The sequence below is a fragment of the Muscardinus avellanarius genome (assembly GCF_963383645.1).
Source record: "Muscardinus avellanarius genome assembly, chromosome: 9".
NCBI lineage: Eukaryota > Metazoa > Chordata > Mammalia > Rodentia > Gliridae > Muscardinus > Muscardinus avellanarius.
Window position 1 is genome coordinate 89,732,145 of NC_137795.1, and position 62,572 is coordinate 89,794,716.

General features: G+C 45.1%; 1 protein-coding gene across 3 annotated transcripts; it reads right to left on the reverse strand.

The window, feature by feature from the left end:
* Nucleotides 1–15,896: 15,896 nt before the first annotated feature.
* Nucleotides 15,897–60,514, reverse strand: ZC3HC1 (zinc finger C3HC-type containing 1; the record flags this gene model as incomplete). 3 transcript variants are annotated; one of them, XM_080701067.1, is made up of 10 exons in its annotated part: nucleotides 15,897–15,965; nucleotides 21,832–22,038; nucleotides 25,950–26,162; nucleotides 27,090–27,204; nucleotides 33,042–33,196; nucleotides 36,551–36,678; nucleotides 41,568–41,651; nucleotides 42,169–42,319; nucleotides 54,889–55,000; nucleotides 60,369–60,514. In XM_080701067.1, 10 exons carry the CDS (start codon nucleotides 60,512–60,514, stop codon nucleotides 15,897–15,899), a joined length of 1,380 nt encoding a protein of 459 aa, XP_080557193.1. The 3 variants fall into 3 exon arrangements, with proteins under 3 accessions (XP_080557193.1, XP_080557192.1, XP_080557194.1); XM_080701066.1 differs by having other exon boundaries at nucleotides 27,090–27,333; XM_080701068.1 differs by lacking the exon at nucleotides 25,950–26,162 and having other exon boundaries at nucleotides 27,090–27,333.
* Nucleotides 60,515–62,572: the final 2,058 nt, after the last annotated feature.

The following is a 62,572-nucleotide window of genomic DNA, read 5'->3' on the forward strand; positions in this document are numbered from 1 at the left end:
GGCGCACCCCTCTGTGCCCCAGGCCTCCAGGCCACTCCTCAGTTTTATGGGGGCTCCTTGGCTGTCATTCCTGGAGGAAGAGAGCCTCATTCCTTGGCCTGTGGGATCACTGCCTTAAAACATGGCTTCTTGAGTTTCCTGTCCCACACCTCTGCCAGCTGTGCCACAGCTGGGCCTTCCTGTAGAAATCCCTTCAGGGCACAGTCTCTTCCTCTCAAGCCCAAAGAAGGCACCTCTCTTTCTTTCTTTCTTTCTTTCTTTCTTTCTTTCTTTCTTTCTTTTTTCTTTCTTTCCTTTTCTTCTCTTTGTACTGGGGATTGAACCAAGGGACATTCTACCTCTGAGCTATATCCCTGGCCCTTTTTTAAATTTTTATTTTTCATTACTGGGGATGGAACCCAGGGGCATTCTACCTCCAAACTACACCCCCAGCCCTATTTTTTATTCTTTATTTTGAAACAAGGTCTCACTGAGTGCAAAGGGCCTCACTAAGTAGTTGAGGCTGCCCATGAACCGGGATCCTCCTGTCTCAGCCTCCCAAGTATTGAGATTACAAAAGTGCGCCACCACACCTGACTATTTTTAATTTTGAAACAGGGTTTTGCTAAGTTGCTAAGGTTGGCCTCATACCTGTGATGCTTCCTGTCTCAGCCTCCCAAGTACTGGGATTATAGGTGTGTCCCATCACATCAGGCTAAAAAAGTATTTTCTTTTTATTTTATTTATTTATTTATTTTGCAGTATTAGGGATGGAACCCAGGGCATTCTACCTCTGAGTTACACCCCCAGCCCTATTTTTTTATTCTTTATTTTGAAATAAGCTCTCACAAAGTTGCAGTGGGCTCCACTAAGTAGCTGAGGCTGTCCTCTCACCTGTGATCCTCCTGTCTCAGCCTCCCAAGTACTGGGATTACAAGCATGTGCCACCATGCCTGTCTTGAAAAAGTATTTTCTAACTATTATAATTTTAGATTTTTTTTTCTTGTGAAGCACAAGATCTATTTTGTTTCTTATTTTACTCTGGGAATTCCCCATGTTGTGCTGTGGGAGATGAGTCCAGATCGTGGCTGACCAGCAGAGTGGGCCTGGGTGGGGCTGGGGCTTGGAGAGCCCAGGGGGTGGGGTGCTGGCCTCCCCCGTGGGGGAGGGAGCCGCGCCCTGCCTGCTCTCTACCCCGCACATCCACCTCTGATGTTTTGGGGTTTTTTTTGGTACTGGGGATGGATCCCAGAAGCATTCTACCTCCGAGCTACACCCCCAGCCCTATTTTTTATTCTTTATTTTGAAATGGTCTCAGTGAATTGCTGAGGGCCTCACTTAGTAGCTGAGGCTGTCCTCGAACGGAGATCCTCCTGTCTCAGCCTCCCAAATGCTGGGATTACAAATGTGTACCACCACGCCCAGCTCTCACCTCTGATATTTGAGGTGATTTGCCAGCCCTGAGGCTTCTCTGCTCTGTTGCCCACCCAGAGGCCCTGGGGTCTCTGGCCAGCTGTCAGCCCCTGCCAGCTCTTGGATCAGTTTGGCTTGGTCTGTGGAGCCGAACCGCCTCATCTTGCTTTCTGAGGAAGAGCAGGAGGAAGTGCTGGAAGGAGCAGGCTCAACAAGCAGAAGGCGTCCCAGGCTCCCGGCGGCCTGCTGGTCTAGCTCCAGGCCCAGGTGGCTGCAGGACAGATGACTCAGGTAAGCTGTGCTGGACAAACAAACCAGAATCCTCACCCCAGCAGGATGACCCTGTAATTAGCCTGATGTTGTCACTGTACCACTCCTGAGGGCGGCCTTAGAGAGACTGGCAGGAATGTGGTCGTCTTGCTTGGTGTTGGTGCCCAAGGTGCTTCCTGATGCTGCTAAAGCCAGGCTGGGAGCTGAGCCCCCGGCACCTGCGGGGTCTGATGCCAGCGCAGGGCCGCCCAGCTCTGAGAGCCTCCTAGAGCGGGAGCAGGGCGCAAGCACAGCCGGGAGCCCGCTCTGCCTCAGCCCAGGCTAGTGCTCCTCTCTGCCTCAGCCCAGGCTAGTGCTCCTCTCTGCCTCAGCCCAGGCTAGTGCTCCTCTCAGACTGCAAAGTCCAGGCGGCCAGACACAGAGACAGTCGGGCTAAGCCAAATGGCGTGTCTCAGTGTCCAGGTATGCGCTAAGGACTGCCGTACCTGCCTCATTTAAATAATACTAAACAGTTAAAAACATTTTTTTTTTTTTTGGTACTGAGAATAGAACCTATGGGCATTCTACCCTGAGCAACACCTCCATCCCTTATTTTTATTTTATTTATTTATTTATATTTTTGTGATACTAGGGATGGAATCCAGGGGCCTTTTGCCTCTGGGCTATACTCCCAGACCTATGTTATATTTTATTTGGAAACAGGGTCTCACTAAATTGCTGAGAGCCTCACTGCGTAGCTGAAGCTGGCTTTGAACCTGCGGGATTCTCCTGTCTCCACTTCCCAAGTACTGGGGTTACAAGCGTGCGCCACCATGCCTGGCTTTCTTTTAAAAAAAAAATTTTTTTTCAGGTCTGGGAATGAAACCCAGGGGCATTTGACCTCCAAGCTACACCCCCTGCCCTATTTTTTATTCTTTATTTTGAAACAGGGTCTCACTATGTTGCAGAGAGCCTCACCAAGTAGCTGAGACTGTCCGCTAACTGCCATCCTCCTGTCTCAGCCTCCCAAATGCTGGGATTACAAGTGTGTGCCACCATGCCTGGCTTTTTTAAAAAATTAAATTATTTATTTTTTGTGGGTCTGGGGCTGGAACCCAGAGGCATTTGACCTCCAAGCTACAACCCCTGCCCAATTTTTTATTCTTTATTTTGAAACTGGGTCTCACTGAGTTGCGAAGGGCCTCACTAAGTAGCTGAGGTTGTCTGCGAACCGCGATCCTCCCATCTCAGCCTCCCGAATGCTGGGATTACAAGCATGGGCCACCACGCCCGGCTTTTTTTTTTTTTTTTTTTTTTTTAATTTTGAAACAGGGTCTCACTAAATTGCTGAGGCTGGCCTCGAAACTTTGATCCTCTTATCTCAGCCTCCTAGTACTGGGATTACAGGTGTGCCACACACTAAACAGCTCATTCTGAACACCATCACGTGCCAGGTACTGCTCTCAGCACTTCAGTAACCTTGTTTAATTCTCAAATATCCCTATGACATAGCTACTAGTACTGTCTTTATTGTACAGATGAAGAAACCGAGGTGCTGAAGAGTTGGCTCAAAAGCACACACTCCTGACCAGAGAATCCAGGATTTGAGCCCTGGCTCCCGGATCCAGCTCTACCTGCAGGCAGCCTGACCTGGACCGCGCGTCGCCTCCAGCGGGTGCTGCCTCTGTCTGCCCTTTCATCGTGACTGTCCAGCAGGAAAGGAACTGAGCACGGGGCCTCAGGGCTCAGTCACATCCACCGTGTGCTCTGGCTGCTGCTCCCCTCTGGCCTCGAGTTCCTCTCTGTGGGACTCGAGAGCAAGGCCATGTCGCCTCTGTAACTAGTTCCTGTTCTCTGGTTCTACTGGCCTGGAAACAGGACAAGGCCCCTCCCTCCTCCTGCCCTGCACAGCCCCATGGGAAGTGTTTGCTCTGATCGCCAAGGAATCTCCCTGGCCTAGGAGCAGGGTGCTGAGAACTCGTGACCTGGTGCCCTGACTAATGGGAGCAAAGCTGCTTCCCCACTCCATACCTGTGTCCCCACTCCTCTTGCTGGAGGTAATGACCTCCCTGTCCTCAGAGCTCCCATGAGTCAGGGCCCGTCAGCATTAGTCAGAGCCTTTGGAATCCTCCCTGTGCAGGCCACCTGCCGCCCGAGTGCACTGTGCCTGCCGCTGACTGGCCTGGCCCTGGGCGCATGTCCTCAAAGCTTGGTTACTGGCTTGCCTAACTTTGTGGCTAGGTCTGGGTGCTGGGCCGAGGCGGCAGGAGGGTGACACCTTGCAGGGCTGCCTGAGCACTTCCATGTGGCAGATGCGGCGGCTGAGGCGCACCCCACCTTTTCCAGCTGATGTGGGGTACCAACCCTGATCTTAGGGAGGTCCTTTGCTCCTTTCTCTGGCTCTCGAGTAAACATCCACTCCCTCCATCTCTCTCCCTATAGACTCTCAATGCTTCCAGTCTTTCTGTCCCCAGACTAGCTTATGGTAGACACAGGCAGCTTCAGTCTTAAGCAGCTTAAGCTCAGCTAGGAAGGAAGACCTGTAACAAATTAAATTTGAACACCGTAAGGATGGTGCAGCAGTGAGGAAAGAGCCTTTGAGGAAGTCGGCAGGTTTCTTTTGCCCTGCAATTCAAGCTCGGGAAGGCAGGCAGATGTGGAACACTGGCGGCATCTAGTGGCTGGCACGGGTACTTCTACCATTACAGCTTGGCACTAACGCCACAGACCTGACCTTGAGTCTCAAGTAGGCTGGGGAGAAATCGATTCCCGGAGACGTGGGAGATGGCCTGATGCTTAAGGAGGGGAATTTTCTAGCCACGTAATTTCTGCTAAATCACATTTCCCTTCACATCCAGTTGCTCTGGATCTCTAGGGGCTTCCTCTGGGTTGCACATTCATTTTCTTCCCATATTAGAGAAGGAGCAACTTAAAGTCATGGAAAACCAAGGCCATAACACAGCTGAAGGGGCTCAACACAGAGACAGACATGTCGACAGAAGGAAGGGGATGATGAACGATGCCACCCAGTTTTAGACTGGAAAGATTGGCAGGCAGAATATAAGTGGTGAGCCGGGGGTGGTGGCACACGCTTGTTATCCCCATACTTGGGAGGCTGAGACAGCAGGATCACAGGTCTGAAGCCAGCCTCAGCAATTTAGCGAGGCTCTCAGCAACCTAGTGAGACCCTGTTTCAAAATAAGGAATAAAACAGGGCTGGAGATGTCGCTTGGAGGTAGAAGGCCTCCTGGTTCAATTTCTAGTACAAAAAAAAAAAAAAAAAACACCCACAAGTGGTAACCTTGTTCCATGTATTCGCAGGGTTGGTGGGAGTAAAAATGTCCACTTCTTTCCTTTTTTTTTAATTGTAGTTTTATTTTTGGTACTGGGATTAAACCCAAGGGCATTCTACCTCTGAATTACACCCCCAGCCTGATTTTAATTTTTATTTTGAAACAGGTTGATGAGTATCTCACCACTCTCATTAGGCTGATGAGCATGTCACCTCTTGCTGAGTGAGGCTGTGCTCGAACCTTGATTCTCTTGTTTCAGCCTCCCAAGTTCTGGGAGTTAGGCTTGTGCCACCAAGCCCGGTTTCTACTGCAGTTTAAGAAAACATAACTTATTTTTGTTGTTGTTGTTGTCGTCGTTGTTACTGGGGATTGAACCCAGGGAATTCTATCTCTGAGCTAAACCTCAGCTCTTTTTATTATTTATTTTTATTTTTGCGGTACTGGGGATTGAACCCAGAGGCATTCTACCTCTGAGCTACACTCCCAGCCCTATTCTTTATTCTTTATTGAGACAGGGTCCCACTGAGTTGTGGAGGGCCTAAGTAGCTGAGGCTGTGAACTTGAAATCCTCCTGTCTCAGCTTCCCAAATGATGGGATTACAAGCATGCACCACCACACCTGGTTTAGCCCTTTTTATTTTGAAACAGATCTTGCTAAATTACCTGAGGCCTTTGTATGTTTCTCTCTCCCTCCCTCTCTCTCTCTCTCTCTTCCTTTGGGTCTAGAGATGGAACCCAGAGGCATTTGACCTCCGAGCTACATCCCTGCCCAATTTTTTATTGTTTATTTTTGAAATAGGGTCTCACTGAGTTGCAGAGGGCCTTGCTAAGTAGCTGAGGCTGTCCGCGAACTGTGATCCTCCGGTCTCAGCCTCCAGAATGTTGGGATTACAAGCGTGCGCCACCACGCCCGGCTTCCCCTTTTTCTCTATTGGGTTCAGCTGTATGACATTCAATTCCACCAGGAAGTCCATAGAGATAGAAAAACGATAACCATAACCACAAGTGCAGCCAAAGAACAGCGGGAGAAGAGAGGACGGGGGCTAAAGAAGGAATGAAGGTTTCTTATTAAAAGGCTCCAGTGTCGGGAGGCTGAGACAGGAAGATTGGGGTTCACAGCCTGCCTCAGCTACTTAGTGAGGCCCTTTGCAACTCAGTGAGACCGTTTCAAAATAAAGAATAAAAAATAGGCTGGGGGCGTAGCTCAGAGGTATAATGCCACTGGGTTCTATCCCCAGTACTGAAAAAAAAAAAAAAAAAAAGTCTCAAGTGCAGCATTCTCTTCTGGGAGCACAGGTCAGCTGACCCAGATGACAGCTATATAAAGCCAAAGAAAACCCAGGGCAGGAATAGAACTAAAAATAGAAGGGAAAAGCGAGGAGGAGGAAGCATCTGCACTTTTGTTGTCAGTCAGGCTGTGGTGTGGCTGTGGTGGTGCCTAAGATGGGACGGGTAGAGGGGGTTAGAAAGCTGGTTTGGAGGGAGCCATAGTGGATCTAAGAGAATAATGAGTACAGGAGAAAAGTCCCCACAGAGGAGGTTCCGCTCGCTAAGTCTATTAAAGTTAGTTAACATCTAAAAAGAGCTGGGAGAAAGACCCTTTTCTGAATACTAATATCCCATGAGTGACGGCAAGATATTCCTTTCTATTGTGAGAGGCAGGGTTCAGCTTTGGGCTTGGGAAAAGAAAACCACAGAATCAGAAAGCAGAAACAGAATCAGAAAGCTATCCCCCGCTGTATAACAGGAAGAACAGAAGGCTGGAGAGACGGGCTGAAGTGCGGCTCTGCCACTTCTAGCTCTGACAGAGCTAGTTGGCCCTAGTGGAGAAAAGTAGTGAAGAGAAAATCTAAAGGCTCGGAGAATTGGTCTGAAAACCTTGAATATTAAAGGGGTCTTTTAGAGAGCACCACCTGCTCGATCACACAGTAAGAGGTGCTGAAGTTCCATTTACCAGGAGACAAATAACACAGAGCACACAGCACCCCATTAGCTACCTAATACGGTTAACACAAATGAGGACATTTCTTAGAATGCTGACTTACAGTGCTACCTTTGTGGACAGTAAATGTCTTAGTCTGTTTTGTGTTGCTAAAACAAAGTACCAGAGGCTGGATACCTCATAAAGTACAGAGGTTTATTACTTGGAAGGCTGAAGGAGCCCGATAGTAAGCTCAAGGCAGCCTGGGAAACTTAGTGAGAACCTGTTTCAAAGTAAAAGAAGCTGGGCGTGGTGGCCCACACTTTTAAGCTTGTAATTTCAGTACTTGGGAGGTTGAGATAGAAGGTTCAAGGCCAGCCCCAGCAATTTAGGCCCTCCTCAATTTAGTGAGACCCTGTTTCGAAATTAAAAAATATAATAAAGCGCACACTTGTAATCCCAGATCTTGGGAGCCTGAGACAGGAGGATGGCACAGGTTCAAAGCCAGCCTCACCCAGGTGTGGTGGCGCACGCTTGTAATCCCCACGCTTGGGAGGCGGGGACAGGAGGATCAAGCTGGTTCGGAGCCAGCCTTGCTGGCTTAAGAGACCCTGTTTCCAAATAAAAAAATATAAAATAGGTCTGGGAGCGTAGCCCAGAGGTAGAAGGGCTTCCAGGAACCCCAGTATCACCAAAAAAGAAGAAGAAAAAAGGCCAGCCTCAGCTACTTAGGCTCTCAGCAACTTTTAGTGAGACCCTGTTTCCAAATAAAATATAAAAATAGGTCTGGGAGGGTACCCCAGGGGTAGAAAGCCCCTGGTTTCCATCCCTAGTATCACACAGAGACACAGACACACACACACAGAAGCCAGGCATGGTGGCACACACTTGTAATCCCAGTACTTGGGAGGCGAAGGAGGATTGCAGGTTCACGGCCATCCTTAGCTACTTAGTGAAGACCTCTGAAACTTAGTGAGACCCTGTTTCAAAATAAAGAATAAAAAATAGGGCAGGGGGTGTAGCTCAGAGATCGAATGCCCCTGGGTTCCATCCCCAGACACATTAAAAAAAAAAAGAAAAAAAAAAAAGAAAGAAATAGGGCTGGGGGTGTAGCTTGGAGGCAGAATGCCTCTGGGTTCCATTCCCAGTACTGAAAAATAAAATAAAATAAAGAGGGATTAGGATGTAGCTTGGAGGTAGAATGACCCTGGGTTCAATCCCCAGTATCAGAAAATAACAGTAAATAAGTAAAATGAAAACAGGGACTGGGGATGTAGCTCAGAGGTGGAACGTTTGCATAGCATATGTAAGACCCTGGATTCCTTCCCTAGTACCAAGAGAAAAGAGAAAGAGGTTTATTAGCTCACTGTTCTGGAGCATAGGACAGCACCAGCTTCCACTGCGGGTCTTTAGTGGACAGCATCACATGCAGGCAGTTTGTGCAGGGCAAGAGGAGAGCTAAGGAGGACAAACTCTATTCCCCCCCCCCTTTTTTTTTTGTGGTACTGAGGCTCCTGGAAGCCCTTCTACCTCCGGGCTATACTCCCAGACCCATTTTTATATTTTTATTTGGAAACAGGGTCTCTTAAACCAGCAAGGCTGGCTTCGAACCTGCGTGATCCTCCTGTCCCCGCCTCCCAAGCGTGGGGATTACAAATGTGCACCACCACGCCCGGCTCTATTTTTTGTATGTATAGTTTTTGGTACTAGGGATTGAACCCAGGGGTGTTCCATTTCTGAGTTTCACCCCCAGCCCTATTTTTAAATTTTTTATTTTGAAACAGGGCCTCACTAAGTAGCTGAGGTTGTCTGCAGACCCAGCTCTTCCTGTCTCAGCCTCCCAAATGCTGAAATTACAAGCATGCTTCAGCCGGGCATGGTGGTGCACGCTTGTAATCCCCACACTTGGGAGGCAGAGACAGGAGGATTGCGCAGGTTCGAAGCCAGCCACGTGCACGCTGGCTTAGGAGACCCTGTTTCCAAATAAAAATGTAAAAATAGGTCTGGGAGTGTAGCCTGGAGGTAGAAGGGCTTCCAGGAACCCCAGTACCACCAAAAACAAACAAACAAACAACAACAACAACAAAAAAAAAAAAACCAAGCATGCTTCAGCATACTTGGTTCCTATTTTATTTTTTATTTGGAAACAGGGTCTCACTAGGTTGATGAGAATCTCATTACTTGCGGAGGTTGTCCTCGAACCTGTGATCCTCCTGTGTCAGTTTCCCAAGTACTGGGATTACAAACGTGCTCGGTTTAAGATTCTGAACATTTGGACCATGGTCTTTGGCTTCTTGAACACACTGAAGCCTTCCTGGACGGCAGAATACCAGCTGTAGCCAGAAATCTTCATATAGGACTGAACTTAATATATTAAAACAATTGTCTTCCCTTCCCACTGAGTTCATCTTGATTAACTAGGCTAAGTTCAGGGTCTTGATTGGTATTGGGGATTGAACCTAGGGGCGTCCTATCTCCAAGCCACACACCACCCTATTTTATTTATTTATTTTTTGTGGTACTGGGGATGGAACCCAGGGGCTTTCTACCTCCAGGCTACACTCCCAGACCTATTTTATATTTTATTTGGAAACAGGGTCTCACTAAGTTGCTGGGAGCCTCACTAAGTAGCTGAGGCTGGCTTTGAACCTGCGATCCTCCTGTCTCAGCCTCCCAAATGCTGGAATTACAAACATGTACCACCACACCTGCCTCTTTTATACTTTATTTTTAAAACAAAGTCTTACTAAATTGCAGAAGGCCTAAGTAGCTGAGGCTGGCTGCGAACTGGGATCCTTTTTTCTCAGCCTCCCAAGTACTGGGATTACAAGTGTGCACCACCATGCTGGGCTTATTCTCTTATATTTGAAACAGGGTCCCACTAAGTTGTGGAGGGCCTCACTACAATGCTGAAGCTGGCTGCGAACCTGCAATCCTCCTGTCTCAGCCTCCCAAGTTCTGGGATTACAAGTATATGCCACCTTGCCTGGCTCTTTTATTTATTTATTTATTTTTATTTTTTTGGTGGTACTGGGGTTCCTGGAAGCCCTTCTACCTCCGGGCTACACTCCCAGACCTATTTTTACATTTTCATTTTGGAAACAGGGTCTCCTAAACCAGCGCGCGCGGCTGGCTTCGAACATGCGCGATCCTCCTGTCTCCGCCTCCCAAGTGCGGGGATTACAAGCGTGCGCCACCACGCCCGGCATGGCTCTTTTATTTTGAAATGGGATCTTGTTAAGTTACTGAGGGTAGTCTAAACCTGTGATCCTCCTATCTGAGCCTCCCAAAGACTGGGATTAAAGGGGTGCATCACTGTGCCCAGCTTTCAAGGTCATGTTTAATTCTTCCTCTTTTCCTCATGCTCAGTTGTGTAGAAGGCAACACTGACATCGCTATCAAGGCATAGGTCACTGTCACTGCCATGGCCTCTCCTCTCACGCCTCCCTTTTTTTATTTTGCAGGTATGGGGATGAAACCCAGGGGCATTTGACTTCCGAGCTATAGTACCTGCCCTATTTTTATTCTTTTTTCCTTTTTTTTTGATGGTACTGGGGATGGAGCCCAGGGGCCTTCTACCTCTGGGCTACACTCCCAGACCTATTTTATTTGGAAACAGGGTCTCACTAAGTAGCAGAGGCTGGCTTCAAACCTGCGCGATCCTCCTGTCTCAGCCTCCCAAGCGCGGGGATTACAAGCGTGCACCACCATGCCCGGCTATTCTTTATTTTTTGAAACAGGGTCTCACTAAGTTACGGAGTGCCTAAGTAGCTGAGACTGTCTGCAAATCGCGATCCTCTGGTCTCAGCCTCCCAAATGCTGGGATTACAAGTGTGAGCCACCATGCTTGGCTCTCACACCTATCTCCCCAAAGCAGGCTACTCAGAGGCACCAGAATTAGCTTCCTACACATGAATGCCACTCCTCTGTTCAAACATTCTTCAAGATTGGCAGGCATGGTGGTGTATGCCTGTAATTCTGCTAGGGAGGCTGAAGGCAGGAGGATTGCAAGTTCAAGACCAGCCTCGACCATCTTATTGATACCCTGTCTCAAAATAAAAAGTAAAAAGGGCTGGGATGGCCGGGTGTGATGGCACATGCTTGTAATTGCAGCATTTGGGAGGCTGAGACAGGAGGATCGCAATTCGCAACTAGCCTCCAGCTACTTAGAAAGGCCCTCTGCAACTCAGTGAGACCCTGTTTCTTTTTTTTTTTTTTGGTGGTCCTGGGGGTGGAACCCAGAGGCTTTCTACCTCTGGGCTATACTCCCAGACCTATTTTATACTTTATTTGGAAACAGAGTCTCACTAAGTTGCTGAAAGCCTCACTAAGTAGCTGAGGCTGGCTTCGAAACTGTGTGATCCTCCTGTCTCAGCCTCCCAAGTGCAGGGATTACAAGCGTGCACCAACACGCCCGGCTAGAGACCCTGTTTCAAAATAAAGAATAAAAAATAGCGCTGGGAGTGTAGCTCTGAGGTAGAATGCCCCTGGGTTCCATTCCCAGTACTAAAAAAATAAGGGCTGGGATGTAGCTCACGGCTCTCTGGACAGGCCCTGCTCTGCCCTTTGGCTCTCCTGGTCCCGACCTCAGATGTCTTTCTATTGACAGCCCACTGTGTGCCAGGTACTTTTTTTTTTTGGTGGTACTGGGGTTCCTGGAAGCCCTTCTACCTCTGGGCTACACTCCCAGACCTATTTTATATGTTTGAAACAGGGTCTCTCACGCCAGCGCGGCTGGCTTCGAACCTGCGCGTTCCTTCTATCTCCGCCTCCCAAGCACAGGGATTACAAGCATGCATCACCATGCCCAGCTAAACTTTTTTTTTTTTAAACTGGGAATTAAGCCGGTAGTGGTGATGCACACTTGTAATCCCATCATTCGGGAGGCTGAGACAGGAGGGTTGCAGTTTTAGGACAACCTCAGCTACTTAGTGAGGCCCCTTGCAACTCAATGAGACCCTGTTTTGAAATAAAGAATAATGGATAGGGCTTGGGGTATAGCTCAGAAGTAGAATGCTCCTGGGTTCCACCCAGTACCCCCCCCCCCTACACACACACACACAATCCAAAAACCCTGAAAACTGAATCTAGGGGCATTCACCATCTAAGCTATACCCCCAGCTTTTTACCCTCTAAGGTTTTTTTTTTTTTTTTTTTTTTTTTTTTTTGGTACTGGGGAATTGAACCAGGGGGCATTCTAACTCTGAGCTATATCCCTAGTCCTATTTTTTTTTTTTTTCATTTTATTTTTTGTGGGTCTGGGGATGGAACCCAGGGAGATTCTACCTCCAAGCTATACCCCCAGCCCTATTATTTATTCTTTATTTTGAAACAAATTTTCACTGAGTTGCAAAGGGCTCCACTAAGTAGCTGAGGCTGGCCGCGAACCCGGATCCTCCTGTCTCAGCCTCCTGAATGCTGCGATTACAAGTGTGCACCACCACGCCTGGCCCCACTCCTACTTTTTATTATTCAGTTTTGAAACTGGGTCTTACTAAGTTGTGGAGGGCCTCACTAAGTAGCTAAGGCTGGCTGGGAACCTGCCATCCTCCTGTTTCAGCCTCCCAAGTACTGGGATCACAAGCATGTGCCACCACACTTGGCCAAATAATTTTTAAATTTTGAAACAGGATATCACTAAGTTGCTGAGTCTGTCCTTGAAACTGTGATCCTCTTGCCAGCCTCCCAAGTACTGGGGTTATAGGTATAAAACTCAAGTATGAGAGCTTGCACAAGTAGCCCACACATAGAAGAGACAATGTTTCTTAAATCATGCCAAGTCTATCTCAATCTGCTCCCACTTATGATAATATACACACACGTGGAGTTTTGCCTATCTTTTTTTGTGGTACCGGGCTATACTCTTAGACCTATTTTTAATATTTTATTTGGAAACAGGGTCTCACTAAGTTGCTGAGAGCCTCACTAAGTAGCTGAGGCTAGCTTTAAACTTGTGCGATCCTCCTGTCTCAGCCTCCCAAGCGCAGAAATTACAAGCATGTGCCACCATGCCCGGCTTATCTTTTTTTTTTCTTCCCCCTGGTATTGGGGATGGAACCCAGAGGCATTCTATTATTTATTTATTTACTTATTTTTTCTTTTTTGGGGTACTGGGGATGGAACCCAGGGGCATTCTACCTCTAAGCAACACCCCAGACCTATTTTTTATTCTTTATTTTGAAACAGGGTCTCACTGAGTTGCAAAGGGCCTCACTAAGTAGCTGAGGCTGGTGGCAAACCGCGATCCTCCTGTCTCAGCCTCCCAAATGCTGGGATTACAAGCATGTGCCACCACACCTGGCTTCTATTATTTATTTACTTATTTATTTTTATTCATTTATTTTTGGTGGTACTGGGGTTCCTGGAAACCCTTCTACCTCCGGGCTACACTCCCAGACCCATTTTTATATTTTTATTTGGAAACAGGGTCTCTTAAGCCAGCGAGGCTGGCCACGAACCTGTGCGATCCTCCTGTCTCCGCCTCCTAAATGTGGGGATTGAAAGCGTGTGCCACCACGCCTGGCCTATTTTTTATTTTGAAACAGAGTCTCACTAAGTTGTAGAGGCCCTCGCTAAGTTGCTGAGGCTGGCTGCAAACCTGTGAGCCTTCAGTCTCAGCTTCCCAAGTACTAGATTACAAGTGTGTGCCACCACATCTGGCTGAGTTTTGCCATTTATTTATTTATTTATTGGTGGTACTGGGGGTAGAACCCAGGGACTTTTCTCTGGGCTATATTCTCAGACCTATTTTATACTTTATTTGGAAACAGGGTCTCACCAAGTTGCTGAGAGCCTCACTAAGTAGCTGAGGCTGGCTTCCAACCTGTGCAATCCCCCTGTCTCAGCCTCCCAAGTGCTGGGATTACAAGCGTGCGCCAACATGCCAGGTTGTTTTGTCTATTTTAAAGAAATGTTAAGACTTTTTGGAGGGAGTATAATTAAATATGGGTAGTGGAAATATTTATAAAATCCTCATAAGAACCTGAATAAAAGGTTTATAGTCCACAGGAATAACTGGTATTAATGATTCCATACTACTCTTTAAGCAAACTGTGACCTCGGGCTGAGATGTAGTTCAATGGAGGACTATTTTTTTTTGTGTGTGTGGGGGTCTGGGGATTGGAACCCAGGGGCATTCGACCTCTGAGCTACACTCCCTCCCCTATTTTTTATTCTTTATTTTGAAACCGGGTCTCACTGAATTGCAGGGGGCCTCACTAAGTAGCTGAGGCTGTCCGTGAACCACGATCCTCCAGTCCCAGCCTCCCGAATGCTGGGATTACAAGCGTGCGCCACCATGCCCGGCTTTGGAGGACTATTTCTAATACCACAAAATAACAAAACCCAACCACCAAAAACTCTAAAACAGCTATGACCTGGAAGCTGTGTAATCCCAGCTACCTGAGAGACTGAAGCAGGACAATCTCAAGTTTGAGATCAACCTGGGCAACTTAGCAAGATCCTATCTAAAAAATAAAATAGAGGGGGAAGGAGAGAGAAATCACTTCCATCCACATTCTACACATATGCTAGAACACCAACGTCAATCTCCACATCCTGTATGGGGAGGGAGAAAGCCCACCAAGTGCTGTGTACATGTATGTCACTGTCACTGTGCACTACGTATGATGTGGTCCTTCATAGGACCAATAATGGAGAAAAAAATAAAAAGAAATGACCGGACATGTAGCTCGGCGGCAGAGCACTTGCCTAGCATGCCTGAGGCCCTGGATTCAATCCCTAGTACTGAAAAAAATAAAGAACTACAAAAGAAACAAACCAGTTATTAAAAAAGGAGAGCGAGCTGGGCGTGGTGGCGCAGGCTTGTAATCCCCGCACTTGGGAGGCGGAGACAGGAGGATCGCTCAGGTTCAAAGTCAGGCGCGCTGGCTTAAGAGACCCTGTTTCCAAAAAAGAAAAAAGAAAAAAAAGTATAAAATAGGTCTGGGAGTGTAGCCTGGAGGTAGAAGGGTTTCCAGGAACCCCAGTACCACCAAAAAACCCAAACAAACAAACAGGAGAGCGGCCAGGCATGGTGCAGCACATCTGTAATCTAGTACTTGGAAGCAGAGACAGGAGGATTGCAGGTTCAAGGAGAGCTTCAGCAACTTAGCAAGACCCTCAGGATTGAGTGAGACCCTGCTTTAAAATAAAGAAAAAGTAGGGCTGGGAGTGTAGCTTGGAGACAGAATGTCCCTGGGTTTAATCCCCAGCGCCAAAAAAAAAAAAAAAAAAAAAAGACAGGATATGGTCACTTTGCCGCCTCTAGCCAGTGGACCATGGCCACCGCACCAATGGGCAGATACATTTAGAGGTTCAGGTTCAGGTCAGTGTTCTCTGCCAGAGACTCACAATCCCACCAGCGGGCAAAGAGCCTCGGGGACCCGTCAGTGGCGCACACAGGGGCCTCTCCTGAGTGCTTCTCTCCCCCTCCTGTTGACTCTCACTCTGCTAACATCAAAGCGAGGAGAAACCGATCAGCTGGCCTTACACCACCTCACACCAGGAGACCTGCGACACCACGAAAACCATCTTGCTTCAGTTTAAGAACGGCTATGCCTGTTTGACTGGAATTACAGATACATCTCAGGTACCGCAGCCACTCTGAAAACCCAAAGTCTGACTATGCCGACTGTCCCGTTGAAGACTTCTCCAGGCACCAGGCCGGGGGATACATTTCTCCAGCAGGAAGAATCTTAGAAAATACTTTAACACCTGTCGTGTTCCTGGGATCTACAGTCCTCAGAACACGTCTGCACTGAGACCACGGTTGGGAGCTCCGGTCCTCAGGCTCACAGCTTGGTTCAGGCCTGCAGTCCTTTCACAGAACCAGGCTTGCTGCATCTTACCAGGCCCACAGCCCCTCACAGAAGCGGGTCTCTTCTCAGTTGTCGACTGCACCCTCCGCCATGGCAGGGGGCTCCTTACGATAAACCAGAATGGAGAAAAATAGCATCAGCTGATCATAAGGGAATTCAGACTTTATTTTTCAAAAAGTCATTTTTCGCTCCTATTGTTTCCAGGAAAAGGCTAGAATATCTTCAGGATGAGCATAAAGATTCCCACTGTCGGAATATTCGGAATACTTTTCTTGACTTCTCAGAAAGACTCTACAGAAAGAAAAGATTATTATTAGAATTAAATTCTTTTATAGAGAAAGGAAAAATAATAGCTTTAGGGCTTGTCTGTAAATGATTACTACAATGGTTCAGATATACCTAGAATGGAGTAAAACCTTATTTTCTCTTATGCTATACATAACATGTAGCTAATGTCAAAACCAAGATGCCAAGCTGGGTGTGGTGGCACATGCTTGTAATCCCAGCATTTGGGAGGCTGAGACAGGAGGATCGGGGTTCATGGACAGCCTCAGCTACTTAGTGAGTCCTTCTGCAACTCGGTGAGACTATTTCAAAATAAAGAATAAAAAATAGGGCTGGGGGGTGCAGCTAGGAGTTAGAATGCCCCTGGGTTCAATCCCCAGTACTGCAGGAAAAAAAAAATCAAGAAGCTTTTGTTTACTATCAGACGCTGTTAACACAATGTGAGATTCTAAGACCTGGCTCACATCACATTCTCCCTCCAAGTATTTTTATCTGTTGTAATTTTCATATGACAACATTTCTGATGTGCAGCACACTTTTTTTTTTTTTTTTTGTGGTACTGGGGTTCCTGGAAACCCTTCTACCTCCGGGCTACACTCCCAGACCTATTTTATATTTTTATTTGGAAACAGGGTCTCTTAAGCCAGCGCGGCTGCCTTCGAACCTGTGCGATCCTCCTGTCTCTGCCTCCCAAGTGCGTGCACCACCACGCCCGCTGTAGCACACATTTTGCACTGTTTTTGTTTTTAATCCATGATGCTCAGTTGACTCTAGTTCATTATTTCTTGTGAAAAAAATTAAAAAAAAAATTTTTTTCTTGGTGGTGGTTCTGGGGATTGAACACAGGGGCGTTCTACCTCTGAGCTACACCAGGCCCTTTTTAAAATTTTGTGGTGCTGGGGATTGAGCCCAGGGGCACTCTCTCTCTGAGCTACACCCAAGCCCAATTTTTTACTCTATTTTGAAACAGGGTCTCACTAAGTTGCAGAGGGCCTCACTAAGTAGCTGAAATTGTCCGCGAATCTGGATCCTCCTGTCTCAGCCTCCCAAATACTGGGATTACAAAGGTACGCCACCACACCCAGCTACCCCAGTCTTAAAATATTTGTTTTGAAACAGGGTTTAACTAGGTTGCTGAGGCTGCTCTTGAGCTTGTGATCCTCCTGTCTCCCAAGTACTGGGATTACAAGCTGTTGCTGCCCTTGAGATCCTCCTGTCCCAGCCTCTCAAGTATTGAGATTACAAGCATGTGCTACCACACTTGGCTAAAATATCACATTTATGTAGTATCGACCTAGGGTTGACAGTAATAAAAGGCTAAGAAATAAAAACTGAATGATCCCTGAGGAATAAAAGATGAGGCTGGGTGTGGTGGCGCACGCTTGTAATCCTAGCATTTGGGAGGCTCAGACAGGAGGATCATGGTTCATGGCCAGCTTAAGCTACTTAGTGAGGCCCTCCGCAACTCAGTAAGACCCTGTATCAAAATAAAGAACAACAACAACAAAAAATACAGCTGGGGGTGTAGCTAAAAGGTAGAAGGCCTCTAGGTTCTATCTCTAGTACTGAAAAAAAAAAAGAACGAAACAAAAGCTGAATGACCCCTAGGAGGGTATGACCTTGGCTTTCTCAGCTTCATGTTTTAGATGGCAGAGCTAAAAATAGGAAGACTCTCACTGCCACTTGATCATCCCTAGGAAGTCTCTGAGATTCTGAGAAATGGTGTAACAGGGAGACAAGGCCACTCATTAGGACAGAAAAGTTCTCAGGAAGTCAGAACGGGGTCCTCTCGACCTTCCTGAGTGACACTGAAGAGCAGATATTTCATGCAGTGAGGGTCTCAGTGGGGGTCCAAAGAATATTCAGTGCGCCGGGGCTGGTGGCGCACGCTTGCAATCCCAGCATTTGGGAGGTTGAGAGCGGAGGGCTGCGGCTCACCCACGGCCTCAGCTACTGAGTGAGGCCTCTGCAACTCAGCGAGCCTCTTTCAAAAATGAAGAATAGGGTAGGGGGTGTAGCTTGGAGGTAGAATGCCCCTGGGTTCTACCCCAGTACCCCCCCCAAAAAAAGAATATTTAGCAAGGTGATCCATCTTAAAGTAACCTCCGGTTTCTCATGTAAGGTGGCATTTCCACTGTGTTCTTATCCTTTGTGGATGAATATTTCAAGAAAAAATATCTCAGGAAGGAAAGTTTGAGTTCTGACTCAGAGACTCAGGGGAATCGAGTTAGTGACAAACAAAGCTAAAGGAAACTAAGCTGAAAAAACAGCGCCAACTTTCTTCCAGCATCAAGATCCCCAGCACAGCCGCTCTGTCAAGCTCTGGATCATCAGGCACAGCAGCCGGTGGGAGGGTTCAAAGGCTGCTACAAAAGGACCTGCAAGTCCTGGGACCCAGGGCCAATGACGAGGCCAAGTTTTTCCACTACAAAAAAAAAAAAAAAAAAAGGCAGGGGATGCAGCTCCGAGGTCGAATGCCCCTGGGTTCCATCCCCAGACCTACAAAAAGAAAAAACAACAACCCACCAAACCCTGTAGATTTTTTTTTAAATGACTGTGACAGAGGGGAGTCTTAGTAAAAACTGCCAATACACTATTTCCTGAAGATCAGGGCAGAGATAGTTCATGTGCAAAGATAGGTTTAATATCTCTAATTTGAGCGGTGGGAGAAACATTTATTTCCAAATAGCTTTATTCCTTTCTAAGTATTTATTTTTAATTAATTAATTAACTAATTAATTTTTTAGCGGTACTGGGGATGTAACTCAGGGGCATTCTACCTTTGATCTATACCCCCAGCCCTATTTTCTATTCTTTCTTTTGAAACAGGGTCAGTCTCACTGAGTTGCAAAGGGCTTCACTAAGTAGGAGCTGAGGCTGTCCACGAATGGCGATACTCCTGTCTCGGAATGCTGGGATTACAAGTGTGCGCCACCATGCCCGGCTTAATTTTTTATTTTTTATTTCTGGGCATGGTAGTGCGGGCCTGTAATCCCAGTATGTGGGAGGCTAGAGGAGTATCACAGGCTCACGGCCAGCCTCAGCAACGTAGTAAGACCCTGCTGTTTCAAATAAAAAATAAAACAGGGTTGGGATGTAGCACAGAGGTAATGTCTCTAGGTTCAATCCCCAGTAAAACACACACACAATTTTTTGCAGTTAGACATTGAACCCAGGGGTGCTAGGCCACTGAGCTACACTCCTTGCCTTTTTATTTTATTTAAATAATTTATTTAAGCCGGGCGTGGTGGCACACGCTTGTAATTCCTGTGCTTGGGAGGCTGAGACAGGAGGATCGCGCAGGTTCGAAGCCAGCCTCAGCTGGCTTAGGAGACCTGTTTCCAAATAAAATATAAAATAGGTCTGAGAGTGTAGCCAGGAGGTAGAAGGCCCCTGGGTTCCATCCCCAGTACCACCCCCGCAAAAAAAATTTTTTTTTTGTAGTACTGGGGATGGAACCCAGAGGCTTTCTACCTCCTGGCTACACTCTGACCTATTTTATATTTTATTTGGAAACAGGGTCTTACTAAGCTGCTGAGGGCCTCATTAAGTAGCTGAGGCCGATATTGAACCTGCACAATATTGAACCTGCGCGATTCTCCTGTCTCAGCCTCCCAAGTACTGGGATTACAAGTGTGCACCACCATACCTGGCTTTTGGTGTGGTACTGGGGGTGGAACTCAGGGGCTTTTCTACTTCCGGGCTATACTCCCAGACCTATTTTATATTTTATTTGGAAACAGGGTCTCACTAAGTTTCTGAGAGCCTCACTAAGTAGCTGAGGTTGGCTTTGAACCTGTGTGATCCTCCTGTCTCAGCCTCCCAAGCGCAGAAATTACAAGCATGCACCGCCACGCCCAAGTATATTATTATTATTATTATTATTATTATTATTATTATTATTATGTCTGTGTGTTGCTATGAGAATTGAGTCCAGTGGCATTTTACCTCTGAGCTATACCCTCTAGGCCTTTTAAATTTTTTTTGAAACAGGATCCTGCTAGGTTGCTGAGGCTATCCTTGAACCTGAGATCCTCTTGTCTCAGCCTCCCAAGTACTCAGATTACAAGCATGCTCCACCACGCTTGGTTGTGGCACACATTTATAATCCGAGTACTTGGGAGGCCAAGACAGGAGGATTACACAGGTTCAAAGCCAGCCTCAGCTACTTAGTGAGGCTCTCAGCAATACAGTGAGACCCTGTTTCCAAATAAAATATAAAGTAGGTCTGGGAGTGTAGCCCAGAGGTAGAAAGCTCCTGGGTTCTACCCCTCACACACACACCCCCTCCCCGCCCCAGTACCATACACACACAAAAAAAGGTTCAAGGACAGCCTCAGCAAATTAAGCAAGATGCCAGCAACCTAGTGAGACCCTGTTTCAAAACAAAACAAAAACTGGGTATGGTGGCACACGCTTATAATCCCTGTACTTGGGAGGCTGAGACAGGAGGATTGCACAGGTTCGAAGCCAGCCTCAGCTACTTAGTGAGGCTCTCAGCAACTTAGTGACCCTGTTTCCAAATAATGTATAAAATAGGTCTGGGCATATAGCCTGGAGGTAGAAAAGCCCCTAAGTTCCACCCCCAGTACAAACAAACAACAAAAAATTATTAAGGCTATGGATATAGTTCAGAACTACAGAGGTAGAATGCCCCTGAGTTCACTTTAGAAACCTTTGTCTTAGCTGGGCGTGGTGGCGCAAGCTTCTAATACCAGCATTTGGGAGGCTGAGACCCGGAGGATAGCTACTTAGTGAGGCCCTTCGCAACTCAGTGAGACTCTGTTTCAAAATAAAGAATAAAATAATGGACAGGGGGTGTAGCTCGGAGGTCAAATGCCTCTGGGTTCCACCCCCAGACCCGCAAAAACAAAAACAAAAACAAAAAAACAACAACAAAAAAACCACCTTTGTCTATAAGCTGGGCGTGGTCGCGCATGCTTGTAATTCTAGCATTTGGGAGGCTGAGACAGGAGGATCGTGGTTCGCAGACAGCCTCAGCTACTTAGTGAGGCCCTGTTTCAAAATAAAGAATAAAAAATTGGGCTGGGGGTGTAGCTTGGAAGTAGAATGCTCCTGGGTTCTATCTCTGGTACTGCATAAAAACAAAACAAAACAAAAAACAATAACAAAAAACCCTTCATCTATATATTTACTAATAAACATCGCTGGGCTTTTAGATCAGTATAGCTCCCTCCAGTGGAATGACTCTGGGAATGCTGGCTGGCAAGAACTATTTTACTTTGTCCTTGGAGGATGTAGAGGTCAAAAACTGTTATATTTATACCAGGCTGCAAGGCAAATCTGGAAATGAGTCTGCAAAGGAAAGAGAACCTGTTTTTTTGTGATTCCTTAATATCTCGACACAGAACAAACACTTGTTTTCTCTGCTGTTCCGAAGGCTTTGCATTTACCCAGTTAACCTCGGCAGTCATGGCCGCGAGGGCCAGCAGTGGTGCAGAGCACACGCCTGACTTGGAGAGAAAGCACTGGCGTGTCAGGGCACAGTGCTCCGAACAGCTGAGATACCTGGCCGGGCTCCAAGGGCAAGAGACAGTGACGGATGGAGAGAGCAGCGCTGTGCAGCAGAGGTCAGGGCGCTGTTTGTCCCCCCGCTCTGTTTCTGTATTCCTTTTCTGCTTTGAGTCACTTATTTGGGAGAACAGAGAATTTATGAGGATTTGATGGAATGTCATATGCTAAGCTGGGGGAAGACTGAATCACTTCTACGCCTTTCTCTAGGATGAAAGCAGATGAGTGTGGCTGGACTGAGGGAAGCTGAGGCAGGCAGGGCACTAATTATAGGACCGGCCTCCGCGCTTAGCCCACAAACAGAAAGTGCGGCACACGAGCCGGGTGAGGCCGGCCTCACCATGGAGTCGGTCTCAGCTGGCTGGTTGGACTGCTTGTGGGCCAACAGGACGGTCAGCACTGCCTTCCAGCCCGGCTCTGCTGGGGTGCTGGCGCCGAGCTCCGCTCCGCCATTCTCCCTGGCTTCTTTGCCAAGTGTGATATTCACCCAAGGGCACCAGTCTCTGTGCTGAGAGGTGGGATCAAAGAAGCTCCGAGAAGACGTGTCCTGAGGGAAGAGGAGACAGAGCATGAGTGAAGGGCAGATGCTTCGTCTCCTGGGGGAGGCACTGCTCTTGGGCATCTAGCCCAATCTCACAGCGATCCACATTTCTAGCTTTTACATCCTCCGGTGTGCATGTGCACACATGCGTGCATACGTGTGTGCGTGCACGGTGTGTTACCGGGGACTAAATCAGGGGTATTCAGGTTCTGAGCTACACCCCAACCCCCTTTTTTGTGGTACTGGGAGTGGAACTCAGGGGCTTGCTACCTCCGGGCTATACACCCAGACCTATTTTGTGTTTTATTTGGAAACAGGGTCTCACTAAGTTACTGAGAAGCTAAGTAGTTGAGGCTGGCTTCGAACCTGCAAGTTCCTCCTGTCTCAGCCTCCCAAGTACTGGGATTACAAGCCTGTGCCACCATACTCAGCTCCCAGCCCTTATTTATTTATTTATTTGTTTATTTATTTATTTAATTTTTGTGGTAATGAGGGAGGAACCCAGGGTCTTTTCTACCTCCGGGCTATACTCCCATACCTATTTTATACTTTATTTGGAACCAGGGTTCACTGAATTGCTGACAGCCTCACTAAGTAGCTGAGATTGGCTTCGAACCTGTGCAATCCTCCTGTCTCAGCCTCCCAAGCATAGGGATTATAAGCGTGAGCCACCACACCTGGCTCACAGCCCCTTTTTTAAAAAAATATTTTTTTGGAGTACTGGGGATTGAATCTAGGGGCATTCTACCTCTGAGCTACACCCCCAGCCCTATTTTTTCTTCTTTTTTTTTTTGTGTGTGGTATTGGGATGGAACCTAGGAGCTTTCTACCTCTGGGCTATACTCTCATACCTATTTTTATATTTTATTTGGAAATAGGATCTCACTAAGTTGCTGAGAGCCTTACTAACCTAAGCGATCCTCCTGTCTCAGCCTCCTACATACTGAGATTACAATTGTGTGCCACCACGCCTGGCTTAATTTTTTGTTTTAAAAGAGTCTGGTTAGGGCCGGGCGTGGTGGCGCACGCTTGTAATCCCCGCACTTGGGAGGCAGAGACAGGAGGATCATGCAGGTTCGAAGCCAGCCCGCGCGCTGGCTTAGGAGACCCTGTTTCCAAATAAAAATAGGTCTGGGAGTGTAGCCCGGAGGTAGAAGAGCTTCCAGGAACCCCAGTACCAACAAACAAACAAACAAAAAACAGTCTGACTAGGTTGCTGAGAGTCTCACTGACATTCTTCTCTTTTGGGGGGGATGAAACCGAGGGGCACCATTACTCTGAGCTACAACCCCAGTCCTATTTTTTAGTCTTTTTGTTTCTTTATTTTAATTTTTTTGTGGGTCTGGGGATGGAACCCAGGGGCATTCGACCCTCAAGCTATACCCCCGCCCTATTTTTTATTCTTTATGTTGAAATAGGGTCTCACTAAATTGCGGAGGGCTTCACTAAGTAACTGAGGCTGTCTGTAAACTGTGATCATCTGGGCTCAGCCTTCTGAATGCTGGGATTAAAAGCTGGGATTACCACCATGTCTGGTTTAGTGTTTTTATTTATTTATTTGTTTGTTTATTTATTTATTTTGCAGGTCTGGGGATGGAACCCAGAGGCATTCGACATCTGAGCTACACCCCTTGCCCAATTTTTTATTCTTTATTTTGAAACAGGGTCTCACTTAGTAGCTGAGGCTGTCCAAGAACCGCGATCCTCCAGTCTCAGCCTCCCAAATGCTGGGATTACAAGTGTGCGCCACTATGCCCGGCTTATTTTTATTTTTATATTTTTTGCTGGTTTGGGGATGGAACCCAGGGGCATCTGACCTCCCAGCTACACCCCCTGCCTGATTTTTATTCTTTATTTTGAAACAGGGTCTCACTAAGTTGCAAAGGGCCTCACTAAGTAGCTGAGGCTGTCTGCAAACTGCGATCCTCTGTTTTCAGCCTCCTGAAACCTGGGATTACAAGTGTATGCCACCACACCCAGCAGTGTTTTATTTTATTTATTTATTTATTTATTTATTTATTTATTTATTTATTTAGGTGGTACTGGGGTTTCTGGAAGCCCTTCTACCTCTGGGCTACACTCCCAGACCTATTTTTACATTTTTATTTGGAAACAGGGTCTCCTAAGCCAGCACGTGCGGCTGGCTTCGAACCTGCGCAATCCTCCTGTCTCTGCCTCCCAAGCGCGGGGATTACAAGCATGCGCCACCATGCCCGGCTCCGGCAGTGCTTTTATTTTTGAAAGAGGGTCTCATGCCGGGCGTGGTGGCGCACACTTGTAATCCCCGCGCTTGGGAGGCGGAGACAGGAGGATCGCGCAGGTTCGAAGCCAGCGGAAGCCAGCCGCGCGCGCTGGCTTAGGAGACCCTGTTTCCAAATGAAAAAGGTTAAAAAAATAGGTCTGGGAGTGTAGCCCGTGGGAGTGTATCCCGGAGGTAGAAAGGCTTCCAGGAACCCCAGTACCACCAAAAAAAAAAAAAAAAAAAAAAAAAAAAGAGGGTCTCACTGAGTTGCGAAGGACCTTGCTAAGTAGCTGAGGCTGTCTGCGAACTGCATTCTTCTGGTCTCAGCCTCTCGAATGCTAGGATTAAAAGCGTACGCCACCACGCTGGCTTCTTTTTTTGTAGTACTGGGGATGGGACCTAGGGGCATTTTACCTTCACTACATCCCCAGCCCTATTTTTTTTTTCTTTTTTTGTGGGTCTGGGGATGGAACCCAGGGGCATTCAACCTCTGAGCTGTACCCCCTGCCCTATTTTTTATTCCTTATTTTGAAACTGGGTCTCACTGAGTTGCAGAGGGCCTCACTAAGTAGCTGAGGCTGTCTGCGAACCACGATCCTCCGGTCTCACCTCCCAAATGCTGGATTACAAGCATTCCTGGCTTCAACATTCTTCTTTAAACTCTGCCTTTTTATTTTCCTTACGTGTTCAGTTCTTTTATGTTAAACCTATCTTGTCAGGTTTCTCCCCCTATCTCACTGCTGTCCCATTAGCCTAAATATTTATTACCTCTCCAGACCCATCCCTAAGGAACAAATGATTCTGGCTCTTATTCTTTATTTTGAAACAGGGTCTCACTGAGTTGCAGAGAGCCTCACTAAGTACCTTAGTTTTATTCCCTTTGGTCACCCAACTGTTCCTTTCATTTCTTATACTGGGAATTGAACCCAGAGGCATTCTATCTCCAAGTTACACCCCCTAGCCTGATTTTATTTCTTATTTGGAAACAGGGTCTCACTAAGTTGCAGAGGGCCTCAATAAGTAGCTAAGGCCGGCTGAGAACCTACAATCCTTCTGTCTCAGCCTTCTAAGTACTGGGATTAACAAGCGTGTGCCACCATGCCTGGCTGCCTGGCTCTGTTTCTTTTTTTTTTTTTTTTTTTAAGTACTGGGGAAGAAACCAAGGGGCATTCTACCTCCAAGCTATACCCCCAGCCCTATATTTTATTCTTTATTTTAAAAAAATTTTTTGGTGATACTGGGGGTGGAACCCAGGGGCTTTTCTACCTCTGAGCTATACTCCCAGATCTATTTTATACATTATTTGAAAACAAGGTCTTACTAAGTTGCTGAAAGCCTAAGAAGTTGAGGCTAGCTTCGAACCTGTGCGATCCTCCTGTCTCAGCCTCCCAAGCACTGGGATTACAAACATGTGCGTCCACATCTGGCTCCTATTCTTTATTTTGAAACAGGGTCTCACTGAGTTGCAGAGGGCCTCACTAAGTAGCTGAGCCTAGCTGCGAACCGCGATCCTCCTGTCTTAGCCTCCCAAATGCTGGGATCACACTCATGCGCCACCACCCCTGGCTTGTTTCATCTTTAAACTTACTCACACAGTCTACTTCTAGTGGGAGGACCTGGAAGCGCTTATGCCTGCGTCTGTGCTCATGGTGGCTATGACTGAAGGTGGACTCACCGAGCTGCTGGAGGAGCAGAGGCGGGCTCGCTTGGCTCTCCGGAGAGGACTGGAGGGTACTTCTTGGCCAGGTGCGTCTCCTGTTCCCATGCTTCGGGTCACCGGGCGGGTTCTGGTGGTGGGGCTGGCTGCCTCAGGCTCAGGCCGGTCGACAGGACTGGAAGAGTCCCAGCTTCGGGTTCGGGAGACAATGGGACTGGGGCTCTTTTCAGGCTGAAGAAAAGGGGAGATAGTAGAAATACACGAGTCACGTCAATGTTTATGGCTGGAAATAGTTCTTTTTTGTGTGTGTGTGGTACTAGGGAATGAATCCAGAGGAATTCTACCTTTAAACTACACCCCTAGCCCCATTTTATTTATTTGAAAAATGGGTCTTGCAAGTGGGTGTGGTGGTGCACGCTTGTAATCCTAGCATTTGGGAGGCTGAGACAGGAGGATCGCAGTTCGTGGACAGCCTCAGGTACTTAGTGAGGCCCTTTGAAACTCAGTGAGACCATTTCAAAATAAAGAATAAAAAACAGGGCTGGGGGTGTAGCTCGGAGGTAGAATGCCCCTGGATACCATCCACAGTCCTGCAAAAAAAAAAAAAGAAGAACGAAAAAAAAAAGCAAAGAGAAAAATAGGTCTTGCTCTGTTGATGAGAGTCTTACTACTTGCTGAAGCTGTTCTCGAACCTACAATCCTCCTGTCTCAGCCTCCCAAGTAAGAAACTAAATATATATATATATATATATATATATATATATATATATATATATTTTTTTTTTTTTTTTTTTTTTGGTGGGTCTGGGGATGGAACCCAAGGGCATTCGACCTCTGAGCTACACCCCCAGCCCTATTTTTAATCTTTATTTTGAAACAGGGTCTCACTGAGTTGCGGAGGGCCTCACTAAGTAGCTGAGCTCCAGTCTCAGCCTCCTGAATGCTGGGATTACAAGTGTGCGCCACCACTGAATTTTAATACTCAATTCCTATAATGAATTTAGCTTCTCCCTTGGTGAACAAAACATGACATGATAGTCTCATCTCTACGGTTAGAAGGAAAAGCCCACCCATCAACCTTCAACTTCCCACCACCACACCACTACTTTTGGCAAGAATGTGGTTAAAACATCCAACCCAAATAAACTAAGTCAATACCTGCTCCAAGCCAGGAGAAAATGAGACATCCTGGCTCCGGGTCATCATCCTCCGAGGGGACTCAGGCACCAGAGGGAAGCGCTCTGGCCGGCCCTCAGGGCCTGGGACTGGGGAGCTGGAGAGGCCAAAGGACGCATCCAGGTCGGCCATGGACGACTCGATTTGCTGGAAGCCCCAGAGCCCCACCTTCCTCATACACTGTGAACACGCTATGAGGGAGAGCTGCATGGGCTCCAGAGAAGAACTAGGAAGGAATCCAAAAGAAAGTGGGTGTTTCCAAAGGGCAATGTTTTCATGTGACTGTAATATTTGTGAATATATTTCATCTCATCAAACAAACCTCTGCAGGTATCTATTAAACTTGGAACCATGTCCCCCTAAAGACCCAGCCCTTGATCTCAGAACCATCATTTCTCTTTCACCATCATCTCTCACATTCTTTTCTCTTTCTTAATTTCTTTCTTTCTTTCTTATTTTATTTTATTTTCTGAAACTGGGGATTGAATCCAGAGGCATTCTACCTCTGAGCTACACCCCCAGCCCTATCTTATAATCTTTATTTTTGAAACAGGGTCTCACTAAGTTGCAGAGGGCCTCATTAAGAAGCTGAGGCTTGTGTAGCATTGGTGGTGCACACTTATAACCCCAGTACTTGGGAGGCTGAGATGGGAGGACCGCAGGTTCGATGACAGCCTCAGCAAGTAGTGAGACTTTCATCAACCTAGAGAGATCCTGTTTCAAAAATAAAATAGGGCTGGGGTTGTAGCTCAAAAGTAGGATGCCCCTGGGTTCATTCTCCAGCATAAAAAAATAAAAATAAAAAAATAAAAAATACAAACTGGGCATGTTGACATATGCTTGTAATCCTAGCATTTGAGAGGCTTAGACCGGGGGATCGAGGTTCGAAGATAGTCTCAGCTACTTAGTGAGGCCCTTTGCAACTCAGTGAGACCCTGTTTCAAAATAAAGAATAAAAAATTGGGCAGGGGGTGTAGCTTAGAGGCTGAATGCCTCTGGGTTCCATTCCCAGACCCACAAAAAAATTAAAAAAAATGTTGAGGATGGCCGTGAACGTACAATCCTCCTGTCTCAGCCTCCCAAGTAATAGGATTACAGGCATGCCACCATGCTCACCTCCTCTGGTATTTAAAAAAAAAATGATTTGCAGTGTTAGGGATTGAACTCAGGGTCTTGAGCATGTAGGTGAACATTCTACACTAGGGTTTATCTCCAGTCCCTAACTCTGGCAGGTAGTTTTTATCAATTAAATGGATTTTTCTTCTTTTCTATAACAGAAAAAACGCAGATGCTGTGGCACATACATGTGATCCAAGTACCTGGGAGGCCAAAACACAAGGACCAAGTCAGGCACAGTGGAGGACATCTGTAATTCCAGTATTTGGGAGGTTGAGACAGGACTGCAGGTTGAAGGCCAGCCTCAGCAATTTATCAAGACCCGCAGCAAGGTCTTGTTTCAAATAAAACAAAACCCTGCTGGGCATGGTGGTGCATGCTTGAAATCCCAGTACTGAGTAGGCCAGCCTTGGCTACTTAGTGAGGCCCTCTGCAACTTAGTGAGACCCTGTTTCAAAATAAAGAGTAAAAAAGAGGGCTGGGGGTGTAGCTCGGAGGTATAAAATGCCCCTGGGTTTAATCCCCAGTACCGAAAAAATAAGTAAATAAATAAATACAAATAAAACAAGATCCTGTTTAAAATAAAAAAAAAAAAAATTAAAAGGGCTGGAATGTAGCTTGGAGGAAGAGCACCCCTGGGGGGGGGGGAGGAGAATCATAGGTGAGGCCTACATGTGGTAACCTAGGAGATCCTGTTTTCTAATAAAGAATAGCTGGGCATGGTGGCACACACCTGTAATCCCGTACTTGGAAGGCTGAGACAGGAAGATCACAGGTTTGTGGCTAGTCTCAGCAATGTAGGCCCTCTGCAACTCAGTGAAACGCTGTTTCAAAAAATAAAAGAATAGCTGGGCATGATGGCGCACACTTGTAATCCCCGTGCTTGGGAGGCTGAGACAGGAGAATTGCACAGGCTTGAAGCCAGCCTCAGCTACTTAGTGAAGCTTTCAGCAACTTAGACCCTGCTTCCAAATAAATTATAAAAAAGGGCTGGGAGTGTAGCCCGAAGGTATAAAGCCCCTGAGTTCCATCCTCCTATACCACAAAAAAATGTATAAAAAATAAAAATAAAAAAATAGGGCTGGGGTATAGCTCCGAGGTAGAATTCCCCTGGGTTCTATCCCCAGTACCACAAAAAATAAAAAATAAAATAGGAGCCAGGCGTGGTGGCGCATGCTTGTAATCCCAGTACTTGGGAGGCTGAAACAGGAGGATCATGCAGGTTCAAAGTCAGCCTCAGCTATTTAATGAGGCTCTCAGTAACTTAGTGAGACCTTGTTTCCAAAAAAATCTAAAATAGGTTTGGGATGTAGCCCAGATGTAGAAGGCCCCTGGGTTCCATCCCTAGTACCACAAAAACAAAACAAAAATAAAATAAAATAAAAAATAAAATAGGTAGGCATGGTGGTGCACGCCTGTAATCCCAGTACTTGAGAGTCTGAGACAGGAGGATCACAGGTTCAAAGCCAGCCTTTACCCAGCGTGGTTATGCACGCTTGTAATCCCAGCATTTGGTAGGCTGTGACAGGAGGATTGTAGTTTGCAGACAGCCTCAGCTACTTGGTGAGGTCTTCCACAACTCAGGGAGACCCTGTTTCAAAATAAATAATAAAAAATAGGGCTGGGGGTGTAGCCTGGAGGTAGAATGCCCCTGGGTTTCATCCTCAAAACTGGGGGAAAAAGAAAAGAAAAGAAAAAGGCCAGCCTTAGCAATTCAGTAATTCAATGAGACTCATATCAATTTAGGGAGACCTTGTTACCAAATTAAAAACAAACAAACAAACAAACAAACAAACAAACGGGCTGTAGCTTGGAGGTAGAATGACCCTGGGACCAATCTGTAGTACCACAAAAACAAACAAACAAACAAACAAATAAATATAGGGTTGGGGTAGCTCAAAGTTGGAAAGTCCCTGGGTTCAATCTCCAGTACCATAAAAATAAACAAACACACAAAATAAAGAATAAACCGGAGCTAGGTGTGGTTGCACATGCTTGTAATCTTAGTACTTGAAAGGCTGAGACAGGAGGATCACAGGTTCACCACCAGCCTCAGCTACTTAGTAAGACCCTGTTTCAAAAATAAAAAAATAAAATAGGGCTGGGGTATAGCTCAGAGGTAGAATGCCCCTGGGTTCAACCCCCCCCCCCCCCACACACACACGAATAAACTGGGCTTGATGGTTAATGCCTTGGTGGTTAATCCCAGTCCTTGGGATCTGAGACTGGAGGATCACAGGTGAAAAGACAGTCTCAGCAACATAGCGAGACTCTCGGCAACCTAGAGAGACCCTGTTTCATAACAAAAATGAAATGGCTGGGGGTGCAGCTTAGAGATAGAATGCCCCTGGTTTCAACACATAGTACCAATAAATAAATAAATAGGTGAATTATGAGGGGGTGATTTCTTTATAATTATCTGTGTGCAGAATTATTATTATTATTATTATTTTTTGCAGTACTGTGGATGGAACCCAGGGAGGGGCATTCTAGTTCCGAGATACACCCCCAGCCCTATTTTTTATTCTTTATTTTGAAACAGGGTCTCACTAAATTGCAGAGGGCCTCACTAAGTAGCTGAGGCTGGCCTAGAACCCGGATCCTCCTGTCTTAGCCTCCTGAATGCTGGGATTACAAGCGTGCGCCACCATGCCTGGCAAACATGTACTAATTTTGTAATAAAAACAAATAAATAAATATATCCCTAAAAAATAAATAAATGAACAAAAAGAGAAAGGAGCTTATTCTCTATTTTTAGAAAGCAACTTAATGATTTATAGAAACAAAAATTCCCATTTGGGAAATTACAGTATAAGAAACAAAGTTCAGCCGAGCGTGGTGGCGCATTTTGTAATCCCAGTGCTTGGGAGGCTGAGATAGGAGGATCACACGGGTTTGAAGCCAGCCTCAGCTACTTAGTGAGGCTCTCAGCAACTTAGTGAGACCGTTTCCAAATAAAGTATAAAATAGGTCTGGGAGTATAGCCTGGAGATAGAAAAGCCCCTGGGTTCCACCTCTAGTAACACTAACACACACACACACACACACACACACACACACACACACACAAGTTCAGGTGTGAACACCAAGAATTCCTGAGTTCTAATTTTGTTAGGTTTTTTTGCTACTGAGGAATAAGCCCAGGGGCATTCCAACTCTGAGTTACTATGCCATATTTTATTTTTTATTTTATTTATGGTACTGGGGATTGACCTCAGGGGCATTGTACCTCTGAACTACACCCCCAGCCCTACTTTTTATTCTTTTTTTTATTTTTATTTTTTTGGTGGTACTAGGGATGGAACCCAGGGGTTTTCTACCTCCAGGCTATACTCCCAGACCTATTTTATATTTTATTTGGAAACAGGGTTTCTTTTCTTTCTTTTTTTTTTTTTTTGCGGGTCTGGAGATGGAACCCAGGGGTATTTTACCTCCGAGCTACACCCCCTGCCCTATTTTTTATTCTTTATTTTGAAACCGGGTCTCACTGAGTTGTAGAGGGCCTCACTAAGTAGCTGAGGCTGTCCGCAAACTGCGATCCTCCGGTCTCAGCCTCCTGAATGCCGGGATTATAAGCGTGCACCACCACGCCCGGCTGAAACAGGGTTTCTTAAGCCAGCTAAGGCTGGCTTCGAACCTGCGCTATCCTACTGTCTCAGCCTCCCATGCACGGGGATTACAAGTGTGCGCCACCACGCCTGGCAAATTCTTATTATTTTTAATTTTTTAATTTTTTATTTTTGTGGGTCTGGGGATGTAACCCAGGGGCATTCAACCTCCGAGCTACAGCCCCTGCCCTTTCTCTCTTTCTTTCTTCCTTCCTTCCTTCCTTCCTTTTTTGGTGGTACTGGGGGTGGAACCCAGGGGCTTTTCTACCTCTGGGCTATACTCCCAGACCTATTTTATACTTTATTTGGAAACAGGGTCTCACAAAGTTGCTGAGAGCCTCACTAAGTAGCTGTGGCTGGATTCGAACCCGTGTGATCCTCCTGTCTCAGCCTCCCAAGCGCTGGGATTACAATCATGTGCCACCACCCCCGGCTTTTATTCTTTATTTTGAAATCGGGTCTCACTGAGTTGTGAAAGGCCTCACTAAGTAGCTGAGGCTATCCGTGAATGGTGATCCTCCGGTCTCAGCCTCCTGAATGCTGGGATTACAAGCGTGAGCCACCACGCCCGGCTTTATTCTTTATTTTTTTGCGGGTCTGGGGATGGAACCCAGGGCACTCAACCTCTGAGCTATACCCCCTGCCCTATTTTTTTTTATTCTTTTATTTTGAAACAGGGTGTCACTGATTGCAGATGGCCTAAGTAGCTGAGGCTGTCCACGAACCGCGATCCTCCGGTCTCAGCCTCCCGAATGCTGGGAGTACAAGCGTGTGCCACCATGCCTGGGTTATTCTTTATTTTCAAACAGTCTCAGTTGTGGAGGGTCTCACTAAGTAGCTGAAGCTAGTTGCAAACCTGTAATCCTCCTATTTCAGCCTCCCAACTACTGGGATTACAAGTGTGTTACACCATGCCTGGGTCTTTCTTTTTTATTCCAAAACAGGGTCTTGCTAAGTTACTAAGGGTCTCACTAAGTTGCATATGCTGGCCTCGAACCTGTGATCCTTCTGTCTCAGCCATTCAAATACTGGGACACAAGTGTGGGCCACTGTGCCTGGCTCTAATCCTGGTTGTGTTATTAATTCCTGTTTTTATCCCCTTACCCCCACCAATTTTCTCTTTGTTTCTTCATGTGAATTATTGTATGATTTCTAAATACATGTATGTGTATGTGTGCTGTTACATCCTCAGGCAGCTTTTGTAACTGACCTACAGGCCCAGCCACACACAGAGAGAATACAGGCGGTGACGTGGACTTGGATGTCTGAGCCAAATTTGCTGGTACTTTTTCTCTCTTCGGTTGGGTGATCGAGTTCATCTTCGAGCAGGTGTAGTAAAAGACTGACCTTGTCTTCTGTCAAGCACTACAAAGAAACCAAGGTAAAAAAGTTCAAGGTTTTTTTTTTTTTTGGTGGTACTGGGGTTCCTGGAAGTCCTTCTACCTCCGGGCTACACTCCCAGACCTATTTTTACATTTTTATTTGGAAACAGAGTCTCCTAAGCCAGCGCGCGCGGCTGGCTTCGAACCAGCGCGATCCTCCTGTCTCTGCCTCCCAAGCGCGGGGATTACAAGCGTGCGCCACCACGCCCGGCTGAAAAGTTCAAGTTTTGCCGGACTTGGTGGTGCACGCTTTTAATCCCAGTGCTTGGGAGGCTGAGATAGGAGGATTGCACAGGTTCAAAGCCAGCCTCAGCTACTTAATGAGGCTCTCAGCAACTTAGTGAAACCCTGTTTCCAAATAAAGCATAAAATAGGTCTGGGAGTATAGCCTGGAGGTAGAAAAGCCTCTGGGTCCCACCCTCAGTAACACACACACACACACAGTTCAAGTTTCAACTACAAAGAAAACTTATTCATAATGGTCTACACAGATGGAACAAGGCAAAAATTAGGAAATAAAACAACCACCATGAAGACAGTGGCCTTGCAAAGAAAACTTCCACAGCAAGTAGCAAGACCCTGTTTCAAAATAAAAATTTAAAGCAGGGCTTAGAAGCTGGGCATGGTGGTACAAACTTGTAATCCCAGTACTTGGGAGGCTGAGACAGGAGGATTGCAGGTCCACAGCCAGCCTCAGCTACCTAGTGAGACCCTATTTCAAAAATAAAGAATAAGAAATATGGCCGGGCGTGGTGGCGCACGCTTGTAATCCCCGCGCTTGGGAGGCAGAAACAGGAGGATCGCGCAGGTTCTAAGCCAGCCGTGCTGGCTTAGGAGACCCTGTTTCCAAATAAAAATGTAAAAATAGGTCTGGGAGTGTAGCCCGGAGGTAGAAGGGTTTCCAGGAACCCCAGTACCACCAAAAAAAAAAAAAAAAAAAAAAAAAAAAAAAAAAAAAGAATAAGAAATAGAGCTGAAGATATAGCTCGGAGGTAAAAAGCCCCCTGGTTCAATCTCCAGTACTGTGTAAAATAAAAGCGGGATACATGGTGCATGCTTATAAATCTAGAACTCAGGAGGCTGAGATAGGAAAACTGCAGGTTTGAGGCCAGCCTCAGGAATGTGGCAAAGCCTTTAGCAACTTAGTGAAACCTTGTTTTAAATTAAAAAAATAAACAGCCAGGCATGGTGACACACACTTGTAATTTCCAGCATTTGGGAGACTGAGGTTCCTGGATAGCTTCAGGAAAAAAAAAAAAAAAAAGGCAAAATAAACTAGACATGGTGACATGGTGGTACATGCCAGTAATCCCAGTACTTTCAAAGCTGAGACAGAAAGATCACAGGTTTGAGGACAGCCTCAGCAAGTAGTAAGACTCTCATCAACCTAGCAAGACCCTTTTTCAAGAAATAAAATTGGACTGGGGTGTAGCTTGAAGGTAGAATTCCCCAGCACCACACACATACACACACAAAAGCAAAATAATCAGCTGCTATCTTCTACAATACAGCTTGTCTCTACAGAGTGTTGACAGCCCATGAAATGGGATAGTAAATATTTAGTTTCAAAGTATAGATGGGCCAGAGCATTAAAAAATTTTTTTTTGTGTGTGTGGTACTGAGGATAGAACCCAGAGGCATTCGCCCTCCGAGCTATACCCCCAGCCCTATTTTTTATTCTTTATTTTGAAATAGGGTCTCACTGAGTTCCAAAGGGCCTCACTAAGTAGCTGAGGCTGTCCACGAACCAGGATCCTCCTGTCTCAGAATGCTGGGATTACAAGCGTGCACCACCACGCCCCGCTTTGGGCCAGAGCATTTTAACACTTCTACTTACAAGGAGGGAGTTTATAATTTATCCTTGAGCATATTGGAAAATGGCATCCAACAAGTGATATGCAGGCACATCTCAGTATCTTCTGATAAACGGGAAAAACTCAAGATAAAATCCAATTTATGTCAAGAATAGTGGTGCATACCTATTATCTCAGTACTTGGGAGGATTGGACAGGAGGATTGCAGATTCAAGACCAGCTTCAGCAAATTAGCTAGATCCTTAGCAACCTATTGAGACACTTTCAAAATTAAAAATAAAGAAGTGGGGATAGCTGTGCACACTATAATCCCAACCCTTGGGAGGCTGAGGCAGGTTCAAGACCAACCTCAGCAAATGAATAAGACTCTCAACAACCTAGAGAGACCCTGTCTCAAACAAAAAATAAAAAAAAAGGGCTGAGGGTATAGCTCAGGGGTAGAATGTCCTTGGGTTCAATCTCTAGTACAACAAATAAAATAAAATAATTACCTAATTATTATTATTTTTTTTTGGTGGTACTGGGGGTGGAACTCAGGGGCTTTTCTACTTCCAGGCTATACTCCCAGACCTATTTTATATTTTATTTGGAAACAGGGTCTCACTAAGTTGCTGAGAGCCTCACTCAGTAGCTAGGGCTGACTTCGAACCTGTGTGATCCTCCTGTCTCAGCCTCCCAAGAGCTGGGATTACAAGTGTGCGCCACCACGCCCGGCTCTAATTAATAATTTTTAAAAAGGGCTGGAAGGTGTAGCTCAGTGGTAGAATGCCTCCATGGTTCAACTCCCGGTACCATAAAAACAAACAAACAAACAAACAAAGATAAAAAGAAATAATTGCTTCAGCCAAGCACAGTGATGCACGCTTCTAATCCCAGTACTTAGGAGGCTAAGACAGGAGGATTGCATGTTTGAAGCTAGCCTCAGCAACTGAGTGAGGCTGTCAGCAACTTAGCGAGACCCTACTTCTAAAGAAATAAATATAAGCCAGGAGTGGTGGTGTACACTTGTAATCCCAGCATTCAGGAGGCTGAGACTGGAGGACTGCGGTTTGCAGACAGCCTCAGCTACTTAGTGAGGTCCTCTGTAACTCAGTGAGACCCTGTTTCAAAAATAAAGAATAGCCGGGCATGGTGGCGCACGCTTGTAATCCCCGCGCTTGGGAGGCAGAGACAGGAGTATCGCGCAGGTTTGAGCCAGCCGCGCGCGCTGGCTTAGGAGACCCTGTTTCCAAATAAAAAAATGTAAAAATAGGTCTGGGAGTGTAGCCCGGAGGTAGAAGGGCTTCCAGGAACCCCAGTACCACCACCAATAATAATAATAATAATAATAATAATAAAGAATAAAAAATAGGGCTGGGGGTGTAGCTTGGAGGTAGAATGTCCCTGAGTTCCATCCCCAGTACCGTCCAAAAATAAATAAATAAATACATATAAAGCTGGTGGTTTAGAATGTGTGCTCCATGTACAAATTACAATTCTGCTGACAACCGGAGGCCACTATAACCCAGCCAGGAAAAACTCACCATAGTTTTCAAATCCTCTGGCCTCAGGGAAGGAAGCTGAAGGTCCAAGTGACAAAGGCTTTGAAAACGATCTAGGAATTCACTAACAAGAACGGCTGGCTCATCCAATGGTAGCATTCCAAATCTATCTGTGGAAAAGGAAAACTGGAGGATTATACTGGTGTGAAGAATAAAAAACATGAATAGGCCGGGCGTGGTGGCGCACGCTTGTAATCCCCGCGCTTGGGAGGCAGAGACAGGAGGATCGCGCAGGTTCGAAGCCAGCCGCGCACGCTGGCTTAGGAGACCCTGTTTCCAAATAAAAAAATGTAAAAATAGGTCTGGGAGTGTAGCCTGGAGGTAGAAGGGCTTCCAGGAACCCCAGTACCACCAAAAAAAAAAAAAAAAAAATGAATAGAACAATTAGAGAAATGTCAAATGGATGAGATATTTGAGGACATTAAGAAATTATAAGAAGGGCCTGGTGGCACACAGATGTGATCCCGGTACTTGGGAGGCTGAAACATGAGGACAGTCTCAGCCAGAAGTGAGACTCTGAGCAACCTAATAGCAAAACAAAAACACAAAAAGGGCTGAGGGCCCGGGCGTGGTGGCGCACGCTTATAATTCCAGCATTTGGAGGCTGAGACAGGAGGATCATGGTTCGCAGCCAGCCTACTTAGTGAGGCCCTTTGCAACTCAGTGAGATTCTGTTTCAAAATAAAGAATAAAAATCAGGGCTGGGGGTGTCTCTTGGAGGGAGAATGCCCCTGGGTTTCATCCCCAGTACCACAAAAAAAAAAAAAAAAAAAAAAAAAAAAAAAAAAAAAGGCTGAGGGTATAGATTGGAGGTAGAATGTCCCTGATTAAAACTCCCCAGTACTACACATATACACATACACACAAAAGAATAGTTCAGCATTTGGCTTTATATATGTTGAGTTCTAGTATCTATATATTCCTATTCCTATAAATTCAGTGGAAATAGTTAGAAAGTAGTTAGAAAATCCAGATGTGGTGGCACATGCCAGTAATCCCAGTAGGTGGGAGGCTGAGACAGGAGGACTGCAGGGTCGAGGCCAGCCTCAGAAACTTAGTGAGAACCTGTTTCAAAATAAATAAAAACAAAACAAAACAAACAAGCTGGGTGTGGTGGTACCCACTTGTAATCCCAGCATTTGGGAGACTGAGACAGGTGGATCTCAATTCGTGGACAGCCTCAGCTATCTAGTGAGGCCCTCTGAAACTTAGTGAGACCCTGTTTTAAAATAAAGAATAAAAAATAGGGCTAGGGTGTGGCTTGGGTCCCAAACCCAGTAACCCCCCCACACACACATACACACACACAAACTGGGCATGGTGGAGCATGTCTGTAATCCCAGTATTTGGGAGGCTGACAGGACGATTGCAAGTTCAAAGTCAGCCTCGGCAAAATAGTGAGGCTCTAAGAAACCCAGTGAGACCTTGTTTCCAAATAAAGAAATATCAGGCTGGAGTGTAGCTAGGAGGTAGAATGGTTCTAGCTTCAATCCCCAGTACCAAAACAAACAAACAAAACAAACAAACGAGTTGGGGGGGGTGCATGCTTGTAATCCCAGTACTTGGGAGGCTGAGATAGGCGTACTGCAGGTTTGCAGCAGGCCTCAGCTACTTAGTGAGACCCTCTGCAATTTAGTGAGACCCTGTTTCAAAAATAAATAATACAAAATAGGACGGGGGTGTAGCTCAGGGATAGAATGCCCTTGAATTCAATCCCCAGTACCACACACACACACACAAAGGTTGGCATGGTGGCACATGCCTGTAATCCCTGTACTTGGGAGGCTGAGAGAGGAGGATTGCAGCTTTGAGGACAGCTTCAGCAAGTAGTGAGACTCTCGATAACCTAGTGGGACCCTGTTTCCAAAATAAGAAATAAAGTTGGGCTGGGGGTATAGCTCCAAGGTAGAATGCCCTGGGGTTTAATCTCCAGTAACACGCACGCACGCACGTTGCTAAAAATGAGTCAAGCTCTTAGATGGGAATTAGAGGTCTTCAAGGTAGTAAAGTTGTGAATGGAACCAAGGAAGCAGAGTGTGTGGTAACAAGTCTGCCATCACCAACAGCCCAGGAAGATCCTAAACACTCGGACTGAGCGCCCTGGAAAAGGGTGGACTCAACACAGGACTGACCGGCTTTTTACTACACAGTGAAATGTGCGGCCGACAGTGGGAAAGCTGGTTGCACAGGCATCTTCATTTCGACAGTCTCATCAGAGACGGGCAGCATTCCGTGGTCACTTTTGATCTACTTCACCGGATAGTGGCCATTTATAGAACCTTCCTTGCCATTGGTGACCCTGGGATTAGCCTGCGCTCTCCTACTGGAACAGTAACTCCCCTGCAGCGTGCGGCCCTTGGCCAAGCCACGACGGTATGGACGAAGCGCTGCCTTGTGACCACAGGTCTGAAGAATTTCCTACCTGACCTTTCTGAGATTCCCCACCAGAGGGCTCTGCCGCTGAAGCTGCTTACTTAGCAGAAATATGACTGTGATCAACAAGGCCTAAAGTTCCCGCAGGAACTGCATTTAGGGTTCTCCTATTTTTCTGGCACTGGGGGTGGAACCCAGGGGCTTCTACCTCCGGGCTACACTCCCAGCCCTATTTTATACTTTATTTGGAAACAGGGTCTCACTAAGTTGCTGAGAGCCTCGCTAAGTAGCTGAGGCTGGCTTCGAACCCGTGCGATCCTCCTGTCTCATCCGCCCAAACGCGGGGATTACAAGCGCGCGCCACGCCCGGCTAGGGCTCTCCTATTCTGAAGCGCTCTGTGCACACAACAGTGGTTCCTGAGCCAAGACACTGTGCGCTGCCCGTCTGCGCCAGACGCTCTGCTGTGGCAGCCCCCCACTGTGCGGCTGCTCTCACAGCGGCTAGAGCACACTGTGTTCCTGGAATAACCTGCAGACTTGTATCACTCTCACTCGGGGTCCTAGAGTCTCCTGTAGCAACTGAAGCCTGCTCAACTGCCACCATAGCGCCGTAAGTGCGCCCTCTAAAGGTAACACATGGCGCTGCTCGGCGTGTGTGTAGGAAAAGGTGAGTGGAATCCAATAAAGCCACCGGGTTCTTTTGTGTGTGTGTATGGGGCTTGGGATTGAATCCAGGGGCATCCTACCTCTAAGCTACACCTCTAGCCTTTTCTATTTTGAAGCAGGGTCCCACCAATTTGCAGAGGCTGGCCTCCAACCTGGGATTCTATCTCAGCCCACCAAGTGCTGTGACCACAGGCCTGTGCTGGTGAGCCCAGAGGTTCTATTTTGTTTTAGTAATTCTTTTTTTTGGGGGGTGGTAGTAGGAATTGAACCCAGGGACATTCTACCTCCAAGCTACACCCTCAGCCCTATTGATTTCTTTCTTTATTTTTTGTACTGGGAATTGAACCCATAATGCTTTTCCTCTGAGTTACATCTCTAGCCTTTTTATTTTTTAATTTGAAACAGGGTCTCACTAAGTTGCTAAGGGCCTCACCACATTGCTGAGGTTGGCCTCAAACCTACAGTCCTCCTGTCTCAGCCTCCTAAGTACTGGATTTATAAGTATGCACCACTGCACCCAGCTTTTATTTTACATGTTACAAGGGATTGAATGGAAGGGGCATTTTACCTTTGAGCTTTATCTCCAGTCCTATTTTTTTTTGGTGGTACTGGGGTGGAACCCAGAGGCTTTCTACCTCCGGGCTATACTCCCAGACCTATTTTATATTTTATTTGGAAACAGGGTCTCACTAAGTTGCAGAGAGCCTCACTAAGTAGCTGAGGCTGGCTTCAAACACCTGCGATCCTCCTGTCTCAGCCTCGCAAGCGCGAGGATTTACAAGCATGTGCCACCACGCCCAGCTTTCAGTCCTATTTTTTTTTTTTTTTTTTTGGTGGTACTGGGGATGGAACCCAGGGGCCTTCTACCTCTGGGCTACACTCCCAGACCTATTTTATATTTTATTTGGAGACAGGGTCTCTTAAGCCAGCTGAGGCTGGCTTCAAACCTGCAAGATCCTCCTGTCTCAGCCTCCCAAGTCCTAGGATTACAGGTGAGCACCACTCACCTGGCTTGTTGTTTTAGTAATTCTGATTCTGAATTTCCTCACCTAAAAAAACTTCAGTTGGTTGGGCATGGTGGTGCACACTTGTAATCCCAGCATTTGGGTGGCTGAGAAAGGAGGATCACGGTTCTCAGACAGCCTCAGTTACTACTTAGTGAGGCCCTTTGCAACTCAGTTGAGACCCTGGTTCAAAATAAAGAAAAATAGGGCGGGGATGTAGATCGGAGTTAGAATGCCCCTGGGTTCCATCCCCAGTACTGCAAAAAAAAAAAAAAAAAAAAAAAAAAAAAAAAAAAAAAAACCAAACCAAACCAACTTCAGTTGATGATATCTCTATCCCAGGCCTATATGAGGATTAAAGGGCAATGAGGTAATGTATATACAAAGCCAGGCTCCTTGCACAATTAATGAATAAATGCAAGTTCTAGAAAAGCAAACATAGAAATGAGGTTTAAAAATAAGGTTTTCCAGCCGGGCGTGGTGGCGCACGCTTGTCATCCCCGCGCTTGGGAGGCGGAGACAGGAGGATCGCGCAGGTTCGAAGCCAGCCGTGCTGGCGTAAGAGACCCTGTTTCAAAAATATAAAATAGGTCTGGGAGTGTAGCCCGGAGGAAGGAGGGCTTCCAGGAACCCCAGTACCACCAAAAAAAAAAAAAAAAAAAAGGTTTTCCTAAGAAATGGATGATATTAAAAATGCAATGATAGTGCATGCCTAGGATACCAGTTCCTGGGAGGCTGAGACAGGAGGATCACAGGTTCAAGAGGACTTAGCAACTTAGTGAGTCCCTCAGCAACCTAGTGAAATCATGTTTCAAAATAAAAATAAAATAGGGCTGGGGGCATAGGTCAGAGGAAGAACATCCTTAGGTTTAAATCCCAGTGGCAGAAAAACAAAAACAAAAACAAAAGCAATGACCCAAGAGAAATGGTAAATGAGAATTTTTAGAAATACATACCTGGAGAGGGGCTGTCTGGCCAAAAACAGAACTTCTCATGGGCAGTACACAGGGATTTCTTCAGCTCAGCACAGCGTTCCTTATCTGAAACCCACACAGGGAGCAATGCCTTAAAAAACACTAAACAAATCCAAAATCTAACAGCCAAGAGCCTTTAAGAGTACAAACACAACTACAAATAAAACTAAGAGAATTAAAAAATATATGAAAATAATAGCTAACTATATCATCTTAACATTTTCCACAAAACAAGTTCTAAATTGATATCCTCAAATCAACAAAGAAGATATATCATATAACGTATAAGACTGAGCACTCCCAAGTGTGAGCCTTCAGAAATCCTCTAAAAGTTGAATTTTGGAATGAAAAGGTAAACGCACTCCTATCGGTTACCTAGAATACAAAAAGTCAAGTCTACTCTAGAGTAGCTTAGTTTAAGAAAAGTAAGGACTAAGACTAATAATTTAGATGAAAGCGATCACAAATGCACCTTGTCCAAATGGCAGAGCACATTCTTTGCTCAAACAGAAGTGACTTTTTTCTGAAAAGCTAGTATATCTTTGAATGTGAAGAAAAAATAGAATATGCACTTTGTACTTACATCTGTCAAAGTCAAAAGCTGGCTGTAAACTGGCACAGAGAAAAGCCTGGCAGCTGGAGCACTTGAGCATGTCACACTCGACCGTGACCCAGCCATATTTTGCGCACACGAGTGGAGACAGCTCAGGAGGCTTTCCTGCCCATTTCAAGGAGTATTCACGTTAAGAAAACCAACAATGCAAGTACATTAAAACGAGTAAGTCGGAATTAAAATGTTAATTCATTCCTAATGCATGAAACAATAAACATTAAATTAGGAGAAAAGCAGTTAGAGAATGGAAAAGCCTCACGCGTGCTTTGTAGTGATGAGGTCACTCAGTAATGAGCGGGGGGGAAGTTGCTAGTTTTTCTCTAGGAAGTCCTCTATATTTTTATAATTCAAATGTTTAATTTTTTGATACTGGAGACTCAACTCCAAGCTACCACCTCAGTTCTTTTCATTTCATATTTTGAAACAGAGGGTCCCTAAGTTGCTGGCCAAGGTTGGCCTTGAATCTGCCTCCCAAGTACTGGGATTATAGGCACACGCCACTGTGCCCGGCTCAGATGTTTATTTTATTTTATTTTTTATTTATTTATTTTTTTGGTGGTACTGGGGTTCCTGGAAGCCCTTCTACCTCCGGGCTACACTCCCAGACCTATTTTTACATTTTTATTTGGAAACAGGGTCTCCTAAGCCAGCGCGCGCGGCTGGCTTCGAACCTGCGCGATCCTCCTGTCTCAGCCTCCCAAGCGCGGGGATTACAAGTGTGCGCCACCACGCCCGGCTATCAGATGTTTATTTTATTGGACACCTATGGTACAAGTTTCTTGGGAGGCTGAGACAGGAAGATCTTGAGCCCATGAGGTTGAGACCATCTTGGGCAACACAGCAAAACCTTGTCTTAGCTGGGCGTGGTGGCTCACACTTGTAATCGCTGTACTTGGGAGGCTGAGACAAGAAGATTACTTAGGCCCTCCCCAACTTCATGCAACCTTGTTTCAAAATAAAGAATAAAAAATAGGGCTGGGGTTTAGCTCAGAGGTAGAATGCCCCTGGGTTCAACCTCTAATACCACCAAAACAAAACAAAACAAAAACAACCTTGTCTCAAAACAAAAAATAGTCGGGAGTGGTGGTGCACCCTTGTAATAGCAGCATTTGGGAAACTGAGACCGGAGGATTGAGGTTCGCAGACAGCCTCAGCTACTTAGTGAGGCTTTTTGCAACTCAGTGAGACCGTTTCAAAATAAAGAATAAAAAATAGGGCTGGGGGTGTAGCTTGAAGGTAGAATGCCCCTGGGTTCCATCCTCTGTACTGCAAAAAAAAAAAAAAAAAAAAAAAAAACAAAAACAAAAACAAAAAAAACAAATCAAAATAAAAACATTAAAAAAAAAAAACCAAGGTTTATTTATTATTGGTTGTGGGGTTGAATATAGAAACCATGTTCATTTAATTTGAAATATTGGAGCCAGGCGTGGTGGTGCAGGCTTGTAATCCCAGGCTGAGACAGGAGGATCCCATAGGTTCAAAGCCAGTCTCAACTACTCAGTGAGGCTCTCAGCAACTTAGTGAGACCCTTTTTCCAAATAAAGTATAAAATAGGTCTGGGAGTATAACCCGGAGGTGGAAAAGCCCCTGGGTTCCAACCCCAGTACCACCAAAAAAAAAAAAAAAAAAAAAAAATATATATATATATAAATTTTATTAATTAATTGGGAAATTAAAAATCCTACTGAAAGCCAGGCATGGTGGTGCACCCTTGTAATACCCGCGCTTGGGAGGCAGAGACAGGAGGATCATGCAGGATTGAAGCCAGACTCGCTGGCTTAAGAGACCCTATTTCCAAATTTAAAAAAAGTATAAAATAAGGTCTGGGAGTGTAGCCTGGAGGTAGAAGGGCTTCCAGGAACCCCAGTACTACCAAAACAAAAACAAAAACAAAAAATGAACAAACAAACAAAAAAACTAGTGAAAGCACTCTAAGATATGCCTAAACAATAAGGAATGGTCAAAATAAAATAAAAAAAGCCAGAAATAGCCAGGCGTGGTGCCACACTCCTGTATTCTAGTACTTAGGAGACTGAGATAGGAGGATTGTACTTTTGAGTACAGCCTCAGCATATACCCAGACTCTCAGTTACCTAATGAAACCTAATAAAAATGAGGTTGGTAGTGTAGCTTGGAGGTAGAATGCCCCTGAATTTAATTTCCAGTACTAAAACCAAAAAACCAAGCAGGGCACAGTAGTACATGCCTGTAATCCCAGTACTTGGGAGGTTGAAATAGGAGGATCAGAGGTTCACGGCCAGCCTCAGCTACTAGTGAGATCCTGTTTCAAAATAAAGAATAAAAAATAGGGCAGGGGGTTTAGCTCAGAGGTAAAATGCCCCTGGGTTCAATTCCCAGTTCCATAACTAACTAACTAACTAACAACTAACTAACTAAGCAAGCAAGCTTGGGAGGCTGAGACAGGAGGATTGCACAGGTTCGAAGCCAGCCTCAGCTATTTAGTGAGGCTCCCAGCAACTTAGTGAGACCCTGTTTCCAAATAAATTATAAAAAAATAAAGCTGGGAGCCAGGCGTGGTGGCACACGCTTATAATCCCCGCTTTTGGGTGGGTGAGACAGGAGGATCGCACGGGTTCGAAGCCAGCCTCAGCTACTTAGTGAGGCTCTCAGCAACTTAGTGAGACCCTGTTTCCAAATAAAGTATAAAATAGGTCTGGGAGTATGGCCCAGAGGGAGAAAAATCCCCTGGGTTCCACCCCCAGTACTACCAAAACAAACAAAGAAACAAACAAAATTAGGGCTGGGGTGTAGCCCAGAGGTAGAAGGCCTCTGGGTTCCATCCCAGTACCAAAAAAATAAATAAATAAATAAAAAAGATATAAATGTTAAAGGAGTGCAAATGACCTAGTAAGAGGATCACTTCACTAGGTTAACCGGTATTCAAAGCGGTGATCAACTTACAGCCAATGGGACAAAAGGGAGTGGATCCAAATTCAGCATCAAAATTGAAATGTATCCCACTGATTCCCACTGACCGCAAAGGACCACTGTAGGAAAAGTGTTAGAATACCTTCCCCTTTCTGAGCCATTTCATCTTGGAGCCGTTATACAGAGAATGAGGAAAATGTCTAAGCCAGGAAGTAGAGAGGCAGCTCAGTCCAGGGTGTCAGAACCCAAGTGGGGGGAAGAGGGAGCCCGTGTTGGGGTGCTGAGGCCAGTGGGGTGTGAAAGGCTTCACTCGGGGCAGCTTGGCAGAGCAGCCTGAATGCGACGAAGGGTCCTGCAGGTAGGGAGGAAAGGGAGCAGAGCAGGAGAGGAAGGAAACAGAGATGAGCCAAGAACAGAGGTCGGACAAAGTGACACCCGGCTACGGGAGGCTGAGGAAGGAGACCCCACTGCAAAGCCAGCCTGGGTCACTTAGTGAGGCCCTATCTTAAAAATAAAAATAAGACAGGCAAGATGGTGCACGCCTACAATCCTACTACTTGAGAGACCGTGATAGGAGGGTTGAAGGTTCAAGGACAGGCTCAGCTAGTGAGACTCTCATCAACTTAGTGAGACTTTTCAAAATAAAACTTAAAAGCCGGGCATGGTGGTGCACACTTGTAATGCCAGCATTTTGGAGACTTCCGGGAAGATGGCGACCGAGAAAAGCGGGGCTTAAGAGCCCCGCTAACAACAAATCTCCATTACCACAAAATCAGCGCCTTTCATAGCCAGAAATCACCATCACCAGAGGAAAAAAAAAAATCACCAGGCTCCAGAAGGAAAGCGGACTGAGAACAGAGCCACAGAGGAGATCCTCAAGCCCGAGGACGCGGCAGCAGCGCCATACTGCTGGCGGCACCGGCGAATTCACGGGACGGCTACAGCAAGCCGAGGTGAGCCACTGCAGAACAGCCAGGCGGGATTTCTCCGCGCAGAGATCACCTAAAGCTCCATTGTCCGAGCTCAGCACACGCTGCAGGGATTCAGAGTGGAAATCAAAACCAAGAAGAAAAACTACAGCCCCACAGCTGAGGGCATAGCAGCGAGCGGCGCCATATTGCCACCGGCGGCAGCAGCAGCGAATTCATCGAATTCAGTACAGCTACATCTGCGTACTCAAGAACAGTGAGTCAAATTGCGGGCCACAGAGGAGAAATCCCAGTACTGTACTCCCTGGGACTTGACCCAGTGGGAGAGGGGCAGTGGCAGAGATATCACACCATAGGAGAACGTGCAACCTGGCACCCCCCACAGTCTAAAGCAGCCTCTATCGACTCTCTGGGTCGGAGACTCTGTGATACAACCCAGTAAAGGAGTAGTGGGGTCTGAGATACTACTGACTCGAGATCCAGAACACCTTAAGTGAAGTCATAGTGACCCAAGGGAAGAACCCAGAGAAGGCACAAACTTCCGAAATCATGGGAAAGAGGAATAATACTGGAGCAATGAATGCACACAACCCCACAACATCAGAACACAATAAAACTGAAAATCAGAGATTTCTAGAAGATCAAATCAGGAAAATAACTGTAGAAATAATAGAGGTGCTTCGAAAAGAACTCAGAGAGAGCCAAAAAGAGATAAAGGATGCAATTAATGAAGTAAAGGCCTCAATTCAAAGCACAAACAACCGATTAGAACACATGGAGAACAGAATCTCGCTCTTAGAAGATGAGCAATCCAAAAATGAACGCATAGTTTCTAATCTAGAAAAAAATATCCGACAGCAGGAATCTGATATTGAAGAAATATGGGCCCATTTTAAGAGAGCTAACCTAAGAATAATTGGAATAGAGGAGGGAAAAGAAAGTGAAACCAAAGGGATCAACAATCTCTTCAAGGAAGTAATAGCAGAAAATTTTCCAGACATAGAGCAAGAGGTCGATACACAGGTCCAGGAAACTTATAGAACTCCCTTTAGACAGGATCGGAGAAGAGGATCCCCACGCCACATAATTGTCAAAATGACCAATGTGGAAGCCAAGCAGAGAATCTTAAAGGCAACAAAAGCAAAGGGCCAAGTGACATTCAGAGGCAAACCAATTAGAATCACTCCAGACTTCCCAAACCAAGTTATGAGAGCCAGAAGGGCTTGGAGTAACATATTCCCAATTTTGAAAGAAAACAACTTCCAGCCAAAAATTTCCTACCCAGCAAAACTTTCTATCAAATTAGATGGAGAAATAAGAAGCTTCCATGACAAACAGAAACTGAAGGAATTTATGTCTTCAAAACCAGCACTAAAGAAAATACTCAGAGATTAACTACAAAGAAGAAATAGGTAACACACATCAGAACTAGAGAAACAAGATTTTCCATCCAACAGACAACTAAGATTGGTTATCTGTGGAGATTCATTATTTATGTTAGTCTGTTACCTATCTCTAAAGGGTATTGTTTGCCTTTATTGTTGTTAATTTTTAGGATTTCTAGTTGGAATATTAATATACCTTCACATATAGCATTTGGAAATATTTTATCCCATTCTATTAGCAACTGTTAACTCTGTTTACATTGTCTTTGGATATACAATTTTTTTTTTTTTTTTAGGGAGTTTGTATACTCTTCTGTAGCCTGTGCCATTGAAATCATAACCAAGAAATCACTGCCAATTTCAATGTTGTGAGGTTTTATGACCCAGATTTTCTCCTAAAAGTTTATAGTCTTAAGATTTATATTTAGGTCTTTTATCTATTTTGAGTTAATATATGTATATGGGATTAGGTAAAGGTCCAATTTTATTCTTTTCCATGTAATTATTATTTTTCAACAATATTTAGTTAAAAGATTATTATTTCCACCACCAAATGTTCGAGGAAACCTTGTCAAAAATAACTTGACAATATAGGGAAGAATTTAGCTCTAGGCTTTTATTTAACTCCAATGGTTTATATATCTGCCTTTAGAATAGTACTACACTGTTTCAATTTTTGTAGCTTTATATGGTTTGAAATCAGAAAATATATATCTTCTAGCTTTGTTCTTTTTCAAGATCGTTTTGGGTACCTAGAGTCCATATTCCATATTAGGATAGATTTTTTTTCTGAAAAATAAATATATAAATATATGATAGTTTCACCTAAAAAAATAGAAAAAAATATTCTCTGGTAAGAAAGAAAGCAAAAAGAAATATTGAAAAGTTATCTCTAAGTCATCAAAAGCTTGATATCAGACAACTGAAACTGTTATGTGAGATTATCATTTTTAATTTTGGATAAATTGCTTTAATACTAGATGTCAACCACTAAGCTAAGCATGGGAGGGAGGGATAGGGAGAGAATGGAGTGGGGATCGGGTGGGGGCTGACTGTGCATTGTGTGCATGTATGTCTACAAAAGTATGTATCCCACTATGATGTATGAATACAGTACACCAATAAAATAAATAAATTTAAAAAAAAAGTGTAATGCCAGCATTTGGGAGGCTGAGACAGGAGGATTGTGGTTCGAGGACAGCCTCAGCTACTTAGAGAGGCACTTTGCAACTCAGTAAGACCCTGTTTCAAATTAAGAATAAAAAATAGGGTTGGGGGTGTAGCTCAAATGTAGAACACTACTGGGTGCCATCCCCGGTACCACACATACATAACAAACAAACAAACAACAACAACAACAACAAAAAACCAAAAAACCCAAAAATATAGGGCTAGGGCTATAGCTTGGAGGTAGTGCAGCAAAAATAAAACAAAAAAGGCTAGTGGCACAGTGCTCTCTCCTTTTTTCCTTTGTGGTACTGGGGATAGAACCGCAGGCCTTCTACCTCCAGGCCACACCCTCAGACCTATTTTATTTTTAAATTGGAAACAGGGTCTCACTAAGTTGCAGAGGGCCTAAATTGCTGAGGCTGGCCACTAACCTGCAATTCTCCTGTTTCGGCCTCCCCAGTACTGAGATTACGAGCGTGCAGAACCATGCCCGGCATGTGGCACAGCTCTTGCCTATCATATGCAAGGAGGCCCTGAGTCTTATCTCCAGCACCACACCTACACAGCAAATATGAGAAAAGTAACTAGGTTTTACAAATGTGGCATAAGGGATGGGGCAACTATGGAAAAGGAGCAAATTAGAATAAATTCTGTCCTTTAGAATTGGAATTGGAGGTACCAGGAGGAATTCATGGTGGTTTAAATACAGAATAAATTTAGATGTACATGTATACAGTATGCTTTTTTGTGTGTGTGGTACTGGGAAATGAACCCAGAGGCATTTCACCTGAACTATACTTCCAGTCCTATTTATTTATTTATTTATTTTTTTTTTGTGTGTGTGTGTGTGTGTACATACACACATTCATATGAGACAAATCTATATTTTGTGCATGGTACTGAGGAATGAATCCATGGAGTTCTACTTCTCAGTTATATCCCTAGCCCTTTTTATTTTTGTTTGGAACAGGGTCACACTATGTTGCAGAGGCTGTCCTTGAATCTGTAGTCCTATCTCAACCTCCCAAGTACTGGGATTATGGGCACAGCGCACTATGCATGCTTGGCTTTTTTCTTTTTTTTTTTGGTACTGGGGGTGGAACCCAGATGCTTTCTACCTCCGGGCTATGCTCCCAGACCTTTTTTATATTTTATTTGGAAACAGGGTCTCACTAAGTTGCTGAAAGCCTCACTAAGCAGCTGAGGCTGGCTTCGAATCTGTGCGATCCTCCTGTCTCAGCCTCCCAAGCGCAGGGATTACAAGCGTCCGCCACTACGCTCGGCAGCTTTTTTCATTTTGAAACAGGGTCTAAGTGCTGAGGGTGGCCTCAGATCCATGATACTTCTCTCAGCCCACCAGGTACTGGGATTATGGGCAGACACCAATGCACCCAGTTTTCCTTCTTTGTGGGGTCCACATCCACAAATCCAACCAGCCATGGATTTTAAATACTTAAATATATTTATTTTATTTATTTATTTAGGTACGGAGGATAGAACCCAGAGGCATTCTACCTCCAAGCTACAACCTCAACCCTAGTTTTTATTCTTTATTTTGAAACAGGGTCTCACTAAGTTGCAGAGGGACTCACTAGTAGCTGAGGCTGGCCACAAACCTGCAATCTTCCTGTCTCAGCCTCCCAAGTACTGGGATTACAGGCGTGCGCCACCACGGCTCTATAGGTCATATATTAAATTCTGTGTCATTTTATATAAGGGACTCAAACATCTCAGGATTTTGGTATTCAGTAGGGGGAGGTCCTGCAGCCAATCCCGTAGGTACTGAGAAGCAACTGTATGTGTGTGTGAATACATGGACGTGTGTGTGTGTGAGTGTGTGTGTGTGTGAGTGTGTGTGTGAGTGTGTGTGTGTGTGAGTGTGTGTGAATACATGGACTGTGTGTGTGTGTGTGTGTGTGTGTGTTGTGTGTTGTGTGTTGTGTGTGTGTGTATACATTCCCTAGCTTTTTTCTCTGAGAGGGCCTGTAAGCAGTGGCACTCTGGTAGCTACAAGTTCCTATTGCAACCTTGGATTTGGGTATTTATTTAGTATTTATTTTTTGCAGAACTGAGTCGATTGAACCCAGAGACAGTCTACCTCTGAGCTACACTCCAGCCCTTTTTAAATTTATTCTTTATTATGAAACAGGGTCTCACTAAGTTGCAGAGGGCCTAGCTAAGTTTCTGAGGCTGGCCGTGAATCTGTGATCTTCCTGTCTCAGTCTCCCTAGCACTGGGATTACATGACTACACCTGGCAGATTTGGGCTTTTATTTATATTTACTTATTTTTGTGGTCCTAGATTGAACCCAGGGGCATTCTACCTTCAATTACATCCCCAGCCCTATTTTTCATTCTTTTCCCCTGCCCAATTTTTTTATTCTTTATTTTGGTGGTACTGCGGTTGTTCCTGGAAGCCCTTCTTCCTCCGGGCTACACTCCCAGACCTATTTTTTAAAATATATTTTTATTTGGAAACAGGGTCTCTTAAGCCAGTGCGACTGGCTTCGAACCTGTGCGATCCTCCTGCCTCTGCCTCCCAAGTGCGGAGATTACAAGCGTGAGCCACCATGCCCGGCCTATTCTTTATTTTGAAACAGGGTCCCACTGAGTTGCGGAGGGCCTCACTAAGTAGCTGAGGCTGTCCGCGAACTGTGATCCTCAAGTCTCAGCCTCCCAAATGCTGGGATTACAAGTGTGCACCACCAACCCCCAGATAGGTTTGGGCTTTTAAATAATATTTTCCACTGACAAAAATAAGGTTCCTTGAGGAAATGGCTGATTGTGGGGATGGGATAAGAAAACTACAAGATGAGCCTAGAATTTCTCAGACTAGAAAGCAATAAAGTGGCCAGAGAATTATGGGGACAAATCGAAAGGACACAGAAGCCAATCTGAAGGGGATCCACTGACTAAACAAGAGACAAGTAGAACATGAAAATATATAATGATAGTAACAGATCATCACCCACTGCACAAAAAAGGAAATCATGAATCTATGCTTCTGTGAATAAAGTCAGTAGCATTTTATTAGAGCCAGGTGCAGTGGAACACCCCTGTAATACTAGTACTTGGGAGGCTGAGACAAGAGGATGGCAGGTTCTAAGTCAGTCTTGGCAACTTAATGAGGCTCTCAGCAACTTAGTGAGACCCTGTTTCCAAATAAAGTATAAAATAGGTCTGGGAGTATAACCTGGAGGTAGAAAAAGCCCCTGGGTTCCACCCGCAGTACCACCAAAAAATAAAAAATAAAAATAGGGCTGGGGGTGTAGCTCAAAGGTAGAATGCCCTTGAGTTCCATCCCTAGAACCACAAACACACAAATAACAAGGAAATGTCAGACAACTGTAAACTGAGATCTACTCTCTAAAGCAATTGGCCTAGCCAGGCATGAGGGCCAGGCCTGTAATCCCAGTATTTGGGAAACTAAGACAAGAGGATTGTAAATTGGAGGACAGGCTGGGCAACTTAGTGAGACTGTCTCAAAATAAATAACAAAAATGATCTGGGTGAAATAGGCATGGTGGCACATATCTGTAATCCCTGCGCTTGGGAGGCTAAAACAGGAGGATCGCACAGATTCAAAGCCATCCTCAGCTACTAATGAGGTACTCAGCAACCTAGTGAGACCCTGTTTCCAAATAAAATATAAAATAGGTCTGAGAATGTAGCCCTGAGGTAGAAGGTCCCTGGGTTCCATCCCCAGTACACACACACACACACACACACACACACACACACACACACACACACACACACAATCTGGGTGTGGTGGGGTACCCTTGTAATCCCAGTACTTGAAAGGCTGAAACAGGAGGATCATGGGTTCACAGTCTGCCTCAGCTACTTAGTGAGGCCCCCAGAAACTTAGTGAGAACCTATTTCAAAATAAAGAATAAGCTGGTGTGGTGGCGCACACTTGTAATCCCGGTATTTGGGAGGCTGAGACAGGAGGATCGCACAGGTTCAAAGCCAGCCGTGCTGGCGTAAGAGACCCTGTTTCAAAAAAATATATAAAAAATAGGGCTGGGAGTGTAGCCTGGAGGCCGAAGGGCTTCCAGGAACCCCAGTACCACTAAATTAATTAATTAATTAATTAATTAAAAAATAAATGAATAAATTAGGGATGGAGGCTTTGTAGCTCAAAGGTAGAATGCTCCTGGGTCCAACCTTCAGTATCCAAAATAAATAATTAAGTCAGGCATGGTGTCCCATGCTTGTAATCCTAGTACTTGAGAGGATGAGACAGGAAGATCACAAGTTCAAAGCCAGCCTTAGCAATTCAGCAAGGCTTTCAACAATCTAGTGAGACCTTGTTTCCAAATACAGAAATAAATTTGGGCCGGGTGTGGTGGCGCACGCTTGTTATCCCACTTGGGAGGCGGAGACAGGAAGATCTCGCAGGTTTGAAGCCAGCCGCGCTGGCTTGAGACCCTGTTTCCAAAGTAAAAAAAAGCATAAAATAGGTCTGGGAGTGTAGGCAGCCCGGAGGTAGAAGGGTTTCCAGGAACTACAGTACACCAAAAAAAAAAAAAAAAAAAAAGAAAGAAAGAAAAAAGAAAAGAAAAGAAAAGAAAAAGAAAAGAAATTGGGCTGGGGGCATAGCTTGGAGGTAGAATGCCTCTGGGTTTCATCCGCAGTGCCATAAATAAATAAGAAAGTAAGTATAATGGAGAGTCTACATAAATTATATGCAAATACTTGCCATTTCATTTTATTTTTTGTAAGAATCCAGGGGAGAATCTGCCACTTGTGGTGGAAAATAAATGGGGGTTACTAATTCTGACGGCAGTATACATTAGGCCTGATTTGCTGCACCTTAGAAGTGGGGAAGTACAGGGATTTATCCTAGGGACATTCTACCTCTGAAATATACCTTCATCCTTTTTAATTTTTTTAAATTAAAAAAAATTTTTTTTTCTTTTTCTTTGGTGGTACTAGAGATGGAACCCTTCTGCCTCCGGGTTACACTCCCAGACCTATTTTATATTTTATTTGGAAACAGGGTCTCTTAAGCCAACGAGGCTGGCTTCGAACCTGCGCGATCCTCCTATCTCCGCCTCCCAAGCGCAGGAATTACAAGTGTGTGCCACCACGCCCGGAGCTATCCTTTTTTATTTTTTATTTTGAAATAGGCCCTGCTGGGCATGACAGCACATACCTGTAATTCCAGTATTTAGGAGGCTGAGACAGGAGGATCACAGATTGGAGGACAGCCTTAGTAAGTAGTAACACTGTCAATGACCTAGCAAGATCCTATTTAAAATAAAAAATAAGAGCCGGGCGCAGTGGTGCACGCTTGTAATCCCAGCATTAGGAAGGCTGAGACCAGAGGATCACAGTTCGCAGATAGCCTTAGCTACTTAGTGAGGCCCTCCACAACTTAGTGAGACCCTGTTTCAAAATAAAGAATAAAAAATAGGGCAGGGGTGTAGCTCAGAAGTGGATCACTTCCTAGCTGAACCTTGAGATGACTGTGTACCAGGTCACCCTGATTGTACCCCATGAAAGAACCTGGGCCAGGAACTCAACTAAGCCTTGCCTGGATCACTGTCCAACAGAAATTGTGAGATGTTTGTTGTTTTAAGCCACTAAGTTCAGGGCAATTCTTTATGCAACAACAGAGAACCAATACACAAAGGAAGATCCTGAAAGAGAGAGAATACAGTAAGCAATACAGTCTAAAAATATTAGAAATTTGACTACTATAGTCCTGGCTCTGCCATTTGCTAGCAGGCTGTCTTTGGCACATTATGTAATCTACTGTTATAAAAGTTTCCCCTTCTGCAAAGTAAGTATAATAATCATAACACCACCTATTTTCATAGGTTTAAAGAGAATATATGATAATATATGTGAAAACACAAAATCTACAAGTATTTTTTTTGTGTGTGTGTGGTCTGGGGATGGAACCCAGGGGCGTTTGACCTCCGAGCTACAACCCGTCTTATTTTTTACTCTTTATTTTGAAACTGGGTCTCACTGAGTTGCAGAGGACCGCACTAAGTAGCTGAGGCTGTCCGCAAACATTGATCCTTTGGTTTCAGCCTCCCAAATGCTGGGATTACAAGTGTGCGCCACCATGCCTGGCTCAAGTATTAGTTATTATTCTTTCTTTTAGGCACTTCATTTTCCTTCTATAAAAACAAGCTGGATAATCTCAAATGTCTCTTTTGACTAATAACATATTGTGATGCTAATTTTCCCATTAAAGTTCTTACCAAATTTGATTCTTCAGTTAAAACAGAGTAACTGGAGGAATAACAATTCCAGGAACTGGTAAAAAGCATTAACTTACATGAACCAAAAAAGGATATGGAAAAGGTTTCTACTCTGTTAAAGAAGGCTTCTTTGCTTGTAGATTCCAAAGGAGGTTGGTCAGCTTGGGGTGACCCATTCACTGACTGGAATGCGGCAGGTGTGTCCCTCCTACAATAAAGTGCAGAACCGGTTAATTCTTTCACGGTGCCATTTTGCTTAAATGTTTTGTATCTGGCTTCCCCATACACTATAACATTAATCATACTAACACTGGATTTTTAAAAAATTAATTACTTTTATTGGTGCATTATAGTCTCACATCATAATGTAGTTCATAGTGATGGTGACATATATACACATAACATTTGATCGGCTTTCTCTGGTCTCTCCCCAGTCCTCTCCTTCCCCATACAGGGTATTGAGGTTGACACTGGTATTCTCACTTAAGTATATAATATTGATAGAAGTGATTTCTTTTCTTTTTCTTTCTTTTTTTTTTAGTGGTACTGGAGTTCTTGGAAACGCTTCTACCTTGGGCTACACTCCCAGACCTATTTTATATTTTTATTTGGAAACAGGGTCTCTGTCTCCGCCTCACAAGCGCGGGGATTGCCAGCGTGCGCCACCACGCCCAGCAATAGAAGTGACTTCTAATCCCCCTCCTCTACCTTCCTCTGTACCGCTGCCCTGGCTCCACTGAAGTTTCTCCCCATTACCTGGAGTCCCTCTGGTATGAGAGAAAACGTATGACCCTCACTTTCTGTAACTGACTAATCTCTCTTAGCATAACAGTCTCCAGGTCCATCCATTTTCCTAAACATGGCATGATTCTGTTCTTCTTTATTGCTAAGCAGAATTCCATTGTACATTCCATAAATTTGTACCCATTCATCTGTTGACAGACATCTAGGTGAGTTCTGTAATTTGGCTATTGTGAATTGTGCTCTTATAAACATGGATATGCACGTATTACTATGATTTTTTTTTTTTAATTTCAGTCCCTTTGGAAAGATACCCAGGAGTGGTATAGCTAGACAACACTGAATTTTAGCTTCCAAAAAATCATTTAAGGCTGGGCACGGTGATCCATGCTTGTAATGCCAGCATGTGGGAGGCTGACACAGGAAGACTGCAGGTTTGAAGACAGCCTCAGCAATGGACCCAGACTCTCAGCAACCTGGTAAGATCCTGTTTCTTCTTTTTTTTTTTTTTTTTTTGGTACTGGGGGTGGAACCCAGGGACCTTCTACCTCTGGGTTATACCACCAGACCTATTTTCATATTTTATTTGGAAACAGGGTCTCACTAAGCTGCTGAGGCTGGCTTTGAACCTGTGATCCTCCTGTCTCAGCCTCCCAAGTACTGGATTACAAGCATGTGCCACCACGCCCGGCTAAGATCCTTTTTCAAAAACATCAAATAAGCCAGGTGTGGTAGTGCATGCTTATAATCTCAATACTTGGGAGGCTGAGACAAGAGGATCTGGGTTCATGGACAGCCTCAGCTACTTAGTGAGGCCCTCTGCAACTTAGTGAGACTCTGCTTCAAAATGAAGAATAAAGCCGGATGTGGTGGCGCATGCTTGTAATCCTAGCATTCGGGAGGCTGAGACTGAAGGATCGCAGTTCATGGACAGCCTCAGCTACTTAGTGAGGCCCTCTGCAACTTAGTGAGACCCTGTTTCAAAATAAAGAATAAAAAATAGGGCAGGGGAGTAGCTTGGAGGCTAAATGCCCCTGGGTTCCATCCTTAGACCCACACACACACCAAAAAAAGAATAAAATATTAAAGAACCAGACACACACTTATAACCCCAGCATTTGGGAGACTGAAACAGGATCGCAGTTCACAGACAGCCTCAGCCACTTAGGCCCTTTGCAAGTCAGTGAGACCCTGTTTCAAAATTAAAAATAAAAAGTAGGGCTGGGGATGTAGCTTGGAGGTAGAATGCCTCTGGGTTCCACCCCAGGTACTGCCAAAAAAAAAGAAGAAGAAAAAGAAAAAATCAAGGTGGGGGTGTAACTCAGAGGTAGAATGCCCTTGGGTTTAATCCCCAGCACCACAAAAAACCCAAAACAAAACAAAAAACATTTCAAACATATCATTCTGCTAATTTTTTTTTTAAATTGTGGTATTTGGGATGGAACCCAAGGATATTCTACCTCCATGCTATACCCCCAGCCCTATTTTTTATTCTTTACTTTGAAACAAGGTCTCACTGAGTTGCAAAGGGCCTCACTAAATAGTTGAGGCTAGCAGCAAACCGGGATCCTCCTGTCTCAGCTTCCCAAATGCTAGGATTATAAGCCTGTGCCACCATGCCTAGCTTCTGCTAATTTTTTTTAATGGTTTTATAATACTTCCTAAATAGAATTCAAATTCTTCAACTTGGCAATCAAAACTCTTTATAGATTAGCTATATTTAAGTTTTAATTTCTACCTCTACAGGGCTTTGCTAACACCAGCAAACTATTCTTCTAGCTTACTGTGTTCTCCAACGGTATTTGGAAAAATGTTAGTAATCACAAAGTAAGACTCAAGGCCTCAAAATTATTTTGTTAGTAATCACAAAATAAGACTCAAGGTATTTTACCATATAATTTGAACCGGTTCAGAAATTCAGCTTTGTGTGTGTGTGTGTGTGTGTGTGTGTGTGTGTGTGTGTGTGTGTGTCAGTCACTGGGATGGAATCCAGGGGCATTCTACCTCTTGAGCTACACCCCCAGCCTTATTTTTTATTCTTTTTTTTTTTTTGGTGGTACTGGGGATGGAACCCAGGGGCCTTCTACCTCTGGGCTACACTCCCAGACCTATTTTATATTTTTTATTTGGAAACAAAGTCTCTTAAGCCAGCTGAGGATGGCTTTGAACCTGCACGATCCACCTGTCTCAGCCTCCCAAGCGCAAGGATTACAAGTGTGCACCACCACACCTGGCTTTTTTTATTCTTTATTTTGAAACAGGGTCTAAGTTGTGGAGGGCCTCACTAAGTAGCTAAGGCTGGCCACAAACCATGTTCCTCTTGTCTCAGCCTCCTGCCCCAACAAGTACTAGGATTACAAGTGTGCACCACTAGGCCCGGCAAAATTCAGCTTTTTTTTTTTTTTTTGGTGGTACTGGGGTTCCTGGAAACCTTTCTACACTCCCAGTACCTATTTTTTATACTTTTTTTTTTTTTGGGGGGGGGGAGACAGGGTCTCTTAAGCCAGCATGGCAGGCTTCAAATCTGGGCGATCCTCTTGTCTCTGCCTCCCAAGCGCAGGGACTACAAGCGTGCACCACCACGCCCAGCAAAATTCAGCTTTTTTAACAGCAAAAAAAAAAAACCCAAACCTTTGATATTGCTACCTGATATACCAATTAATTCCAAAAAAATCAACTAAGCCCAGAGGCTGATACAGGAGATCAGAGGTTCAAGGCCAGAGTAATGTAATTTAGGAAGACATTTTATTTCCTCTTTTTTTTTTTTTTTTTTTTTGCAGTTCTGGGGATAGAATCCAGGGGGATTCTACCTCCAAGCTATACCCCCTCCTCTCGTTTGTATTCTTTATTTTGAAACAGGGTCTCACTAAGCTCATTAAGTTGCAGAGGGCCTCACTAAGTAGCCGAGGCTGTCCGTGAATTGTGATCCTCCAGTCTCAGCCTCCTGAATGCTGGGATTACAAGTGTGCACCACCATGCCCGGCTGATATTTTCAAAATAAAAAATAAAGCCAGGCCTGGTGGCATGCACCTATGATCCCAGTTCTTTGGAAACTGAGACAAGAGAATTGTAGGCTCGAGGCTAGCCTCTGTAACTTAGTGAGAACTTGTTTCAGAATTTTAAAAATGATGAGGAATGGTAGTGTATGTTTGTAATTCCAGTACTTGGGAGGCTGAGACAGGAGAATCACAAGTTCAAGGCCAGCCTCAGCAAATTTGCAAGAGTCTCAGTAATCCAGTGAGACTCTGTATCAAAACAAAAAATAATAGCTGGGTGTGGTAGCACAAGCTTATAATCACCGTGCTTGGGAAGCTGAGACATAAGGATTGTGTAGGTTTGAAGCCAGCCTCAGCTACTTAATGAGGCTCTCAGCAACTTAGTGAGGCCCTGTTTCCAAATAAAATATAAAATAGGTCTGCATTCCACTCTCAGTACCACCAAAAAAAAAAAAAAAGTAAATAAATAGTGTAGCTCAGAAGTAGAATGTCCTTGGATTCAATCCCTAGTACCACACACACACAAAATAGGGCCAGCTGCATAGAATGCCCCTGGATTCCAAGGACAGATGGATGAACAGAGGGAAGGAAGGGAGGGAGGGAAGGAGGGAGCTGGGAGTATAGTAGTATAGTTCAGTGGTCACATACACGAAAAAAAAAAAAAGGCAGAAGACAGGAATAAGATGACATTTATTTCACTAACCTCTAAAATACAGCATTTCCTTCAATTATGAAGTGTGTTAACACACATACACACGGTATAAACAGTACCTATGCCAGGCGTGGAGGTAGACACCTGTAATCCCAGTACTTGGTAGGCTGAGAAAGGAGGATGGTAAGTTTGAAGACAGCTTCAGTAACTTGGTGAGGCTGTCAGCAACAGTGAGATCCTATTTCAAAATAAAAAATAGCCAGGCGTGGTGGCGCACGCTTGTAATTCCCGCGCTTGGGAGGCGGAGACAGGAAGATCGCGGGCAGGTTCGAAGCCAGACGCGCTGGCTTAAGAGACCCTGTTTCCAAATAAAAATATAAAAAATAGGTCTGGGAGTGTAACCCGGAGGTAGAAGGGTTTCCAGGAACCCCAGTACCACCAAGAAACAAACAAACAAACAAAATAAAAAATAAAACAGGGCTGGGTATATAGCTCAGAGGTAGAATGCCCCTGGGTTCAACCCCAAGTACCACAAAATAAATAAATAAATTCATAAACTCATAGATTAAAACAAAAAAAGGGCTGGGAGTAATAGCTCAGAAACAGTTGTTGCCAATGGAAGTACTTTCTTACATTATTGGTGTTGGTTATATTTCAATATACCATCTATGTCCGTCATGTCAAAATTATGGTTGATAGTGCATATAATAGATATTGTTTAAGTCTTTAATAAAAGACGTCTCATCGCAAACCTTTTTTACTTGACAACTGCATTCCAACATAATTGGTCTTACTTATAATCCCATAATATTTGTATTACGAACTAAAAACTATTTTTTTTTTGGAAACGGAGTTTATAAACTTCACCAGACTGTCGGAGGGTTCTACGGCACAAAAAAAAAAGCTTAACCCCCCCCCCAAAAAAAAAAGTGAAGTCAGAGGCACTCATTCAGTTAACGGTCCTCTTCCCTCTCAGACTCTGTCCCTAGTGCGGAATCAGGTACATCCCGAGAAGATCTAAGCCGATCAGAGTCACTCCGGTGTCTTTCAGATTCCCAAAATTCATACCCGCCGACCAAGCTGCCGACCGAGGGGAGCCCGGGTACCACCCGCCAACGCTCCAGGCCAAGCTCCCCACGCCCTCGCCGTTCTTCCACTGCCGGACCCAGGTCAACTCCAGAACTCACGCTTCTGCACCTCCCTCCTCGGGGGCAATCCCCTCGTCTATCAGCTGCCGGACTTTCTGGGGCGTCCCTTCTGGGGAACGAACGACGGGACCCCAAGTCTTTTCCACACCCGAGGCGAACGTCTGCCCCTCGCTGGGCGCCGCCATGTTGGTCCGCCGCCGAGTCCCTTCCCCGCGGGCTCGAGGCCCCGGCACTTCCGTTCTGGTCGGTTAAGATCCGCCTCTCCAGGCAACTTGTGGCCGCCCTCGGCTTACCCTCAGAGCCGGCTTCCTCCTGGGCTTCCTAGAAGGCTCAAGGATGGCTGTAGTGTTTAGGATTCACCTCCTTCATGAGCTAGCATATTTATGTTGAAAAGGGATTTTCTTTTAGAGCGATATCCCTCCAAATTAAACAGGAGTAAAGGACCCAAAGTAGTCTTCAAGTAATTTACACGTACTGGCCCTCCCAATACTTTAAAACCCTTTTTAGAGCCGGGACAACCCCAGTACTTGGGAGGCTGTGATAGGAGAATTGCGGGTTCGCGGCCAGCCTCAACTACTTAGTGAAGCCTTCCGCAACTTAGTGAGACCCTCTCAAAATAAAATAGGGCTGGGGGTGTATCCTGGAGGTAGAATGCCCCTGGGTTCAATCCTCAGTACTGAATAAATAAATAAATAAAATCCTACTTAGAAGTCTTGATACAGAGCTTGGCCTGGTGGCACCTTCCACCCCTGTAATCCCAGTACTTGGGAGGATGAGATAGGAGGATCCCAGGTTTGAGACCAGCCTCAGCAATTTAGTGAGACCCTGTTTAAAATGGGTTGGGAAAAGCCAGGGTGGTGGCGCACGCTTGTAATCCCAGCATTCAGGAGGCTGAGACAGGGGATCGTGTTTTGCAGACAGCCTCAACTACTTAGTGAGGCCCTTTGTAAGTCAGTGAGACCCTGTTTCAAAATAAAGAATAAAAAATAGGGCTGGGGGTATAGCTCAGAGGTAGAATGTCCTGGGTTCTATCCCCAGTACTGCAAAATAAATAAATAAACAAAATAAAATAAAAAATAAATTGGGCTGGGGTGTAGCTTGGAGTTAGAATGCCCCTGGGTTCCATCCCCAGAACCAAACCAAACCAAACAAAGCAAATCCCCCAAAAGCAAAAACAATCAAACACAAAAACTGCAGAGGATGTAGCTCAGTGGTAGAGAATCCCTAGGTTCAATCCTCAGTACAAAGAAAAGTATAATGCCAGTATCACATATAACAAAATTAGCAGTAATTCCTTAATTCTCTCTTTCCATGTGTGTAGTTTCTCACCCTGTGATACCAGGGATTGAACCTAGGGGCATTCTACCTCTCAGCTATACCCCCCTACCTGATTTTATTTTTATTTTTTATTTATTTTGTGGTGGGACCCACGGGCTTTTGTATCTCCGGGCAACACTCCCTGACCTATTTTATACTTTATTTGAAAACAGGGTCTCACTAAGTTGTTGAGAGCCTCACTCAGTAGCTGAGGCTGGCTTTGAACCTGTACAATCCTCCTGCCTCAGCCTCCCAAATGCTGGGATTACAAGTGTGCAACACCATGCCTGGTTTATTTTTATTTTGAAATAGGGTCTCTCTAATGCTGGGCGTGGTGGCGCACGCTTGTAATCCCTGTGCTTGGGAGGCGGAGACAGGAGGATAGCGCAGATTCAAAGCCAGCCTCGCCGACTTAAGAGACCCTGTTTCCAAATAAAATATAAAATAGGTCTGGGAGTTTAGCCTGGAGGTAGAAGGGTTCCATCCCCAGTACCACCAAAATAAAAAAAAGAAAGAAAGAAAGAAAGGAAGAAAGAAAATAATAGGGTCTCTCTAGGTTGAAGAGAGTCTCACTATTTGCTGAGCCTCTACTCAAATCTGTGATCTTCCTTTCTCAGCCTCCTAAGTGTTGAGATTACAAACATGTGCCACCACCTCCAGTTTTTGTTTTGTTTTGAAACAGAGTCTCACAAGATTGCTGAGAAGCTCACAACATTGCTGAGGTTGTCCTCAAACCCGTGATCCTCCTGTCTTAACCTCCAAGTACTGGGATTACAGATATGTTCTGTGCCTCACAACTGGCTTCCTTAATACTCTTTTTTTTTTTTTTTTTTTTTTTTTTTTTTTAGTACTGGAGATGGAACCCAGAGGCATTCTGTCTCCAAGCTATACCTCCAGACCTATTTTTTATTCTTTATTTTGAAACA